Source organism: Melospiza georgiana, chromosome 3 (genome assembly GCF_028018845.1).
Source record: "Melospiza georgiana isolate bMelGeo1 chromosome 3, bMelGeo1.pri, whole genome shotgun sequence".
Taxonomy (NCBI): domain Eukaryota; kingdom Metazoa; phylum Chordata; class Aves; order Passeriformes; family Passerellidae; genus Melospiza; species Melospiza georgiana.
The window spans coordinates 85,938,378-86,010,466 of NC_080432.1; the positions used below are offsets into that span (position 1 = coordinate 85,938,378).

The 72,089-nt window shown below is 37.0% G+C and overlaps 1 protein-coding gene across 1 annotated transcript; it reads left to right on the plus strand.

The window, feature by feature from the left end:
• The first annotated feature begins 20,172 nt into the window (after positions 1-20,172).
• APOB (apolipoprotein B) lies at positions 20,173-56,598 on the plus strand. The gene is given in 30 exon segments (XM_058020175.1): positions 20,173-20,268; positions 21,603-21,641; positions 24,122-24,237; positions 25,090-25,235; positions 26,244-26,397; positions 26,583-26,738; positions 27,711-27,835; positions 28,023-28,108; positions 28,824-29,043; positions 29,840-30,067; positions 30,235-30,352; positions 30,539-30,685; positions 32,144-32,355; positions 32,705-32,942; positions 33,482-33,658; positions 33,952-34,143; positions 34,902-35,069; positions 36,438-36,649; positions 37,170-37,352; positions 37,561-37,682; positions 38,252-38,462; positions 39,700-39,875; positions 39,992-40,179; positions 40,442-40,587; positions 42,251-42,627; positions 43,517-51,097; positions 51,548-51,662; positions 52,486-52,669; positions 53,730-55,340; positions 55,342-56,598. Coding segments are annotated over 30 exon segments (13,896 nt in total). The 5' UTR covers positions 20,173-20,210; the 3' UTR covers positions 55,552-56,598.
• Positions 56,599-72,089: the final 15,491 nt, after the last annotated feature.

The following is a 72,089-nucleotide window of genomic DNA, read 5'->3' on the forward strand; positions in this document are numbered from 1 at the left end:
GCTGGAGGAAGCATCAGACTTGTGTATAACAGTCTAGAGAGTTAAACCAACTGTCCAGGAAATGGGAGTTAGAATTTCCAGACTCTCCTCAGTCCATACATGTTCTATCTGACTTTTCTCAGCTTCCAGGTGACTGCTCAGCCCCTTAGCTGTTAGGCAAACTTGTAATGCAAACCAGCTACCACTCCTCTTACTCAGTAATTTAGAAAATTAATCTGAAGAAAATTTTATTTTTATTCAGATATTAGGTCTGTGTAGCTCAGCCCTGAATTGCATGCTGTGTCAAAATTCTTACCTAGATAAGCAGTTGGGCAAGCAAAGAATACCAGGCTAAGCTTTGTTTCCTACAAAGGCAGGTAGCATTGACAAAAGAAGGCTATCTTTTGCCACCGTCTTTTCCATTTCTAAGGAAGTGTTATTAATAGTGATAGCATACTGATTGTTTGAATTGACCTTAGCTTAAAATACTAATTTTCATACTTAATCTTACTTGTTCTTTAGTGGAGAAGACACTGTAACCCTTTTACTTTTCTAAGTGTGCAAAATAAAAGCAAAGAAATTAAAGAGAAACAACCAAAATAAATAGGGAAAAAAAAAACAACAAACCAAAACAAAACAAACTAAACCAAACTAACAAAAAATAACACAAAAGAAAATAAGAGGAAACAAAATGGCCAAACCACGAATAACTAAACTTCCACAGTGACAGCTGCCAATGTTTCAGGGGTAAAAGGACAAGACACTTATTTTAACTATTATTCTGGCTATCTCTATTATGAGGAAGCGATAGGGGAATGAGAAATGGATTGTGATGCAGGTAGATACTCTAAAAAGGAATAAATCACTTCAGATGATCTGAAGATGCAACTACATTCACTTCTTAATCTGGAGCAGCACGTGCTCCTAAAGAAAACCCCCCCTTACTCTGCTTTGATTCACATCAGAGCTGTCTTGGGGTGCACAAACTGGATTTCTTTGAAATGAGATTAAAGCAGGAGTGCACTTTAAGACCTCCAGTCCTTGCACTGTCTGTGGGACCAGATAAAAACTGGTCTGAAGTCTGCAAATGTGCCTGCTTATGGCTGCTGAGTCCCCAGCATGGGCAGTTCTGCTCTGCATGGTCACTGCTTTGGGTATGCAGCGCTTGCAGGTGAAGGAGTGGAATGATAAATGCCCAGGAAGAAAGTAGATCTTCCTAATGTCTATAATTGAATCTCAAAAGATTTGTCACATCAGTGTCCAAGACCAGGAGGCTGAATAGGATCAGTTAATCTCAGGACTTTTTCTACTTTTGCGTTAGGCACCACATAAGCCCGCTCCTTATTGTCAGTGTGTGACAAATCCAAGGTTCAGTTCCAAAAGAGTAACATTTTGAAAGATTATTATGAAGCTCTTTCTATCCTTAGTATTTGTTGTGCCCTCACATATTTTTTTTTCCTGTTAGGAATGTGGTGACCATTTTTTACCACTTATGCAGTTTTTAGGAGTAGTAGATATAAAGTGCAGATAGAGCATAAGGATTGTAATCAAATTGTGGTCCACCTAAGAAATCCCTGAGCAAAATATATTTATTAAAACAAAAAAACTAAATATTGGTGTTCAGCTTTTATTTCTGATAAAGACTCAATATATACTGGCTTCAGAAGTTATTTCATGTCAGCTAAGCTGATCTTGCTGTTGACATATATATGCTTAACCCTATGGAGATGTGAACTTAACCTGACATTGAGTTGCATTTGCTGCAAGCTGGGAATGAGCACAGGGAGAATTACTCTGGTAACTTGGCTTTTCAACCAAACCCTCATTCTAGTCCTAGTGGATAAGCATTCAGTCATATGTGAAAACCTTACAGCCATGTACGTTGCATATTATTTCTTTAAGATAATAGGGATTTATATGCTTTATGATTCACTATAGAGCAGTGGGAACGGTTCATGACCTAAGCTATATTAGGCTGCAAACCCCAAGATTTTGAATCATGAGAACTAGTTCTGCAATTTATGTTTAACAGACAAAACTTCTTTTACACCTCTTTGTAGATAGAATTGTGTGGTACTCACTGGCACTCATAGAAACAAATGGTTAATGGTGAGGATAGCAAAATAACCTTTGTAGAAACAGTGGTCACCAAATAAATGTTTAACTAAAATAAATTTGCCCTAGATTTCTTTGGCAAAATAACCAGGACGCTGAAAAACACACAGAAGTTTTCCCAGCACCTTTCATTCCCTTTTCATGGAAAACAATTGTTTAAAATTCAAGAAAAAGTGTTCCAGTCTCAAAACAATTTGCTTTGTATTAGTATGTTTTCATGAGAAATTCTTCTTAAGCCTGCAGAGAATTTTCTAGGAAAAGTTTTCTGTCTTTAGAAAGTATTTAAAAACTCATCAAAAACATGGTGAATTTCAGTTTAAAAGAGATGAGTTCAGTGTTTTGCTTCAGGTTTTTGGGTGGGTTTTTTAATTTTGGTTTCATTTTGTGGTTTTGCTCTTTTTTTTGTGATGCATCTTGAAATATTACTGGCTTCTGCATAGTGTTGTAAAGGAGCAGAAATGCAAATCCACCACTGGGAGGGTCCATGGCAACATGGCACATAACTGCTTTAGGCAGAGGATTCTAGGAGAGCTGTTATCCCAATAGACCCTGACTGTAACTTTGGGCCAAAAACTGTATTTCAGTAGCCTTTACCTACTGTCACCTATTTGGTTTGAGAGGCTCAATCTGAGCATTTTCTGTGCCAACCCTTGTCCAAGTCAGAGATCTGTTAGTGTGCTGATAATACAAAAATGGAGAAACTGGGATTTTTTTTGGCTTAATCTCTTCCCTTAGCAGATTTTTTTTTAATGGCTAAGTAGTGAAATCTTACAGGCCTGAAAGGTTCATGAAGGCCCTTACTAAGGCGAGCTGTATTGCTCTCTGTGAACAAAAACTCAAAGGATGAAATCCTGGCTCTCTCGTAGTTGATGGCAAAACTCCCATTGACTTCAATGGGGATAGGATTTCTTCCAAAGTGCAGGGAGTATTCCCAGGTCCAAATGTAAGCACACCAGCTTATTAATAAATGCACAATAACACAGCAAGCCAAAGGCAGTATAAATACTTCCACGGAGTGTGATTCAGTTTAAATGCCAATAACAGACTTACTTCTGGAATCTGTGAGGGATCCAGATGCCACAGCTAAGATCTCTCACGTTCAAACATCTGGATTCACTGATTGCTATTCAAAAGGAAATAATTAATAAAGAAAAAGTGGCAGAGTGGTGCTATATATCTAATGGCACAGGACTTTATGGTGATTACGAGCTTTTTTCTAACGTTTAAGTAAGTGAGAACTGGATTCCTTTTCTGCAGTCCTTACTCTACCTTTTTCCAAGAGAAAGTGAAAAATAACAGCTGAAGTTAACACAGTGCATATGAAAATGTCAAAAAGTTTTAAAATTGCAGTTGAAAAATACAAGAGAATATGAGCATTTTAATTAATATATTTTCCATAGTATAGCTATCTCTACAAAATAGCTGTCATTTATGTCTACGTTTGAGTTAGAGATGAGTATCCCACTATTAACTGCTTTATACCAAAAGAAAAAACCCAAATCATATATGGTCTGGGGACATCTTTCCTGTATGGAGTTAACTGAGGCTTAGGGCAGTGGTCTGTTCATTTTCTATCTGCTTCAAAGGAGCACATTTGCTAATTAATTTGATTCAAATAAGAAAATTGTCTTATACAATAGTTAAATTTGCATGTTAATTTTCAATGTCTCTTATCAAAGAAAAGTCTTGAAATTGTTCTTTCTGCATGTAAGTGCCACAGAAAAGATATTTCATGCCTGAGAGAGAGAGGGAGGGACCAAGAGGGAGAAGTCTTTTACATAAGCTGTTTTTTCTGGTTTTTTCAATCCTATCTTTGGAGACTGGTGACCCTAACCAGGGGATGCAGCAACAACCTTTAACAGTAGTCTGATAAGCCTGTGAAGTAATCACCTTTTGTCTAATCATTTCCACCACCATCCTGTAATTAAAGCATTTGCAAGGCAGGCAGCTAGTCAGTAAAAAATTTTCTTTGCACTCCTTGCTACATGGGTTTTACTTTAGGAAAACTATTTTTACCAGCTTGTATAATCATATGAAATGTATCATACTAAGACTAAAATTCTTACATGTTCTTGTGACACAGGCCTTCAAGCAGAGCTCATTTTTATACTGCAGGTATCAAACAAAAGCAAATGCTGACTTCCTCTCAGTTGTAATTTATGTTGAGTGGAGAATGTCACATATGAATTCTGTAGTTTTTTACAGTGAGTTTTATATTTAGTTTCTTCTTTTTAAATGCCTTTGTTATCTGTTAGGTTAAAAAGTTTATGCTGTGTTTACTTTGATCTTTCTTCATTTTATCCCATGTACTTTGCTCCTTGAGCCCTTCCTCAGACTGAGCTCAGCTTGGCATATATTGTGTGTGGCAAGGCTGCGGAGCATGGAGATGATCTTGAACTCAGGGATCGTGGTTCTGTTCTCAGCAGAGCCAGCCCAGGCAGAGCTCAGGGCACCTTTGCTGCCAGCCAATTACCCAGCTTCTAAGGTGGGCTTTGCTGCTTTGTTGGCATGACTGACAACAATCTAAAATTACCCCTCCCTCTATTTTACTGTTAAAATCCAGAACTGGTACTTGGATGGTAGCAAGACACTAGGAAATTAAAATCTTAGCAGATTTACTGCTAATGTTGCTGCAATAATTTATGTTGTGTATTTCTTTAATGTCTGTGACTGCAGAAATACATTGAGCTAAATTGAATGCAGATTCAAAGACAAAGCATTTTTGATGACACTGCTTGCTTCCTCCGAGATATTCCATGGAAGCAGCTGCTGCTCTGGCCACGAAGCAATTGTTCTAAGCCTGTCCCTCTCTCCAGGGTTTCACATGAACTCCCAGTCAACACAGGACACACATTTCACATGCAGTGAAATGGTATTTCAGGAGTTATTACCTTTAAGCAATTTCATATACTTGAGGAAATTTCACCATTGTGGCTAAGAACTCTGAAAACTAATTTATTCCACAGGTTTTCAAATACATTAGTGAACAAAAAGCATCTCACTAGTGCCTTTTAAAATGCACCCCATAAAAAGAATTAAATGTATCGCTGAACATCCAAACATTTGGCCAAAGAAAGCCAAAAGTTTTTTAAAAGGTCGGGTTTTTTTTAATTTTAATTTTTTAAAAATGTTAAGCTTCTAAGTCTGTAATAAGTATTGGAAGCTGATTTTCATTCAATCAACTTTGTAATCAACTTTTTAAAATTTAATGGAGGCTTGATTCTGAAAAAAATCTCTGTAGTGCTTATTTTAATTGGTTACCTATGCACTCATATTTAGAGCAGTTAGCAGCCTCGTTTTAGTTACTACAATCTTTCAAAATCCTTTCCATCATTACCTTTTATGAGTTTGTCTATGTTTATATCAGATATATGACTTAAGAATATCTGTCTTTTAACTGTGTCCATGACATAATGATTTTTTCACAGTTTAATTTATACCTGTGTTAATGAAGCACAATGTACATGTTTTCCCCCCAAATCATCTGAATATCATTTCTTGGTTGACATAGGCAGCCAGCTATACGCCAATAGAAAATAAATCTTTATTAAGAATAATTGTCATGAGTAATGGCAGCATAATAGAGTAATACACACACACACAATCCTGCAAATGTGAGAGTAGTCACTAGTTTCTACCAGTAAAGTGTCAACATTAATTTGCAACATTTAGTACTTTATTAAGCTCTTTGCATTGCCATCACATTCCCCAAATTATAACCAGAAAGATAAATTAAAGTTTTGTGGGAGTTTTGTGAATTCTGTTGTCATTGAACAGTTAATTGAAATGCCTTCTATTCCTTATAATTCTTTTCTTGTCACAAAATGGTATGGATTGTCAGGTGTATCCTAATAAGCAGTGATCCAGAAATTTGGTTTTTTAATAAAATTTCTTAAAAATGAAAAATACCACTGAAGGGAAGAAAAAATTTTGAGCACTTTGAAAGAAAGAGTGGCAAGGTGTGACTGTCAGCAGAGGTGGCTAAACCTTCCTGCTGAAGGGAGCTGGGATAATCCATGGGAATGAATCTCTTTAAATCCTGTTCACCACTTGCTCCAGACCTTATTAAATAGTTCAAAGGAAATTATTTTAAATATTATTCCTCTTCATTAATTAATAATAAGTAATGTTTAAACACAGTGTTTCATGCAGGCAGTGTTCTTGGGAGCAGGCTGCCTGACTGGTTTATTAGATAATTTAGAAGAATAACATTGTCACATTTAACTAGATACCTTATTGAAAACGGCTGTTTTCTACCAGTTTGTGTCACTGTAGGATAACGGGTCTATTTTAATATTGTTTTGCATTATAAAAGCATTTCTTTTTGTTGGACATGCGATGAAACCAATTTCTTTCATGAAGGCAAAATTTGACTAAAGAGTTTGAGGGAAAGGAAAAACATGTCCAATTATGGAACATTGGTCTGACATAAGTCCTACATTTGTTGCTATGATTGTGTGCATTTTTTATATATAACTGGTAGCCCTATCTACATCACTAATTGCAGAAACTATGGAATCTATATGTAAAGATATAATAATCCTTAGGCACCTGATTTGTATTGATAAGCAGTTCTTGGTGCCTTTGAAATTATTTCTTTTTGTCTTCCTCTGTGGTTGCGCATTCCCTGACATAATCATGAATCTAATAATGAAACATAAAAAGTGCAATACTGGACTTGAGTATTTCAATGTCATGAAATTTATTAATGTCTGTTTTTCTCCATAGTTGTCAGCCATAGATATCCACAGTTTGTATTTTAGAAGCATTCCTGAAATCTTTGGTGTAGGTTGTTAGTAGGACTTTTTTTGTCTTTTTATTTTTCTAAAAACCCATCAGTGTTTGAGGAAAAATACCATCTGATGTTGCAATGAGTGGCTTCACCTTTCAGGGTAATGTTTAACCGTAGGTGTAAATGTGCACAAACAGAAAAGCTTTTCTGTAAGAACTCTGTAGTTTTAGTCTAAGAAGCAGAGAATGTGTATTTTCATCATTCTCCTAATTATTTCTGCTTAGCTAAGTTCTGCAGCATTTCTGAAGAAAAAAAAAAAAATTGGAAACGACTATCAAAATCCTTAGGATCATAGTCCTGCTTCCTGTCTCAAGCGACTGTGTTTTCTTCTGCTGGTCATAAATGTATTAAACTAGGCTCTAAAAATGTTTAGGTTTGGTTCCTTAAATGCCACTGTTTTTCTGCAAAGGCTCATAAACTAATGCATAATTTCCAGTCTTTGGCCTTGATGTACCATTGTCTGCTTTATTTTATGCCTGTAAAACCACCATCCTTAAGCTTATATGGCTCCTCTCTCTTCCTGTCAATTTACAGGGATCAGTAATCACCCTCTTAGACTTTTCTAGGATAGATGTGTCAGGCTGCTTTCTCTCTTCTTAGAGAAAGACGTTTTGCTTCCATATTGATTTACATGGTCGTTCCATTCCCATCTAGTTTGAATTCATGTTTGCTGAATATAAAGAACAAGAAGTGCTTATAGTGTTCTGCATGAAATCCCAGAAGTATCAGGGAAAATAAACAGTAATTATGATTATATTGTAGTGCATAATAATACCACCAGTACAATACTTTCATTTCCTCTTATCTGCTCCTAAATGAATGACTGTTCCCTTTTTACTACAGAAACTGATTCCTAATATTTGAATTAAGTTAATTCAGTTCCTTCCTGAGCCACTTTCTGATCTCTTCCATGTCGACTATATCCTAGATCACAGAGAGCTGTGATAGGATTCAGTCTCAGTTTTAGGTTTGCTCTTTGGCTAGGTTGCTTCCCATCTCTGATGGCAACGTCATTGTGAAGTACCTCTCTTTATCACTAGAAAGCATCACAGCAGTTCTGCCACTGTGTGTGCCCCAAGCTCTGATAGAGAGTTGAGTTTAATGCCAATTTAATTTTCAGACCAAGCTTAACAGTAGCTTTCTGTCAACTACTTTCTTCCTATCCTTCCTTTGCTGTTTTTTTTCTTGCGGCGTTCATACATTCCCTCTGGAGTTTTGACACAACTCCCTCAACCTTCCAAGACAGAATTTTTTGCCTCTCCTTTTCTCAGTCATTGTTAATATTGTATTATATATTTTTATATTTAAATATCTATATTCTGTTGAAATATTTTAACAGTATTTTCTGAAATTTTTGATATTATTTATTCAGTTAGGCTGGGAGTTCTTAATTTCAAGTTTTATCCTCTTGTTTAATATGGAAATTCTGGAGTAGTATTGCTGTAAAGAAATTCCATTCTATTTCCATGTGCTGAAGATCAGTCTCTTAATTTGATTTTTTTTCCCTAAGAATATTCTCTTTTCATAAATACTCATTGTTGGCTGACATTATTGGCTCTGATTCCTAGAAATTCATAATCTAGTTATTTTCCTTCCCTTTTCAAATTTTTATTCTCATTTGAAATTAAAATTCTCTGCAATTGCACTGGAAGAATTACTGGAAATAACACTTTCTTGACTGTTTTCCCTAAACTAAACTAAATAGAACTGCTTTAGTATGAAACCAGCAGAATCATTGCTTTCCACTTACCTAAAAATTAATAGAAAGTTTTCCAGGTTTCCTCAATTTGTATCTCATATCCTTACTTTGGTTTAGCATTGCATATTTTTGTTCACTGCCTACACTTTGATGACAAAATATAATGATTTGATGGCTTATTGACTAATTCTAGGTAAGCTGCTTCCCAGGATTTTAGATCCAGCCTCTCCCAGATTTGAGAGGAATTGCAGCATTTCTCCTCCCTGCTTTTCTTTGGTCCTTGGGTGATGGCATTCCATTGCAATTCTCTGTATGTTATCTTCATGTATCCTTGGACTCTCCTCTCCCAGGCTACACCTACACTGGGAAACTAAACAAAACCCTTACTTTTTTTGACCCTTACTTTTTCTCACAGCTAAATACAGAATCAACAGCAGGTTTTAGTACCCAGGCACTATTTCAGACTTCTCTCCTGTCAGGAATCATTCCCAGTACACATCTTGCATGTGAGCATTTCATGTCAATGAGAGGATTTAAATTGATGGACATGGATTGTGCTATGACCCTTTGACTCTGACCCAGAAAATTATCCTTGGCCCATTTTATGTGTGAGCTCATTTTTTAGGTACAAACAAACCCAACTGTCCTCATCAACCTTTCCCCCTCTTACTAGTTTAATTTCTTGTTTTTGCCAGACACTTTCTGTTCGTGTCTTTAATATTGTCCACTACAGCAAATCTGTTTGTTAAAACAGTATTTCTGTAGCAAAGGGTGTCTGAATTTCTCTTCATGCAAGTTACTATCTGCATTTCTGGGCATCTTTAGGCGTGTGAGTATTTGAACATCATATTCACTCTCCTAAATTCTGTGTTCCATCCCTACTTGCACACCATCTTTCCACTTTTCTAATATTTTTTGTCTTATACTCTGATTTTTCAAATATGTAGCTTCATCCAAGTAGTCATCCAGAGATAATACACCTCCTAGCTTTCTGGACCCACTCTCTCCTAACCATCATCACCTTCTCTCTATGGACCCAAACTTTAAAGAAATAGGAGGAAAATCCCATCCAAAGTAACCTATTTGTAGACTATTTGACAGCTGACCATTTGGTGTTTCAATCTAATCCTACTTCTGTGCTTTGGCTGAGTTGGATGTCCATCAGCAGTCATTAAAGGCTGAAAATTTCCAGCGCTGGTTGACCTAAGAGCTGGTAAGCCCATATGTAAATTCACCTCAGAATAATATTTTTACCAAAGTGTAAAGTCATGGGAAAATTTAAAGCACTTTCCCAACATAAATCTCAGGTAACTGAAATTCAACATTAGGCTTGATATTAATCCCATGAAACTGAATAATAAAAAGGCTAACTAGAAATTTTAAGTACAACTTCAATTTCAAAGACTTGGAGAAGTTTAACATTCTCATATTTACCTCCTTTAAACTCTATCATCCATCAACAAGTAACTTCATTCTACCCTCTACGTTCTCCCTCAATTCTACACTTTTGAGTGCATCAGGAATTACTCCACTTAAGCACAGAAGAACAAATGTCTACCTATGTAAGCCTGTTAAGTGAAAATTCTATGTGAGGATGCAGCTAAATATTTTAAATTTATTTTCCAGCCCCACTAGAATCAGGCCTTATGAATTACTATTTAGACTGAAAGATGGATTTTTATCAAATATAAAGCAGACTTACAGAAACAGCTACACTCTTTCCACAGCAATGTAAGGTGATTCTGAGAGGTATGCTGGAAACTATTAGAAGGAGCTATAGAATTACCTTGCTCTGAAGGGAGATTCGTAGTTCATGTGCTTAAGCATGACAGTTTGGACCATTTCAATACTGTTATCTGTGATGTAGGTGTGTGCAGGTAATAGAAATACTTACATTTGTACTCTGTGGAGATTTAAATGTTTAATCAAATGAGTACCTAATGCTATCTGAGCTTCCTTCTGTTCCTCAGCAATGGCAGCTATTTTATAAACAAGTGGTTCTTAAACTTTTGATGTGGCAGCTGGAAACCAGTCAAGATCCTCTAGGATATTAATTTATTTAAGGTCTTCAAGTTTGCAAATACATAAATTATATCCTTTCTGTATTCTTGTGTTGTTGTATCCACCTGCTTCAGTATCTTTAGGTTGTATTCAGATCACCAGCTCAGTCAAGAGAAGTCTTCTTTTATGTCTTTGTAAAACACTACTTCACAGCCCAACCAGAACAGGACTTCCAGGAGGTAAGCAAAACCAGAAGGTAGGTTGATAAACATATTTAAACATGAGATCTCAAAAGCTACCTATGGGTCATACTTATTCTTCAGTTTTGTTTAATTAGATTAGGTTTTACATTCAGATATATTGCCAACTTCCTGGTTCATTGAATGCAAGATTGAAGGCTTGTGTATCTATTATACTTTCATCCATGGTGGATTGTCTTGTTTGAGCTTCAGCTGTTAGCTGAGATGGCTGCAAATCTTCTGTAAAATTCATATATTGTTTCCAGCCACCATACAAGTGTCCTTGATAGCCAAGGAGCTAAAAATACATTTGGCTGGCCCTGTGTCAGGAATGGATTTCACACACAGGCACCTTCCAAATGTCTTCAGTACTGCAAGAAGAGTAGACCCTCAGTGCTTCTAATTGGTTTGTGTGTCTTTATCTTAGCTCTTCTTACCTCTACTTCAAACCACACAATTAGAGCCTCTTCAGTCTCTCTCAGATAAGAGGTGGTGTGGCTCTGACCTGTGTTTCTCTGATCCTTCTTAGCTTCCAGCACATGTTCATTGAACTGGAACCACTGGAACCGAATAATAGCTCCCTTTGCTTTCTATTATTTTTATGGTTGCTGCTGAGAATATATCATTGCTTGCATTACTACAGTACTGATATAATATTTTAACACTGTTCTCCATTTTCTTGCTTCATTATGTTACTTTTCTTTTTGTACACCTCTACACATTGATCATAATCCTGAAGTGCTCACAACTATATGCATGTTCTCTGCCCACCAAATCCTTACTGTTATGGTGGAATTCATCTTACCTGAATTTAACATCTGAATATTGGAGGCCTGAAGTCTACTCCATACTAGGAAACAAGGCACACATGTTGCATCACGAGCTTGGGAAATGGGCAGAGGGATGTTTCAGGAAGCCTCACAGTAAAGCACTCTGAGGTTATGCATGGTTTAATGCCACAAAAGTGAGCACTTTAAGGAGCTGAAGAGGTGTATGATAAGAATCTGCTAGGTTGTCCTAGCAGAGGAATTCTGGAGAGGATAATGGATTACAAGGGTTTAGTGAACAGGGAAATGAGGAGATTTCAGCACTGTAGCACTAAAGCAAGACTTAGCAAAATTCTACCTATTAGGAAGAAGTAAAGGTAACAATGAGATAGTGTGTGGTATGGGTAATGTGCTGAAACAGAAAATAGGAAGAAGAAATGGAAGAACAACATTAGAAAATAAAATTCTTTAGGTGCAAAGAAAAATTAAACAGAGGTACTGGATACAAGGGGAAAAATGGTAAAAGGTCAAGAAATAGAAAGCAAAATGTGGGGCAGTCAACAGAGAAATAAATGCTGAGAGCATCAGATGATAACAAAGAGGCAACTTCAGAATAGAGCCCGGTCCTCCTGTGAGATAGATTAACATAACTCCATCATGGTCAACCAATTCATTCGTGAAGATAAAGTGACCCTTACTGTTACATGGTCTCTTTCATTAAAATATGCCATAATTGGCATGCTGATATGTTGGAAGTATATGCCAAAAAGTCTGAATAAGAAATCCTCACTCTTGCCAACCAAATAAATAGTTAGATATTTTATTTACCTTGACTAAGCATGTTTGCAAAGAACTTTAAAAAAAATTAACTTCTGAAAGTTTTCTTTCTGTTACTAAATAACATCTGAACTGAATACTATTTGAACAACAGGATGTTCCCAATTTTTTTTTCTAAGCTCCAGCTGCTATTGAAAGATAAACCTTAACCTATCTTCACAGTTTATACCTTATCTTAGTGTTAAATGAGGTTTGGTTTCATTTGAGTGATCAGCATAATGAATCACTACACTGCTGATAGCAGAGACAATTGGACAGTCATGCACTAACATGAGACAAAATGCTCCATCTTCACTGAAATCTTTGAATAAAGAAGTTTTATCTTAAGTGGCAACTGTCTTCAACTCACTATTATCCCGAGAGGCATGTTTTCCACAGATGTCATGGGCTGATGTTTAAAGCTGCAGACCCCAAAGCAGAAGCTCTGTACAGAACCCTGTTACGATGTCAGTCTAGCCCTGGGACATCATCCAATGGGTAGGCAGGGCCAGCAAAGGGTAGCATGCTTATTTCCAGCACCATTCTTTCTGACTCTGTGGTGGAGTTAAAAAAAACAGATTTTACTGAGAAAAATGTAGTGATATTGGAAATAATTTTTAACCAAATCTTTAGATTTGGAACCCCCTTGATTTATCAGAAGTCTGTATTAATGAATGTATGGAAGTTTGTATCTGTAGACAAGTAAGGAAATAACCGTTCCACATGTAAGATATTTACAGTAGAAGTCCTATTTGTGGTGTAAAATAATAGAGACAATTTATTATACTGAATAAATACACCTCTCTCATGCTGATTTATATTCCATCAAGGTTATAATTCATCAAAACTGAACTTCCTTTGCAAACATATAACTGTTATTAATATGACTTTTAGGAGACACATTTCCTTCTTCAGAAATACAATAACAAGAAAAAAAGTCTTATCCTAGTTAGAAGACTTATAATTTTTTTTGAAGTCCAAACTGATAATAATAGAATCATAGAAACATATAATCAAGGAAAATAAAATAAAATAAAGTAAAATAAATTAAATAAAATGAATAAAAATTCATGAAGTACAGCAAATGCTTTACTTACAAAAATACATTAAAGTACATTGCAAAAGTTTAGATTTTACAGCATATTTTAGATGTCTTGCTCCTGTGATAGGGAAATACGTAGTATTTTTATGCACGACAATATTGTCCATATATTGTCCCATACAAGTAAGGATACAATTATTTCATTCAATAATATTACCTTAGTATTAAAATATATTAAAATCTATTTAAAATATTGTATTCATTTCTGATAGTTTTATGTTCATCTAGGGTGGTGTATTGAGTTTAGAAAGGAACTCAGAGGGTAAAAAATCCTTTCTTTTCAGATGTCTTCTAAAAATGAAGGATTTTGGATACCATCAGTAGTTTGTGCTGTTTAACCAGTAAAATACTCAGTGTATGGGTAAGCTGAAGATATTTCAATGATGCAAGCCATGTTTAGAGATAAAAGGCAGGGATTTTTTCAAATTTCTGTGACTCTTGGCCTGTCCTAGAATTTAAAATCACAACCACTACAATAATGTTTCTAATTTTGAAAGCATTTTTACCCAGGAAAGGGAGCTGAACCCACTGTTTATTAAGGCTACATTTTCAAAGGTGACCAGAAAGTGAAAAACCTTTGATGTCAGCACCAATCAGATGCAGAACATGTCCCCCTTCTTTCTAACTTTTCAGAGCCTCCGGCCCAACAGGCACAGTTCATCGTCCAGGAATGAGAATTATAACCTGGTGAATATAGAGATTAAAGTTCAGTCCCCACCTGACAGCCATATCTGCTGTCGTCACCCTTGTGGCTTCACGTGTTTTGTTTTCATTTCTGGTATCATGCAAAAGCACTGACTCATTTTTTTTTCTTCCTTGTATTTCATCTGCACCTTAGTAAAGGAAAAAATTATGTACAGAGACCTCTTTCTCCTCCTCAGATGAGACACTGGGTGTCACACCTATTTCCTTAGCTGTCATATTTGAGTTCAGTCCACAGAGACTTCCTTGTGGCTTCGAGCTCCTGGTACGTCACAGGGGGCATCTTCTGCAGTATCAATTATCTAACATTAGGGACAGCTGATTCTGAGGGCTTCCTGTGCTCTGTAAGGCAAGTTATAGTCTGCTTGTGGTTTTATTCCCTATCACCAATATGAAGGTGGATTTTTTTTTTGCCCTCTCCAAGGAGAACAATGTCCTAAAAAGACTCAGGAATGATGTAGTAAAATTACATATAATGTTGTGTAGGAAGCTGTGTTGCACAATATCAATCAGCTGAAACTGATGGATCAAATTGATGGATCAGCTCAGAGAGAGTGAAAGTGACCTGTCAGAGTCTTTGGCTTTGAATCATTACTGAACAGCACTCAAAAGGAGAAAGAAAAATGAACTGCTCAGAGTGATGGAAAAAATGAGCTCCCAAAACAACTGGAAAATATTTAAACATTACTCCTCAGTGTATTTGTGAGCAGTAGAAGCCAGCAAAAAGAAAAACAGCAAGGCACAATTACCATGAATGATAATTCTCTGGATAAAGCTTCCATTTAATTGAAGTGCAGAAGGCTATTTTGCTATAGTGTGATTCTTTGAGGACCATGGTATTCTGTAGAAAATTGACATGTGACAGATAAATATTTGAAAAGAAATATCAATAATAATTTTTAAAAAACCCCAAAACTTAAATAAACCGTTTCTTTTTTGATGAATTCAGCTTGTAAGTCTGGAAAAAAATTTGAGACTCTGAGAAGTGGCCAGAGGGAGAGATGAGGAAAAGCATCATAGAAAGCACAGTGGTGGTGTGAATTAATTTGGGGAAAGCAGTTGGAATTTTGCAGGCAGGGATGGCATCCTGTGTACATGAAAGCCTGTGGGCACAGCATGAGCTCCAGCAGTATGAAAATGATGGAGAGCTGAAACCATGGGAGAGATGAAGCAAAAAGGTGCACAGAGCTTCAAGTTGGAGCTCTCAAAAACCATGGCTCACTGAACCACTTATGTCATGAATACAATGTTTTGGCAGGGCAGGCACTACTGAAACATGTTGCAACCTGAACAGAAAGGATGACAAAGTGCCACTGGTTCAATGGAAGTTACTAGAACAGCAGCATGTAATTTTACTACAGGAAATCCCCAGATTGTCATTCTGAGAGTAAATGGGTTATTTCTTAGCCTTACCTATTTTGCAGATGCACTGAACATCTGTACCAGAAACAGTATTATTAATACTAAAAGAGACAATACATGATCAGTCTTCCAGTGGTGAGCTAAAAAGCAAGCATTTGAATAGAAAGTATGGACAAATAAGAAAGAAACAGGGAAAAAATACTGGTTTAGAAATACATCAAGCACTTCATAATGTCACCTTGTTGAAGAGAGAGACTAAAGATGTTTGCTACATCTTTGTAAGGATGTCTTGGGAAAATTAAAAACTGAATTTAGAGATCCAACCTACCACAGTTTTGAAAAGCAAATTCCTTTGCCTAATGACAAAACAAAATGAAGGAACTGAGGAGGTTTAATACTTTGAAAGGAGAGTAGGAATAAAAGGTTCAAAGGATTCAGTACATTTTCTGGTTAGTGCTAAAAGAAGTCAGACCCTTTGCCCAAGAATATACTCAAAAGAACTAAATAAATATGTAAAAAGGAAACATTTTCCACTACCTACAAGGAGAGACATTCTGGAGGAGATGGCTTATGCCAAATATTTTTCAACTCTTGATGCCTCAGCAGGCTTCTGGCAGCGTTTCTTAGACAAACAGAGGGTATGTTTGTGCACCTCCAACACCTCCTTTGGGACACACAGTTTCCCCCAATTGCCACTGGGTTATAGTGAGCACCAGAGGTGTTTCACCAGAAAATACAACCATTTTTCTCTGATGAGGGACATGCCAAGACCTGAACAGATGAAACTGTGAACCAGGAAACGCACTATAAGGCTAAGACCAATGTTTCCCAAATAACAGAAGTGCTGGGCCTTCACCTGAATGAGATAAAAATAAATTTGAACACCACATAGTGGGTATATTTCTTAGAAGATAAAAGAAGGAAGAAGGAAGAAAATGGACAGACAAGAAGGAAGGAGAGAAAAAAGAAAGAAGAGAGAGGAACAGAAGGAAAGACAAAAATGATTATTTGGAATAGAAGTAGGAAGGAATATAAGGAATATAAGTAACTTAGTATTAACCATAACTGCTCCTATAAACTGTCTGTTTTGTTTTCTTGCAAAAGTCATTGAATGAAAATGAGATACAAAACTTAATAAAGTCTTTCAATGAGCTAATTAAAGAATTCTTATCCTAAGATTATGCAAAAGCCTCTCCTAAAAGTACTGTGAAAACATCTGAGCAGTCTCCAGAGAGACAAAGAAACTCTCAGTATCACCAAGCAGACAAAAAGACTACATTCTATAATATATCATGCCATATATAAGATATGCACATACATAATAGGTACAATTTTATATATAAATATAAATATAAATATAAATATAAATATAAATATAAATATAAATATAAATATAAATATAAATATAAATATAAATATAAATATAAATATAAATACACTATGGAACATATAATTAAAGGTTAGTGGAATTTCTCTAATTATATCAGCATTAAGAAAATATTGTTACATTGCCAAAATAGGCACGGCTAAAGTAGCTCCTCTCTAGAAGACAGAAGTGTAGGATGGAGTGAATTCAGATGAGTGATTTGATGCGGATTTCTCCATGTAGTTGTGGGAAAAGGTGAAGTCTGAAGACAAGAGTATCATAAAATAAATTGATGTTTTAAGAAACTAATCTAGATTCTGAATGTCAGAAGAACTACAACTTAGAGTTTTCAAAAAATAAAGTGTTAATGCACAACATGGTTCAGAAACAAAATTCAAACCCAAATCAGTTTAATTGGCTTGGTTAAAGTTTGAATGTTAAATGTTTTTTTTGTTCAATTCTATACATTTAACAATTCCATAATTGCAACTCTCCCCAGTTCATAAACCAGGCATGAGGTTCCTTGGTATGGAATATCCCTTTGGTCAGTTTGGGACAGCTATCCTGGCCACGGTCCCTCACAGGCTCCTGTGAACCTCCTCACTGGCAGAGCACGGGAAACTGAAAAGATCTTGAATTTGGGTAAACACTGCTTGGCAACAAGCAAAACTTCATTGAGTTGTTAACATTATTCTCATGCTAAATCCAAACTACAGCAATGCACCAGCTACTAAAGAAGAAAATTAATTCTATCCCAGCCAAAACCAGGACACTAGGTAATACAGCAGTATAGAACTGTCACAGCGGATTGGTGTATGCATGACCTGCATGCTTATGGGCTGAGTCATAACTTTTGTAACCTTTTATAGCCATGCAACATGATATTAATACAGTCAGGTTCAACTTCAGGGTGAATAACCACTTGAAGGCAGTAAGGAGATGCAGGCAAAATAGAGAAATATCTAACTCTGAATGGTGGGCACTCCACAGCTGTGTTTATTTGCAGTGCTACAGTGAACAAGTAAATAGATTTTAGGAAATAGTCAAAGCCGTTATGTTTGCATGCAAAAATTAATCAAATGCTATGAACAGAATGCAATCTTTGGTACAATCTTACTATAAGAAAAAGTCATTTTTACACATCACAGCACATATTGGGGCAGCTGTGGACACAAAAGTAAACAAAACACGTTACTTTTTGGAAGTAAAAAAATAAAAATCTGTATTGATTTTTATTGAAATCTGTATCTGTGTTAGTATAAGCCAAGGACAGAAACCAGAATGGTAAAATCAAAGAAATGACTGCTTTCTGGTGTCTCCAACACCAATGAATCCACAAAAGGAATTTTTGCAGGAAATGTCTATGAAATGGCATACTTTTGTTTATGTCATCAGACAAAATCCTGATTACAAGAAAGGTGCCTCCCTTACTGGAAAATACAGGCCATCATACATCAATGGTTACCATTTGGCTGAGCTGATGTTAGGAGTTACATGATCTCTGTGCACCCTGGGAAATGTATTCCTTAAGTCCAAGAGAAAGGGTATGAAGAAACATGAGACTTTAAAGATAACTGCCATGATGTATGGTAAAATAGTAACATTGCAGGGTTATAGAAATTACTGCTTAGCTAAGCCAAAATTTGATTTTTGATTCAACAAGCTAAGGAAAAATATTTAAATATGTGAATGTCAAAACATTTCCATTTGATCAGATATATGAAAAATTAAATTTACTGAACAAAATGTTCTTAAATATTTCCATAGTCAATTTTTTTTACTGCAGTTACCTTTGATAAATATGAATAGAGAAAGAATTCAAACCACTAGAATTTCTCATGACATAAACCTTGTCTTTTTTGCCAATACACATAAACTTTAAAAAGGGGGATTTGTTTGCATTTAATCAAGTTTATTCTCTTCATAGGTTTATCTTCTTCATTAAGATAAAATGTATCATCTAGTTTTGATATTTTTGCTGTTATTAGCAAAAAAAATGAACCTAAAAATAAGGAAACAAAAGAATTATGCAGAGCTTACTTTCAAAATAGGCACAACCTGTTTTACCTGAATATTGTAAATCAAAGTAAAATATTTTTTAAAAGGCATATGACAAGTTCTGTTCCAAAGGGGAAAAAAAAAAACTTTCAATCTCCTGCCAGTAGTTGCACAATGTTCTGATTTTGTCAAGTACTTACATTCTCGAGCTTATCAACATCTGTACTAAAGCACGATGCAATGATATTTTCTTCCATCTCCAATTTATGCATTGTAATCACTTGCGTAGATGTGGTGCATTTATTTTGAATACATTGTTAGAGTGTCTAGCTGGGGGATTTGGCTCTTAAAACTCTGCTTAAGGGAAAGACTGGTGAACTGGAAGTGACTTATCTCCAGCTCAGTCTTGTGCCTTCAGATAAGCCTGGGGGCAGCATGCCAATGCTTGAGGGACCGTGTCCTGATCTGCCGCTGCAGCAGACGTAGGGCATGGGGACCCGCTTCTGTGGCAGCAAAGACACAGGAGCTGTTGATGTGTTACAAACAGGGGATGCACCTAAGAATCATCACATAGGAATTAGAATGTCACCCCTCAAAAGATGGCAGGACCAGAAGCACAACTCTAGTGCACCTACACCAATGCACACAGCGTGGGTATCGAACAGGAGGAGCTGGAAGCCACCGTGCAGCAGGGATTCTGTGATGTAGTGGCCATCATGGGAACATGGTGGGATGACTTGAATTACTGGACAGCCATAGTGGAGGTCTCTAAACTCTTCAGAAGATGCAGTCAGTGAAGAGGAGGCACTTGGCTAACGCTGTATTTTAGGAGTGTTGGGATTCATCACGAAATCAGAGTTCACAAAATCATAGTTTTGGATTCTCAGAGGAGGAAGGATGAGGAGCTAGCAGGAGTGCTCACTGAGCCATTGTCAATCATTTATGAACAGTCCTGACTAACTGGAGAATCCCGAGTTTACTGGAGGTTAGCTCAATATCTTAGAGGTTTTTTTCCAACCTGAATGTTTCTGTGACTATCAGCAACCAAAGCAGGGCATGGTGTAGAGCGCAGTGAGGATCTGGGACTCTCACCTTTGGACCTTTGGCAATTTGCTCTGAGCTTTCTAAACTGTTTGACTCAGCTGCTTGCTACAGACTATATAAATGAAGGTCCAAGTCAGAAGGCTCACTGTCCCTGAGGCAGCAGGGAAGACTTGAGGAGGGAAGAAAAAGGAGATAAAGAAAGAGCAGCAAGAGGGACCAGGGCTCACCATGGGCCCTGTGCAGCTCTTGCTGCTCTCCCTGCTGCTCAGCAGTGGTGTTCTCACACGTAAGTATTCTCTTTTATGTCAGTGCTCTCTACTGCTTTATTTATGAGCCAAATAAAACAACAATATTGAAAAAAAATCAAAAGTACCAAGGCTTTTAGAATTGGAAAGGTTCAGTGTGGCAAAGATATAATTCCTTCCCTTCATGGGAATGGGCAGTCATAGGAGGATCCCATTGTAGGAAAGTCATTCATGTTGCCTGATGGCTTTTGATTTAATGTATTTTGCAACTTGTGAGGCATTCACTGTTTTTCTGTAGCATTGTCTTTTTAAACCCTCATGGAGCTACCATAGCTTGGACATACCATGCAGACTTGGCCCAGCTGTTGCTAACCTATTTTGCAGCAAATGTGAAGAGAAAGAGCAGTACAGCAAATTGTATTTGGCAGGCAATTTAAATGCAATTTTGTATTGAAGGGATACAGTCATCAGAAAAAGAAGTAGGCCACTAGAGGTTTTTTCCTAAGATCAGAAAAGACAAATGAGATCAATGTGATGCTATGGATTGGGAGCTATCCTCGCTTCCCAAGAAGTGGCTTTTTAAAATACAGCTCTGTAGTGTTACCTAAGGCTTCAAGGAGCTTAAGGAGAAAAGTGAGTCTAGAGGTAATTATGCAGGTCTGGTTTTATACAAAGGTCTAATTGATCATATGGACATCTTTCTTGAAGTAATGTTCTGTTCCTGACTGGTGTTACACAAATGTATTGCTATACAATAAACCTTGTTTCTAATTGCTATTAATGATATTATTAATTTTATTTTCATAGCAATAGTAGTATTTCTGATGCTGTTGTTACTGTGACTAATGTTACAGTCTATTTCTATAGAGTGGTCTACTTAGAATTTCCAGAATGAAAATGTGGAAAGTGTGCAGAGGACATTGTGAAAAGTGCTGGCCTTCATGTGTGATATCCCAAAGAATGACATAGCATCCAATAAATGCCAAAAATTTAGTAGATTATGTTTAATTTAATTTAATTTAATTTTTTTAAATAGAGTCATATGGAACATATCTAAGACTGATTGGAGCAAATAATTCTTAACTTGAATAAGCTTCCAACCAGCATTCTTTTCCTCCAAGGAATAAACTCTCAATATCCAGAAAAGATTTCTTGGCAGAGAATTTTTGTATTAACCTTCAAAGTTGTCCTATTTTAAACATACAAAAACCAGAGTATAGCCATTCATCCATTTTGCAGTATTTTTGTGTGGTCAAATAGAACAAAATTTAAAAGTAAAACGTGTTATATGGTACATTTTATCTGTCTGAATTTACAAACTTTTTTGTAAACAGCTTTTCCAGTTTTTAATGTTGTTTGTTTCGGTTGTTTACAGAAGAAGAATCACCTGAAAGTGCAAATCCAGGATGTTTAAGTGAGTGACTTTTTGCATTTCCTTTTTTTATCTTAAGTCAGTATTTCAACTGAAAACATCTTTCAAAGCCTGAGTTTTCCCAATCTTTTCTTCTGAAATAACTTAAATGAAGGTGATGGTAATATTCTTAAGTCCTTCTTGATATGTATTTTAAGTATTCAATTATCCATTAGACTTGGTTCAAATAATTTTAAACCTTTCCTAAGACTGGACAAGCTTAGTTTAAGTTTCTGAACCTTCTTAAAGCTCTCATTAAGAAACTGTTTTCTGTTGGGTTTGTGGGTTTGTTGGTTTGTTGTTTGGTTGGGATTTTTAAATTAATTTCTTAATTGTCAGATGCAAATTCCTTAGTCTTGAAGTCCCTGGTCACCAAAAGTGAAGCTTTAACAGTGAGGTTAAGTACACTACACCTCCGTGTGGACTGAATCTCACATTTTATTTACCCTTCACAGCTGCTGCTAAGCCCACACAATTGCACATAGATTTCTAAACTAAATACCTGTAGAATAAATCATCAACTCTGTCAGCAAGGACAGCAATTTCTTTAAACAAGCCAAGAGTCAGGAAATGCTGACTTTATGCACTATCTTTGTCAAGAACTCTGACTGGTGCTGACTGCTCGGTTAGATACATAATGTTCCACCACAGGGTCAAAGTACTGAATGAGTTAGTTTGTTCTTAGTCTTCAGGGGTTTTTCTCTCCCTTTGTTGGGTGCTTTAGCACCACCTCCAGGCAATTTGGTTTACTTCAGATGGCTGAACCATCTCAAAGACTGCTGGGCTTCATTGCCAATTTCTTGTTTATTTTTTGATACAATTACTTATTTGTTATGTGTACGTCTAAGCTTATAATTTTACTATGCCTTTTTCATTGGTTTCTGTTTAAAAGCAGGATATGAAGCAATAATTTTCACTCTAGCAATATAGATAATGGCATTGCAAATTTTTCTGAGTACAGTTAGAGACTAAGATAGCCAGAAGTGACAGGATTAGTGATGAATCCTTTAATAGCAGCTAATTCTAGGGTTAAATAGATAATTTAATTATAGTACTAATTTGTTGTCCTCCCTGTGTGTGAAATGGTGTGACATAAAGGGCAATGTTAACATTGCCATTGGCTTCTGATGTGACAAAGATTTGATAAAAGAAGATTAAGCTACATTTCTGCTAGCACAGGCAGGCAAAGTCATACAGATTTGATGGTGGGTATTTGGGCTTACACCAGCATTACCTATCTTTGTTTTTTCTATAAAAGTAAATCAGGACTGCATATAATCAGGCAGTCACAAATAACCACAGAGGAGCAATTTAGGAAATTACCTGTCATTCAGGATCGCAATAGAATCAGTTCCAGCGAGTTGCTCAGTCTGAACCAAGGGAACAGTAATTTTTGCTTCATATTGATCTAGACTGCTCCAACACAGACACTTCAAGTGCCTGATCATCATCTTTAGTTTGAAACAATGGCTGCAGTTTTAGTGGGAGTGATTTGTTATTGAGGATATTGTTTGGGTTTTGTTACTCATTTCAGACACCAAAGTAATGTCTTGTATTTCTGTATTTGACATAGAGACTATTTTTTTTCTTTATATTTCTATTAGCACTTTCATTCGTGCTTGCAGGGTTTAAAATTACAGAGGGTTGGGTTTGAGGGCAACAGGGAGAAGTTAAATTAAGGTGGAATTCATTCTTTTTAGGAAGCCTATTAGGTTTTTGATAGAAAGAGAAACACCTCTGGAAATACTCCCTCCTGCAATAGTTCTTAATAGGTCATAATTTAGTGCTGTTCCCTTGTTCTGGATGTTCTCCGATTAACTAAAGCTTATGCCCATTAAAAATAATCTACCCTAGTAAAATTTTCTGATCTAATAAGTGAATTAGAGTAAATCATATTTCAGAGAGTCTGAAGCAGAAATATTGTCCATAAATTCAGGTGAAATTGTATTGAGGAATGGTAGTTTTGGTGTGTTGTCTATTTCTATGGTTTTTGCTTTCAGTCTCAGTCATGTGGCTGGTAAAGCAGCCCCTTGTATTTGCATTATGATGGAAAAATCTGAGCTGAAAGGAATCTTTTTATTACCAATTTGAAAATTACAATTTTATTGGCTCAATTTAGAAGCCATAGGGTAGTTTTTAAACAGTTTCAGACTTCAAGTTTTCTCCTGTCTTTCTCATTTGCTTTTCGGGCATGATTTGAAGGACAGGTGGGGTCACACTGTCAGATCCTATCTGAGCAGTGGACCCCAAAATTTATGCTGCGCCCAGTTTTGTCCTATGCTTCAGAAAGTATCCAACTGACATGAAGGCATCACTTCTCTGTCTGAAAGATATTCTGTATAAGGAAATAGTTGGAGCATGGGTGTTCAGGCTTCTTTTTTCTGGCATTTATTTCAGTTACACAACACTAAGCATGCACTGTAAGGATTACATATGCATATTCTGCCCAGGTCATAAAACCACTCTTATTTTCCCAATTGCAGAGGATGCAACCAGATTTAAACCCCTGAGAAAATATGTTTACTCATATGAAGCAGAGACATCAAGTGGGATCACAGGAACAGCAGATTCTCGAAGTGGTTCAAAGATCACTTGCAAGGTAGGCAAAAGAGGAGTAAATACACACAGGTGGGGACTGTGTACTTAACAGCATGGGAGCTGGCAGCTGGGAAGCATTCTTCAATGATTTTACAAACAAGACCATCTTTTCAGAAGGCTCATATTGAAAATCATGAAGACTAAGCCCCCCCTGTTCTAGGCAGAGGCACTGAGAATGGCAGAAGTCCTTCATACCTCTGTGCCCGGGCATTTCAATCCCTGGCTGTACTTTTACATGACAAAGGGGCAAGACTTGCTACTTCATTTTTCCTTCGCTCCCAGGCTCAGTCTACCAATTTCCATCAAACATTCTAGAAGTTGAATTAAAATAACTCATTGATGCCATGAAGATCACATGAGAGCCTGCTGATAGTAACTCAAGATAATATCAGGCTGTAGGAGTAAAGGGACCTATAGGCCATTTAACTACCCAATGTCACCTTATCTTGCCCAAAACTTTCTCAACATAATGTTGGTTTTGAGGGTTTTTTTCCTGAAATGGAGTAACTGTGAAAGATATTTTTATTTAGCACATACTGTTCTGATGAAGTCGAAACACATTGATCAGTGTAATGACTCAAGTTTTCATACAGTGATAATACTCAAAACTCTCAGAAGCTAAGTTGCTCACTTAGTATGATGTCATGCCATTAGCCAAGCAAATACTTGCCCTCTTATCTCCTCCATGGAATTATCTTAAGCTGTTTAGAGCGCTTTGGAGTCTTTCCCAACAGCTGGTAGCAGGGTGATCCTGACACTTTACAAATCCCAAGGAATTTTCAATGCAGTAGCAGAGTGATCCTGGAAATGTGAAAATGCTAAAAAGAATAATGTATAATATTTGTGTTTTCAGGTTGAGCTGGAGGTACCTCAGCTATGCCGCTTCATCCTGAGGACAATGCATTGCTCCCTGAGGGAGACATTTGGTATTGACACCAAGGAAAGGGCTATTCTGAAAAAGTCCAAGAACTCTGAGGACTTTGCAAGTGCCATGTCAAAGTAAGCAATGTCAATTATCAAAACTTGGGACCTTAACATGGAACTGGCTGCAGTGTAAACGGTCCACCCTGATTATGTTTTTCTAGGCATGGAACATATTTCATGATCACATGATAGATTTGTAAGCTGGTTCCACAGCAGAACTATGCATGATACACTGAAGAGTTTACATAGTTCTCAATTGCCAGTAGGGAAGGGAATTTTACATACAACATTTTAACCTGGAATGGTTTTCGAATTTCTGTCATCTACATCAGGAAGTTGTTGGGTAGTGGCTCAAAAGATTATTGCAAGTGTAATTATTATTACTTCTTGTAGGCACATTCTCAAATGGCTGCAGTCAGCTCGTTTAAGATAGTTTTCCTTTGCTAACAAACTGTGCAACAGAAAGGCATTTGAGACTGAAGTCCAGATTTCCAATCCCAGTCTGTGTAGCTAATCTTTTCCCTACCTATTTGCTTTTATAAGTAATTTCTTCTACTCCCTCCACTCAGCTAGTCTCTAGTGCTTGTCTGTGCATATTTTAGTCATGCACCTTCATGCTTTTTTCAGCACCTCAGTAATTTTTTTCTCATTACTTATAGATCTCAAACCAACTAGAGACAGTGTTAAAATATGTTTTACAGAAAACAGTTAAAGTTTTCTTTAAAGACTCAGACTAGTAGTGAATCCTTTGCATCATTTCCCAGTTTATTGCAGTAGTTAATAATTATCCCAGTCTAAAAATTTATCTCCTCTCTGCATTTATGCAACTCCAACTTTCAGCCATTGCTCTTGATATTTGCTTGCCCTTAGATGACGTAATCTGGCGAAATCAAAATGTCCTTGGTTGGAATTTTGTTGCTTTCATAGTAGTACTTTCTGTTAGTAACAGCAGTGAATAGTAAATAATGATAGACCAAGATAAACATGATGCTTTATCTCTAGCCCAGTAGGTTATTGATAACATGTTCTTCACTCTGTGGCTTTAATATGATTTCATACTAATGTTGTTTTTCTGGGGGGCAGGAATGAGCTAAAATTCAGCATTCAGGATGGAACCAAAGTCAAGCTGTATCCAGAGAAGGATGAGCCTCTGAATATACTGAATCTCAAGAGAGGTATCATCTCAGCTCTCCTTGTGCCAACAGAAACGGTGGAAAACATGAAAACAATTCCAATGGTAGGTCTTTTGAAAGCATTCACGTTATTGTGTTAACCAATGGAAAAAATTTCACCCAGACAGAGTCATTCCTGAACACCATTTTCAAAAGGCCTGGACATTCAGATCAGAAAGGGTGCCTTTCAGGTAGATCAGGAAATGTCTGACAGCACGAGCAAAGGCATTCACTTCTTTCTTCTTTCCAGGATACTGTGTACGGAAAGTGTGACAGTGAAGTTGAATTCAAATCCAGAAAAGGGAATGTTGCAGAAGATATTTCAATCACAAGGTACCTGAAAGGCTGTGACAGCTTCAGTCCCATCAGAGATCATGTCAGCCCCATTGCCATTGTAAAAGGACTAGTAAGTATGCCATTAAAAATTATTTAATGTAACATTTTTCACACCAGCACTTAAAATCAATAACCACTACCATGACTACTTTTATATTTATTTTTTGAAAACGTAGTTTTATTGCACTCTTCCATTAGATCAGACTGCAGTATTGTTGGGTGTCAATAGAAAAAAACGGATGCAGAGCAAGAGTTCTTCTTCTTCAATGTTCTTCTCTATTTTAAAGGAGAGCTTTTCATATATGGAGTTACTCCCATTGATTATTCAATAATCCAATAATCTATCAGAGCATAGCCAAATTGGGTCAAAATTTTCAAAATTCCAATTTTATTTAAAACAAGTAGACCTCTAAAATTCTAAAAGTATGTGTAAGGTCCAGGAGGATAGGGCTCTAGCTGCCCTGAAGTAAGAGGTTTGACAAAATGTTGGTCTGTCTGTTAATCCACAATGATCCCATGCAGTTGCTTGCATGAATATGGTCAGATTTCTTTCTGATATGAAGGCATCTGTGCTTTTGGATGTTTTAACTAAAAAAAAAAAAAGGTTTTATATAATGCAGAAAACACATTTTAGAACTTTTGCCACTTCTACAGCTTTTTGTAGAAATCTTTAAAGTTTGTGTTGCGAGACTGAACATCGCAATCGTTACAAGGGGAATGAACTACTCCAAAAATTACAAATTGGTTTTATAAAGGAGCCTTTATTGTAGGCAGCAGGGGATCAATCATGCAGTAACTACTAACCCAAGCACCTCAATAAGGCCTGAGGGAACATTTCAGTGGGATTTTTGCCTGAGAAGAGACTTAAATCCAAAGATTATTACTGGCACAATTTTGTCTTTGTGTAAGAATGATTCCAGTTATGCACCTCCATTTCCAATATATAACTATTAATCTAAAAGTAAAACTGTGTCAACCTTTAAAACTATGATTGCTTCCCATTCTACTCAGTAAGCTGACTGTCAAACTATTTATTTTACAGAACACCCCGTTATCTGCCCTTCTGAAGAGCACTCAGTTCTGTCATTACAATATTGATGCAAAGAAAAGGCACATAAGAGATGTTGTCTGCAGTGAAAAACACCTGCTTCTGCCTTCCTCAAACAAGTAGGTTGTTCACTATTTATCATTAGCCTATATTTATAAATATCCATTTTAAATGGTGATGTATCACATTCTCCCCTGACTTCATCCCTAAATGGACATTTTGTTTTTAAGAAGGCAGGAGGCCTGTCAAGACCTTATAAAAGCACTTGGACTTAACTAAAGCACTAAATTTGTCTTTCTTTCCTAGAAGTCGCTATGTTGTCATGACAGAGGTCAACCAGACTCTGAAGCTAGAAGATACACCAAAGATCACTAACAAAAATTTTGATGGAGGTATAGCTGCAGTTCTCAATATTATAAATACAGAGACAAATACAGGGAAAATTTTTTGTGCTTTTTTTTTATAGTGAATTAATTAAGGATGTGGGGACCAAATAAACCCATCATTTTAAATGAAATATTACCAACTTAGTAGGGAAAAGTTTGAGTATAAAATGAGAAAACCAGAGAAGTTTAAAAATACCCCTAATTTTAAATAATCTTTGTGTTTTCATTTTAATATTAAAATTATTCTTTAAAATTTAAAAATATATAATTTGCTTGAAAATTAATTTTAATCTTATTGGAAATTAGTTAAATGAACCCTTTTCAGCTACCCATGATTTCTTAAGCGTCTTTTTGCTTCAGTGCCAAATGTAAGCAATCCATTATTACTACATATTTTGTTCTGAAACATACTTTTCTGACCTGTTAATCCCAGTCATAAAATACTTCTTACAACATATATTTATTAAAATTTTAAAAAGAAAAATATGCTAATCTGAGAGGTGTTAAGGAATAATCTTCATTAAAATACAAAAGAATGTATACAAATATTCAAGTTTTGGGACAATTATATTAAATTCCACATCATTATTTTTGTAAACTGTTCAACAGTTATTAAATAATGTACAGACTTTGTATTTATACTGAATGTATGACAGAAGATAAAAATTAACATAGCTCCCCGACAAAGACATAAAGAATGCATTTTTTTTCCAATTTCTAGATGCACTGGAAGAGAAGGGACTTGCAATGGAAAGTACAGATGCCAAACTGTCCAGGCAGGGCGATGCTGTTCTGAAAACCCTGCAGGAAATGCAGAAACTTGCAGCCTCCCAGGAGAACCAGCAGAGAGCAAGACTCTTTTACAGATTTGTTTCTGGGCTGAGGAGTTTGCATAACAGCAGTCTCGGCCTTCTTGTACCAAAGATGATGGAAACCTCAAGGTGTGTTTGAGCAGCTCACAGTGCAAAAACGCCATACATCAATGCCATGGCAAAACCATGCTGTGGTTGACGATTTGCTGTAAATGGTTTTAAATTAGAGATGTATTGGATGTAATGAGTGTCTTTCAGAAAAATAAGTGTTATAAGAACTATACATAGAGGGAAATAAGGAAGGAAGCCTCAAGCCAACTGTGTGTGCCTGACACAATCCTTTGGATGTGTTTTTATAGCCAAATATCTTTCATGCAGCTTTGCTCAAAGACAATGGCTGTAATTCCAAGCCCCCAAGTGTAACTTATAGCAAAAAACACAGTTTTGAGTGGAGACAGACTTCAGCAGACATGGAAGAGTGCTACTGTTTGGTCTGACCCTGCCCTCCACTCCACACCTTTACTCTTTTGTCCAAGCTGGACTTGAGCCAGTTTACATATCCTTTATGTCCTCCATCTGTAAAGGAACTAGAGCCTCAGTCTGGGTCAATATATTAGATGATAATACTTAAAGTTGTGGAAAAGTCTGTTGTGAAGGAAAAAAAAAAAAGATATGTCCATGTAATGATCATATCATTAATACTTACTTTTTCTAATTTAATTGGGTTATTAGTATAACTTGTAAAACTAAGAAACTTCTTTTTTGGTAAGAATTGACGTAATTTGCTTCCTGACACACATAAGCTTACATCATTTCTATTAAAACACCTTAATAAAGCTGCCATATGTTTGTTTCAAACAGTCAACATGCAGCAATAACTGCAAACAAGGAATTAATTTATAAAAGTAATCTCTTCTCCTTTCAGCTCCATCACTGTCCAGGCCCTGACCCAGTGTGGGACTCCAGAGTGCTACAGTGCAGTCCTTCAAATCCTGAGAACTGGAAATGTGAATCCACTTGTGGCAGACCTGATCACATACACCCTGGGACTGTTGCCTTCTCCAACTCCACAAAGAATACGGGAAATTCTTAATATGGCCCAGTATCAGCCAAGTAGAGCTTCATTCTATGGCTTGAGTCATTCTGTTACTAAGTAAGTAAGGATAGCATGCAATTGTACAAAATTACAGTGCTTTGAGTAAACCCAAAGAGTGTTCACTTTTGTTTTATTTTTATTTCATGTATTTGCTCTTTAGGAATAAAATGTAGACATTTCCCAATTTCCTCTTCTGTTTCTGATGTGTTTATCTATTTCTTTAGGTTCTACAATGAGAAGAAGATTGTGACAGAAGAAATAGCAGATGTTGCAGACTTCATGGTTTCACTGCTTGGCACTGATTGTTCTGGGGAAGATGAACTTACATACCTCACACTTCGGGTATTTTTATTTCCTTCTTTCGTTATGCAGGCTATTATTATAATACTAATATTGTGTGATATGATATTATGTGATATTCTATGATATTCTATGATATTTATGATATTATGTTATATTTATTATCACATTACTTGTCTTGGTGGGGAGGAAGTTTTTATTATCTTTCTCTGTTTTCATCACTACCAGGCTATTGGAAACATGGGTGCAGTAATGGAGAAAGTTAAACCCAGTGTGAAATCTTCTCTGAAGACGTGTATCAGAAATGAAGCTGCATCACTTTCAGTTCAGAAAGCAGCCATCCAGGCATTCAGGAAAATGACAATTACTGAAGAGGTAAATTGGTGCAAGAACCAGGATAAACTCTTCTCAATTCACCTTGACTGTTCACAGGAGTTATTGAATATGCAAAGCTATTCCCATTTTTTAAATTCTGCTATCTCCCTTTTGGCTGGCTCCAGTTTTCAGAACCCCTTTAGTAAGTTTCCATACACATAGCTGGGAAACCTCCTGGTGTAGTGGGTGTTGCTCTTTTGAGATGCAGTTTCTTTGTCTAGTTATTCTCAGTTTAAATGGGAAGATCAAATCTGTTCCTTTTAGTGTCTTAAGTGTCTTCTGCTTATTTAAAAGTGGTGTTAACTAAGTAATTACCCCAGAGTTAAATGTATTCAACTAATAAAAAAGTCATGTCCCTATTTTATACTTGCATTTTTTTGTCATTGTTAACAGTACTGGGTAGATGTGTATTTACAATGCAGTGACATTACAGCATCCCTTACAAAATAGGTATCATTAAACAGAGCATTTCTGCTCAGTATCGTGAGATAGTTTCAATATTGCAAAATTTCTTCTCTAAAAGATATGCTCTCATTTCCAGATAAGGCTTAAAAAGTCTGGGAAACTGTGAACACCTGAAACTCATATCCTCAGATTCAGTTTAATACATTTAAATTTTTTAATTATTACTTAGTTTTAAATTATGTTTTTTATTTTTCCTGCAGCAGTAGATTTTGATCTTCTTTTTCTAAATTGAATTATTTTTTTCCAAATTTTGATAATTTGTCTGCACAGATGATTCCCAATTATCAAAAATCAGAATTCTCAAGTAAAAGTGTAACCTGTATGTACAAGATAAAAAATAAAAGACAAAAAAAAAGGCAAGCAGAAAAGATAAGAAGAAAAAAGAGGGGAAAAGTAAATTAAAAATATAAGAAAATTAAGGATAAGAGAAACTACTTACAGGACCATTTAGTGACAGGACAAGGGAGAATGGGTTCAAATTAAAAGAGAGTAGTTTTAGATTAGACATTAGAAATAAATTCTTTACTGTGGGGGTGGTGAGGCTGTGGCTCAGAGAAGCTGTGGATGCCCCATCTCTGGAAGTGTCCAAGGCCAGGTTAGAGAGGGGTTTGAGCAGCCTGGTCCAGTGAAAGGTCTCCCTGCTCATGGCAGAGGAACTGGAACTAGATGGTTTTTAAAGGTCCCTTCCAATACAAATGATTTTGTGATCCTCTGATTCCATGAAAATCACTTTCAGTAAAGCCGTAATTTCTATGATGTTTTCTAGCAAAAGAAAGTTTAACAAAATAACTTCAAAGAAACTGTTGTGATAGGCTGTAGAAATAAGGTACAAAAATAGGTATGCAGTCACTGAAGACTTGGACTGGTGATCCTTATGGGTCCCTTCCAGTCAAGAATATTCTGTGATTATTCCACCCTATATATTCCCAAAAGGGTTTAGCAATATCATCCATGAGCCAGTTCATCAATGCAAACCTCTCTCTGTTTGTGCAGGACCGTTCAGCCCTTCTCAAAGCATTCCAAGAACCGGATGCACCCACAGACAAACGTCTAGCAGCCTATCTCCTAGTGATGAAAAATCCCTCTCCAAGTGATCTTGCAAAGATTTTGAGAGTCCTCACAAAGGAGAAGAGTGAGCAGGTGAAAAGCTTTGTTGCCTCACACATTGCCAACATCCTGGACTCTGAAGAACTGGGCATCGAAGAGTAAGTGAAATTTAGGTCTATATTGGTCTCATTGGGAGAAAAAAGTTTTACCATAGCTGCAGTAGTAGTTATCTAGCAGTATAGTTTTGGACTGGTTTTTCTGTTTATTTGGACAAGCACATCAACTGAGTAAACTGGACAGGACAGTAAACTTTGTCAGGACAGCGCCAGATTATAGTCTTTTCCTTGAGTCTTATGTTTACTGTTAAATAAATGGCAGAGACCTACCCATTAGCAATCAGCACAGCTGTATGAATGTCTGCAAAGGCATTAAAAAACCATTAACTAAGACTAAACGAGTGTATGGAATATATACTAATCATATTTTAATTGCTATCCTCTTCCCTAGTCTAAAAAGCCAAGTTGAAGAAGCTCTGAAAGGAAATCAGCTCCCAACAGCCAAAGATTTCAGAAAATTCTCACAAAATTATCAGATTTCAAAAAGAGTTTCTGTACCTGGAATTGACCCCATCTCTGCCAAAGTAGAAGGAAACGTGATATTTGATCCAAACAGCTATATTCCTAAAGAGACCATGCTGAAAACCACCCTGCATGCCTACGGTTTCAACCCAAGTGATGTCTTTGAGGTACAACAATTACCAAAAACATTTGCTAGTATTCAGCTGCTTTCTTTCTCATTTCTGTTTTCTTATAACAATTTCTGTGAATAATGTATTTTTTTTTACAAGCCTTGGGAGAAATCACTGTGACTTCAAGGAGACTTTGATTTGGTCTCACTGGGCTTTAGAGCAAGCCATTCATTATGTGATGTCACTTGCCACTGACTGGATGGACGACCCTGTGGAAGTTATTAAAGGGCTCAGGGTAAAACGAACCCATCCATAACACATTGACTTTGTGCTAATGAATCATCACTGGCACACTGAAGTACTCATAGTAGATTTTAAGTGAGATACAACCTATGCAGATATTTTTTGTTGAACCTCCCCATAGAGATAAAATGAATTATAAGACATAGTGTTCCATATCTTCTGTTAAGAATCATGGGCTTCTAGGATACATTTTAAATGCATTTTTTGCTCCCCAGAAAGTCTATTTGTTGTAAAGTTCCAAAGAAAAGGAGGCAACTGTCTCAGTTATGTGTTGTCCTTTCTGTTCATTTCAGCTTGGCTTGGATGGAAAGGGATTTGAACCAACAGTGGAAGCATTGTTTGGAGAGAATGGATTTTTCCCAGACACTGCAACCAAGGCCTTGTACTGGGTTGATGGCAAAGTGCCAGAGAAGGTTTCCAAGGCACTTTTTGACTATTTTGGTTACTTGCAGGATGGCAAGCAGGATCAGGTACAGCTTGAAAACATTCTCTGTGCAGCACAGCATTCCTATCTTTACGCAGTAATTACAGCACTTAGCGCTTTACTCTGTATGTTCCTTCTACTCTATTGTGAGATAAACAGAAATCCTTAATCTTATTTAACAGCATGTTTTCTTAATTGTATTTGGAGGGATCTTTGTGTGGGGAGAAATCTATAAGTGCATGTGCAGAATAGCTGACCTTCATGAGGTACCTGTTCTAGATATGTGACATTACATACTTCATATGAGTCTGTTTTATTGCTTTCTGACTGAATTTTCAGGATATTGCGAAAGGAATAATACTTAACCTTGAAAAACTGATAAAAGAATTGGGCAGCAAACAAGCTCCAGAAGGAAGAGCATATCTAAGGATCCTGGGAGAAGAACTTGGGTACATGAAACTCAATGATTTTAAACTGCTGGGAAGCTTGATTTTAAAGAGTGTTAAAACTCTTCAGACTGTTCCTGAAATGGTATGTTTCTGATGCAGCAATGTACATTATCAACATTTTTTTTTAAACCAGATATTTTTAAGATTTAGATTGTATTTAACTTTATGCAAAAATATTTGATATCAGTGTGAAAATATAATTATTTAAAATAAAATACCCAGGCTTATGTTGAAGGACTGAGAAATCTATGAAGACTCCCCAATAACCAAGTAGTGTCCTCCTGGAGGATTGGTGAGGGAAAGAAAAAAGGGAAAGTTCAGGTCATATTGTATTATTGAGAAATCTACTGGAACAATTCCCAAAACTTTGGTACTGGCTATTAAGTTACATGACTAAATTTTAAATTATGTAAATATGTTTTAATATTAAAAATGTGATCCTTGTCAAGTTAAAAAGAAAAGATGTAGTAAATTTGGGGAATTTTGGTAATATCCTTCTTTCATTGAAGTAAAATAATGCTTTGCCATTATCTTTGGGGAAACCAGAATATTACATGGTATCTAAACCAATTCACCTTTGTATGTGTATGTTAAGGTAGACAACCTGTGTGTGTCAAGGCTGGTAAAAAATCTGCTCTTAATTTAAATTTCAGCTTTTGCTGACAGTGTTTAGTATACTTTTTGAAGCAGTGAATCTGTGGAAATTAGATTCTTACTCCATATGAAATTAACTTTTGGATTATAGAGTTGCAATCATTCCCTGATCAGTTTGAAAAGTACAAAATGTGCATATTCCAAACTGTGGATTTGTTAGTGTTCATTTCCTTGTTTGATTCCCAGATTGCACAAGCCATCTCAAAAGGTGTTGACAGGGATCTATTTGTCCACTACATATTCATGGACAATGAGTTTGAGCTTCCAACTGGAGCAGGTTTGCAGCTGAAGTTTGCCTTGTCTGGAATAGCAACACCTGGGGCAAGAGTAGCTGCAAAGCTTCATCAAAAAAGCGTAAGTTTCAATAGTTGTCTATATTTTTTCTCCTCTTAGTAATCTGCATTTTAATTTATGGGTTAAACTGTAACACTAGAAGCATTTTAAAGATTGCAAAATGTTCTCAATATTAAAAAACCCTAACTCATTGGAAGTCTTTGGTTAATTTGTGGATGACATTTAAATTAGATTAATAAGTAATGCATATAATAAATTACAAATGAGACATAATAAAATGTATGAATTAAAAGTATTTCAATCACTCTTTCAAAAATAACACTTTTTGATCTGTGTCTTTCTCTCCCCCTGCACTCAAAATACAACAGAAGAAAAGCTACACTATGTGAATTTGCGGTTTGAGCCTAAAAGTAAACAAAACATTTTGTTGGGGCCAATTCAAAGAGAAAAAATTTGATTAGCAGTTAAAAGAAATATTGAAAATTGAGTCAACTAAAATATTTTTCACCTGAGAGGGAACATCTTAAAATTGTAGCAAGAAAAAAGCATGTGACACAAAATTAATTATCCACTTAAGATTAAAAGAAAATAATTGTTTCTATTCCTTTTTGCAGTTCCAATAACTACCTTACTCTAACTTAGTCAATATTTTCTTTTATATTCAAGAATTTCTTATTAGTGTCAGTTAATCTAAACTTTTCATTTCCTACTATATAAAAGATCTAAATCAAAATAAGAAATAAATTCTCAAATTTAGTACTTGTTGCCCTTCAGTTAGCTTTGGAATCTTTTCCAGAATTTTGCATTCTGTCCTTTCTTTCTTAATGGCCAAAGCAAAAGGTTGACAATAAGCCAGTGTGTGTTTGGAGAAATTCAAATCTTGGATCCATTTCTTTTTTGTCATTTTGTTTGTTTGCTCATTGTCTTTGAAAACTGTTATTTTATTTTTTTCTTACAATGGAGAACTGGCTCATGTCTTCAGATTTATAAATACATGCAAGTTGCTCCATGTTTGGAGAATTCAAATCTTGGATCCATTTCTTTTTTGTCATTTTGTTTGTTTGCTCCTTGTCTTTGAAAACTGCTATTTTTTTCTTACAATGGAGAACTGGCTCATGTCTTCAGATTTATAAATACATGCAAGTAGCTCCATGTATAAAATCTTTCTGAAGCATGAGTATTTTTACATTAAAATAGGTAGGGATTCTTGATTTTTTCATCTTGCTGATTTGTATACCATAGTTACCACTTTTACATTCCATTTGATTATGTGATTTGGAAATCAGATTTTTTGAATAGCAAAATCAATTCTGTAAAACTTTCCTCTGTATTAACAGGAGTGGTATGGGTTTGTTTTTTTTTTTTGTATAACCAGCAAGAAGTATATTGGACCAATAAATACCCCTTTTTTTTTTGATTATTAAATAGATGCAAGCAGATCTCATTGCTAAACCTTCAGTAGCAGTGGAGTTTGTGACACACCTGGGAATAAATATGCCTGAATTTGCTGGAAGTGGTGTGGAGATTAATTCTAATATTTTCCATGAATCTGGAATAGAGGCACATGTTAGTGTAAAAGCTGGACAATTGAAATTCAGCATTCCTGCTCCGAAGAGTCCAGTAAAACTCCTCAGTATCAGGTAATGGGAACTGAATGAGAACTTTCAAGGCTATGTTCTTCCTTCTGTTCTTGGTTTTTATTGTGGTGGAATTGAAAATCTAGGATAGGCATGGAGAAATTTTCAGTTCAGAAAAATCCCAGACATTATAAAACAATAACTTCTTTTGTAAGACAAGCAAATATGCCAGATAAATGGTGACTTGGAGTCACGGCTTACAGATTATTTGTCACTATTTTTGAAATTTTATACAAGACTCTTACTATTTCCATTATTTTGTTGTCTTTCACATAAAATTATTATAATAGCAATAGATATTTTAAAATTGAATTTAAATTAACTACTTGCATTAATTTTAGAGAGAGCAAATCACTCAATACACTAAATTATAATTATCAATAATAATACCTACATCATGTAAAGCCAGATGTTATTTCAGTTAGCTCCTACATCAATAAGGGAATTTTATTCAGAAGTAACTGTGTTAATGGGACATCTGAGCACCTGTCCTGGGAATAAATTACTGACTCTTCTGTTTCAGTGATACACTGCATTTGGTGTCTCCAGCCAAAACTGAAGAGATTCCAACTCTGATAGAGAACCAAGAAACCTCAACTTCTTGTAAGCCTTTCATTCCTGGTCTAAATTTCTGCACCAAAGTATTGTACCCTAATTCCACTGATGCAGAGGCAGTTCCTTATTTTCCCTTGACTGGAGAATGCAGGTAAGTCATGTGAACTTAGACTATGTTTATTTTGTGCTAACTACCTTCCTGCTTAATCACCAATAGTCTCTCACATCAAGCTTACCTTTAAAAAATCATTCAAACTTACTGGCAGCAGCAGCTCAGAAAGAGAGCTGTTGAGAGCTGTATGATTTCTTCTGTTTGTGGTCATGGACAAAAAAGTTACATTTGTTTACTCCTTCTGTAGATTTGGGGTTGAATTAGTGTCCACAGACGAAGTAAAGGAATACTCTGCAAGTGCAAACTACGAACTGCTGAGAGAGGGAAATGACCAGATTGACACCTTAAAGTTTGCTGTCCAGGCAGAAGGTAAGTGTCAAAAAAACCCCAAACCTGTGGTTTTTCTCAATTTTGAACTGTCATTTTATAGAAAAGACATTTTTAGTAATAAATCTTAATAGTATTCTTAACAGTGTAAGATAGAATACCATTTTCACACCCAAGCAGGCCCACAATTTAACCAGATTTCCTTTCATGCAATCTCAGTGCAAGATTTTCATGATGAGAGGCTGATTTTGTATTTTGAATGATTTTAATAAAAGTGTGGTGTTGGTGAATGGAAGCAAGGAAGAGGAGATATTGAGGGGGTCTATATAAGCATGAGAAAAATATGTTTCTTATGAAATACAGAATGAAAGCATACAAAACATATGTGAAGTTATTTAAATAATAAAAGTATTGATGAGTCAGTGGATCAGCCCATGGTGTGTTTAGAAGATGAGAAGAAAAATGATGGCCCAGTTGCAAATCAGACATTAAAAGTTGTGTTAGATCTTTAGTGGGATATAATTGTCAGCTGATTCTTTTTGTTCACCTTTTATGAAAAGTCCAAACAGATTCCATAGTTGTGAATAAATAAAGTACATTATATTTTTTAGGTATAAACCAACATGAGGCCACATTGACCTTCAGGTACAACAGAGGCAAAAAAATTTTGACCAGTGATGTCCAGATTCCAGATGTTGGTGTTGACTTTGGTACAAACTTCAGAATTACTGATGAATCCATTTCTGGGAAGAAAGCATACACCTTTGTCTTAGACGTCAACAACAAGAAGATTACAGAAGTTACTCTTACTGGCCAGATAAGGTAACTCAGGAAAATATTTAGAATTTAACCGCTACCTTTGAAAAGATTTCACTGGATGTAAAAATTTGGCAAAATTTTCTCTTGTTCTGGAGAAATTTCTTAAATACAGACACAGATAAACTTGCCATTGAAACCCCATTATAGAAAAATTTTAAAGTATTTTATTTTTAATGTATCAAATGCATACATATAACACATTGATTGATCTTTCCTACTATATGTATATATATATATATATAATTTATATTACAAGTTCCTTGAGGTAGTTCTTCCATGTTTGCACACACATGACTACAAGAATGCATTGTACTACTGTTATTGCAGGTGTGATAATCCAAGGATATAAACAAGGCAAGGTTTGTTCAGAGAGGTATTATCTTTTACTGGATATGCTTGGCTCTAAAAAAAGCTATTACATCTCCCCATGAAGAAATCTAATGGCACTCAGTAAGAAACAAAACCAAAAATAACTGAGAGCTTCCTGTAAAAATTCCCACGCTTCTCGATGAGAATATTTCCGGGAACATCTACAGGGGAGCTAACAAAAATGTTCAGCCTGCCAGGGTTTCTAAAATTGTCTGCCTCAGAAACCCATAGTGAAATGGGCTGATCGCATTCTTTAATAAACCTCAGTCTTCCATGGAATTCTGTGATCTTGATGGTGCCCCAGGGAGTCTTTGTCTTTGCTGTTCATGTAGAATTGCCTCTGATATCAGTGGGAGCTTTGGACAGATGTCAGAGACCTCAAGTCCCTTTCATTTGCACTAACATAACATTAGAAGTTTGCTCGAGTCAACAAAGTTACAGAGATATAAAATAAATGTGAATAAAGGAAAATGAAGCCCACTGGCATAATATATTTTGCCAAGTGTTTTGTCTCTATGTGATTCATGGCCACAGTCTGTATCCTGAGTAGAGAATTCAGCTTGAGTAAGGCATTTAGAATTTGGTTCAGTTACAACTTTACCAGGACAGGTACATATTTCCATCCTTTTCACTCCTTTGAAATTAACACTGTGTGTATCTGCACAGTAGCATTATAATAGTCTACTACAAGTTTTCCAAAGTAACTAGCATAAGCTGAAAATATTAATTGAATTACAACAGTGTTTACAAGTTTGATTAAATCTAATTTTTTTATAACACTATTATGCCTTTGCTATAGATTTAAATGCTGAAATTGCTCCTGAAAAAATACAATTAAATATTTTATTCACATGTATTTTTTCTTTTACAGATATGCTGGAGTGGAAGAGGCAACATTAAGAGGCAGCATTGCTTTTCCTCGCCTGGAAACTGAACTTGAAAGTGAAGCATTGGTTAATTATTCACCAAACAAAGCCTATCTTCAGATCAGCTCAGCTGCAACAATTCATGGAAACTCAATTTCAAAAAGAGTTCTTCTCAGATATGGTAGGAGCAAAAACACAACTTTTACACTTAAGCATCTTTTTTTATTAGTTTATAGTATTTCTCAAAATAAGAATATTACTAATTTTACCATTTTCTTTTTGAAATTTGAATTTTAGATGCTGAGAAAGTTGAGCTAGAGTGGAATTCAAGTGCCAGTGCTGCTGTGAAAAAACTGTCTTCCGCCTTCCCAGCTGACTTTTCAGACTACCCAAAAACTCTGGAGAAGCATACCAACGAACTTCTGGATCGGAAAGTGGCTCACACAGATATGACACTGCGACATATCGTGTCACAATTTATCGTGGTATGGTTTTCAACCTGCAGTAGATATCCAGTACATAGACCTAAGGAATTCTTGCCTCCCCCATAAAAGCCAAAATAAGAACTACTTGTAAAATCACTCATCAAATCGAATAAGCTGTGTATTTCCAGCTTTGATAAGAATGAGTCACTTTAGCAGATACCTAGACCCCAGTATTTGGGTAGTTCAAATAACTTTCAGATACCTTCACAGAGAAGTCCTAAAACTTTTTATTTACTTTACAAAACTTTTCTCCTCATTGTAGGCAACCAACACCTGGCTGCAAAAGGCATCAAAAGATGTCCCTTATGCCCAGACTCTGCAAGACAAACTAAGTGCACTGCAGGAACTGAACATTCAGAAACTTAACCTGCCTGTTTTCACCATTCCTGAAGAACTTTTCCTGAAAAGGTAGGGAATAAAATTAGGGTAGTGAAACAGGAAACTGAAAATAGATATTTGTTCACACTTTAGTGTTACTTTATTTTGCTTTGATTTTATAAAACAGCATGGAATTGCTGTAAACATTAGCATAAAATTGGAATGATAACAAAGAACTTTACAGTCAGAGAAATGAAATTATACGGAGGAATTGATGTACGTATTTAATACAGATTTGACTTCGTGTCGTATGTGAAGAGATCCCCAAGTATTGTATATATTGTAAGGCATACTGAATGAAAATACAGTCTTTAGGCCACAGAACTACCGAAGCCATGTTTCTCATAGATTTGTGTCCTACATCCCTGCTGACACTTTGGCCATCACCCTCATAGCTCTACATTTTCCTGTGCAGTCCTGTTGGACAGTTCTTCCCTTTCCCCTACACATAGTGGTTAACCTCCACCAACAGAACAACCTGACCTCCTCCCACGCCTGACATGCTCAGAGGGAAGTTGTACTCATATGGACTGGACGTGTGCACTAGTTTGGTCCCATCCCTTCTACCTACGAGTTTCACAGGACTTGTATGAATGTCATTACCCTTCTGTTAAATTTCATAGAAATGAAATGCTGAAATAAATGCAAAGGACAACAGAGGCTAGTGTAAGATTGGATTCAAAAAACAAATGGAGAAGAGTCTTCAAGTTTGTATCTCTTAGATCTGTTTTTCCATGTATTCTCTTTTATTGTGCTAATATGGTATGGTGTGTTAGTGCTACACATCTCTATTGCTACCATTGTGCTCCTGGGCTAGTATAAGCAAGGAAGAAACTTGTTTTTTTCTCCTAGGTTGTTATCATCTGTGCTAATAATAATGGTAATAATGGGGTATTTTACTGCTCTTTTATGTAGCTTTTTAAAGGACCAAATTTCCTTTTGTAAATTTGTAATCCTTTTCTAAAGGAACAAAATTTCAAAGGCATTTGCTTAATTTTCATCTTAGGATCTAGCTCTAAGTGTAAAAATTCAAGATTTTGCAATATGAAAGACCAGTTACGAAAACAAGGAGTGTCTTTGCCAGCCTATTGTTCATTCAGAAATTAAGGCCAAGTTTCTTTCTGTTTTGCCTTTTCCTAATTACACTTTTTGAGCCAATGATCCATTTTTCAGTCCTAGTTCCTTGTCGCATGCTTAGATTTTATTCCCTTTTATTCAGAATAAAAAAAATGCTGAATATTTAGATGAAACTTTTGAAATGGTTATAATGGGAAAGATAGATAAATTCTTAACACTTATATGATTTCATGCATTTCTCTAAGAATACATCACTTTTTAGAAAAACATAATTGCCTTTTTCTGGTACTCAGCATCCCACAGGTGTGCCAGTAATTTTGGAGGATTTTTTTAAATTTTACCTACAAGTCCCTTTGTTTATGAAATAAGAGGAAAAAACATTGAAACAATTCCCTGGTATCAAAAATACTTTTGATAAATACTGATGAAGGAGTGCTTGAAAATGTTGACATTAAAGTTTGATTGTTACATTTCTCTCTAAAACTAAAATCAGGACATTGATATAAGCATGTAAGGAAACTCAGTATCTTGGGCAGAGGAGGAAATCATGAAAACTCCTGTATATGCTTTATGAACTTAGTTTCTAACAGCCTATCTTTCTATCTTTATTTTCCAGTGAAGGCCGGATCAGATACAACTTCAATAAAAACAGTTTTGTAATTGATATTCCACTGCCATTTGCGGGAAAATCATCTGATGAGATATGGATGCCGAAGACTGTTAAAACACCTCCTCTGGTAGTGGAGTCCATGGGAATAAGTGTGCCATCTCAGGAATACAGAATCCCAACATTTACTGTTCCAAAATCCTATCCTTTCCGTGTGCCTTTGCTGGGCAAGTTGGAGGTCTCTGCTAATGTGTACAGCAACTATTACAACTGGACAGCCGCGTACACCGTGACTAACAGCACCACAGAGAGAGCAACCAGCGTAAAAGCTACCTATAACACAAATGCTGATTCTGTTTTGGAGCTGCTTTCCTACAGTGTGAAAGGTAAGGATGTTTGCTAGACATCAGTGTTTGCAAACCTTCTTTACTTATTTTGTATCCCTTATATCAGGCACAGTGTAGTCATTCCTATTTAAAGACAGGTGTTGCATGATCTCGAATCACTTTCCTTTTGATTTTAAAGATATTGGGTGTGTCTGTTGATTCAGGCTCTGAAAGTGAAGAAGTCAGTTTAATTCAGTTAAGACTTTTACAGTCCATGTTTTCCTGGATGTTCCTTACTGAAGAAAATGTCCTTCAAAACTGAAGGCATGATTCTACAAACACTTGTGCAGCTGGTAAATCAACTGTTTTCAAAATCAGGTGTGCAAGTGTATGTGTAGGTATGCCCACAATTTATTTCTCAGTCTATTAATATGTGTATATATGTATATAAAATTGTCTTATCTTTTCTTATGTCCATATATTGTCATAATATGGTATTTTTAAGTTGGTTTCCCTAAAACTGCAGTTTGGGTTCTTAAACAGCAAAAGGACAACCTGACTTCATTTTCTTCTAAACTCCTCGCCATAACTGAGCTGTGATAAACAAAACACTAAAGTCTAGGAATGTTAGATATGGGCTATTCTTGAGTCCATCTTCTTAATTTAAATAATGACATAATTTTATGCTATTTCACATTACTATATTTAGCAGTGTCGTGTAGAAACTTAATTTATTTTTAATTCAAAACTTTAGCTTCAAAAACCAAAATAGTAGCCATTTTTACTGAAATATTCAGTATTTACCAAATCACTTAGGCTTTTAAAGCAAAATATCATCACAGAAATTGCAATTCAAGCAGTAGCATAGAAGTTCAGTGGCATCAGACAAGTTCTCAAAGATTAAAAGGTATAGACACACTTACCTTTTGTCTCTTTTTTCCTATTAAAGGTTCTGGAGAAGCGTCATATAACAGAAATGGATTCATCTGTGCATACGAAAATCACCTGAAGCACAGAGTCTTAACATCAGTTTTTAAGCTGTCTGGCAGAAAGAATTATGAACCTGTTCCAGTTTCAAACTACACCTTATCACTTACAGCATCAAGTTCTCTGGGTCCTCAGCTTTCATTTTCCAGTGACATTGTTTCTGAAAAGATCAATAACATGAATACCAATAATGTCAATATGGAAGGGCAGCTGGAAGTGGCTTCAGTGTATGCAAAGAGCATTTACACTCTGTCTACCACATACAATGAAAAGAGGCGGGTTTTAGAAGGAAAATCAAATCTGAAGTTGGAGTCTTCTTACCTTCAGGCTACCAATCAGATATCTGGCAGATACAGTGACGGTTCATTTTCCATTACTTCAGTTTCTGATGTACAAAATGAGCTATTAAAGAACACAGCTACACTGAAGTTTGAAAACGGCCAGCTCAAAATGTCATCTGAAACCAACGGGAGGTATGAACATACTGCAGGTGTCAATAAGCTTGAAATAATTTTTTCAAAGAAGATGGCAGCACTTCGATCCGAATACCAAGCCACTTACAAGCAAATCCAGTATTTTGCCGTGTTTGCAGGTTCCCTCAATTCCCAGGACCTTGTTTTCAACACTGATATCTCCCTGACTGATCAGAAGAATCGAGCTGCACATAAGTCATCACTCAATGTCAATCGGTATGGTCTAGCCAGCAGTGCAACCACCAACATGCAGTTTAGTCCCTTGGCAATTCAGAGTGAAATGAATGCCAAGCTCGACACTGCTGGAGGCTCCATGTCACTGTCCTCTTCCGGGCGCTATGGGAAAAACAATGCAAAATTCAATGTAGGTGGAAGAGTGAGCCTAACAGAAATAACGCTGGGAAGTGAATATCAGAGTACGGTTCTGGGTATGGACAACAAACATGTTTTAAATTTCAGAGTTAATAGAGAAGGACTCAAGTTTTCAAATAATTTGCAGGGATCATTCAAAGAGATTAAGCTGGAGTACACAAATGATTTGAATATTCCAGGCTTATCCTTAGCATTTGTTTCAAAATTAGACAACAGCTTCAGCTTTGACAAGTTTCACAGACATGTTTTTGACCTTCAACTGGAGCCTAGCTCACTAACAGCTAAACTGAGCAATAATCTTAAATACACTAAAACGGAAGTTTCCAACAAAGCAGAACTCCTTCTTGAGCCTCTGAATATGAACTTGGGTGGCAATGTCAGAGGAGCCCATGGAGCAGATGAAATAAGGCACACCTACACCCTTACATGCGCTGGTCTAACTGCAGACTTGAAAACAGACACCGTGGCAAATGTTCAAGGTGCAGCAGTGAGTCACAGAGTTCATCTGGATGTGGCAGGACTTTCTTCCTCAGTTACCATGAACACAAACTGTGATTCCAAACCTCTCCATTTCAGCAATGTTCTGCGTTCCACTATGGCCCCATTTGTCATCACGGCTGATGTACACACCAATGCTAATGGAAAGCTGGTTGCTGTGGGTGAACACACAGGAGATTTGTACAGCAAATTGCTGTTTAAAGCAGAGCCTCTGGCTTTCACTTTCTCCCATGATTACAGAGGTTCTACCAGCCATAGCCTGAAGTCTAGAGGAAGGTACACTACCCTGCTTGACAACAAAGTTCAGATGCTTTTTACTCCATTGGAGCAGTCAAGTTCTTGGAAACTGAAAAGTCAGCTAAACAATAATGTATATTCACAAGATTTCAGCACTTACAATAATGCAGAAAAGATCGGTGTGGAACTTAATGGAAGAGCTTTAGCAGATCTCTCTGTAATGGACAGATCAGTCATACTGCCATTCACATCTGAAGAAGTTAATTTAATTGATCTATTGGGTCTCAGGAACAGCATATCGGAGCCTCAAGAATTCAGCATCTCTGGCTTTGTCAAGTATGACAAAAATAAAGATATGCATGTTATCAGCCTACCCTTCTTGGAAAATTTGCCAGTTTACTTTGAAAAACTCAGAAGCGCCATCCTATCCACACTGCAGCCCATACAACGTTATCTGAAGAGCATAGATATAGAACAACATGTGAAAAGATACAAGGCAACTTTGAGCAAACTGCCACAGGACATTACCGATTACATGGACAAATTAGATATCAAAGGCAAAGTTAGCAGCATGAAAAATAATTTTGTTGCTTTCACAAAGGACTACAGAATAACATCTGATGATCTCCAAATTATGCTGGAAAAAGCCATGGACAATCTTCAAGAAATACTGTCTCAGCTGCAGATCTATCTGGTAAAAGTTGAGCAATACATCAAAGACTGTTATGAGCAGTACGACATTAAAGCACTTATTGCACAGATTCTTGATCAAATAGTTGAAACAATGACAGCTCTAGAAAACAAATATCAGGTAAGAACAACTGTAATCAACATCATTGAAAAATTGCGGGTTTTTTTCCAACAATATGATCTTAACAAAATCGGAAGCAGCACTTTGGCTTGGATTAAAAATCTTGATGATGAGTACAGAATTGCAGCTAAAATACAGGAAAAACTAGAATCACTCAAGATTCAGATTCAGAATATTGATCTCAGAAGCATTGCGGAAAATTTGAAACGACAGATTAAAGCGTTTGATGCTAAAGAATGCTTAGAAAAATTAAAGCGATCATTGCCAATCAAAAAAATTAATGAAATTCTTGAACAAATCAAAGACTTTATTCTAAATTGGATAGAGGAATATGAATTATCTGAGAAGATCAGCGCTTTCCGTGGTCGTATGCACAAACTGATTATAAAATATGAAATTGATAAGCAGATATATTTTTTAATTGACAGAATGATAGAACTGCTTAAAACGTACAGGATAAAAGAAACTGTCCAGAAACTGACCATCTACCTGCAAAATGCTGATGTGAAGTCATACTTTGATAAAGTTGTTGCTTTTGTTGATGATGCTGTCAAGAAAGTGCAAACCTTTGATTATGAAAAGATGATAAAGCAAGTCAACAAGTTCCTTGACATGGTTATTAAAAAGCTTAAGGCTTTTGATTATAACCAATTTGTAGACGACACAAATAAAAGAATTCGAGAAGTGACTCAGAAAATAAATGAGGAACTCAGAAATCTAGAACTTCCACAGAAAGCAGAAGCCCTGAAACAGTATATAAGAGATTTTAGAACTGTAATTTCAAAATACATGGAACAGCTAAAGGACACAAAGCTTGCTGCAGTAATTAACTGGCTCAGGGAGCTCATAGACTCAACAACATTTGCTAATCTCAAAGCCAAGGTAAATGAACATCTAGAAGACCTGCGAGAGAGGATTTCTGAAATGGATATTTCTCAGGAACTCCAGTGGTGTCTTCAGAAGATAAGCCAATTCTACAATTCTGTTGTCATATACATCTCTGACCAATGGAACACAGCTTCCAAAAAAATCACTGCATTGGCTGAAGAGTATGATCTAAAAAATTGGGCTGAAAATGTAAAACAGTTTGTTGAAACTGGATTTAAAATCCCTGAAATCAGGGCAGTTGTAGTCACTATACCCGCCTTTGAGGTTAGTCTCCGAAGTCTTCGGGAAGCAACATTTCGAACACCAGAATTCATTGTCCCACTGACTGATCTCCGTATCCCCTCCTATGAGATCAACATTAAGAGACTAAAGGACATGAAAATCCCAATGAAATTTACTACCCCGGAATTTAAAATTCTAAATACCTTTCCAATTCCTTCCTTCACAATTGACCTGATTGAAGTTAAGCTTCTGATTGTGAGAACAATAGACAAATTCATGTCTGCAGAATTACAGTTCCCATCTATCGATGTCTATTTGAAAGACCTGAAGATGAAAGATATGCCTTTTTCTGATATTTCTTTCCCAGAAATACAAATGCCTCAGTTTCAAATACCAGAATTATTGATTCCAAAGCTAAATCTAAATGAGCTCCAGATTCCTAACATGAAGATACCAGAGTTCCAGCTCCCACATATCCCACGTACTGTGACTGTCCCTACATTTGGCAAGTTGTCTGGTGCTTTCAGAGTCACCTCTCCATTTTTCACACTGTCTACACAAGCTGAGCTTCGTAATACCACAACATCTGCAAACAGTCCAGAATTTGTTACTTCCATTTCAGCTCAAACAACATCCAAATTAGACTTCCTAGTTTTTAGTGCTACTGCAGATTCACGTCTGCTGGCCCCTGACATGAAACAGCTGAACCTTAAAAATGCCATGAAAGTCAGCCATAGGTTCCTTAAAGTTGATCACACCAATGAGGTGGTATTTTTAGGGACCTCAGTAGTAGGTGAAGCTGAAACTAGAGCAAACCTAAATACAAAGAAAAATTCAGTAGAACTACAGAATAACTTAATGGTCAAGCTGCAAAGAAAAATTTGGATGCAGAGTGGAATGGCATATTCTCACAGACTGAATATTCCACAAGCTGATTTCTCTAGCCAGGCTGATCTGATCAATAACATGACAACAGAGGTAGAAGCAGGATACATATCATTTACCTCTGCTGGTAGAGGAAACTGGAAATGGGCTTCACCTAATTTCTCCGATGAAGGCACTCATGATTCACTTGCCACTTTCAAGATTGAGGGCCCCACTATTACATTTTCTGCCAACAACAGAATAAATGATAAGTACCTGAAAGTCAACCAAGCTATGAAATATGAATGCCATTCCTTAATGGTTGCAGTGTTTCAGATTCAGTCTGAAATGGAGTCGCAGCGCGTGGGACGTAGCCTTCTGAATGTGCAAGGCACAGGAGAGCTTCTAGGAATGAAAGTAGAATTAACAGGCTCTCACAATGCTCGGCTCCATGGACGGATTACCGGAACTGTAAATAATGAATTTTCCTTCTTGGCAAACCCTTCCAAAATTTATCTTTCTACAAACAATGATGGAAACGTGAAAATCAGCTTCCCGATGAAACTAACTGGCAAAATTGACTTCCTGAATAACTATGGGTTTGCCCTCAGTTCTTCTGTTCAGCAGGTCAACTGGCAAGCTACTGGCAGATTCAATCAGTACAGATATTCCCATAATATGTCTGCTGGCAGCAATGATGACAGAATTGAAGCTCATATTGAAATGAATGGAGATGCCAACCTGGACTTCCTAAACATTCCTCTAAGCATTCCTCAGATGCAGATTCCCTACACTGGAATCAAAACTCCTCAGCTGAAAGATTATTCACTGTGGGAACAGCTAGGCCTGAAGGAATTACTGAAGACAACAAGACAATCCTTTGAATTAAATTTGAATGCTCAGTATGAGAAAAACAAAGACATGCATGCAATCCCACTTCCTTTAGCAAAAGTGCATGAAGTACTTAATAAGAACATCCTTTTATTCAACAAGCATTTTGAGAAAGGGAGAAATGCAGCTTTCGATTTTCTTACGAAGTCATATAATGACGCCAAAACAAAACTGGACAAATACAAAATACAAACATCACTGAACAAAATACCACGGACCCTCACAATTCCAGGATATACCATTCCAGTTGTGAATATTGAAGTTTCTCCTTTCACTGCTGAGATGCCAGCCTTTGGTTTCACGCTTCCAAAAGAAATAAGCACAAGAGGATTCACAGTCCCAATAATTGGCTTTTCAGTTCCATCTTACACAGTAGTTGTACCTTCTTTTGAGCTTCCAGTCCTTCATATCCCCCAGGATCTACGCACTCTAAAGCTTCCTAGATTCAGAATCAACAGCTCAGCAAACAACATCTTAGTTCCTGCCATGGGCAACATTACTTATGACTTCTCATTTAAATCCAGTGTAATCACTTTAACTGCAAATGCTGGACTGTTCAATCAGTCAGATATTGTTGGACATCTCGGTGTTTCATCCTCTTCTGTCATTGAGGCTCTGCAATTTAAGCTGGATGGTTCAACAAGTTTGACAAGAAAAAGGGGGTTGAAGCTGGCCACAGCATTATCCCTGAGTAATAACAAATACTTAGGAGGAAACCATGATAGCACTATCACTCTCTTAAAGAGGATGATGGAAGCTACCGTGGCAACAAATATAGAAGTTGACACACCACTTTTGAAAATGAATTTCAGCCAAGAACTTTCTGGAAATACGAAATCTAAACCCACTCTTTCCTCAGGTATAAAATTAATGTATGATTTTAATACTCTCAAATATGGTACCAGTGCTAAGGGAGAAATTGCTCACAAGTTTGCTTTAGAGAGCCTGACATATTACATATCAGTAGAATCTTCTACAACTGGAGGTATTGATGGAGTATTTTACACTGGAAATGCATTTTCTGGGAGTTTAGACCATGAGGTAAATGCCTATTTAAATGCTAATGGAGCTCGGTCATCCCTCAGATTCGAGGCCCACTCTAAAGCAGATGGACTCTGGATGATTGAAATCAAAGAATTACTTGCAGTTGAAGCATCTACCCGTCGTATTTATGCAGTCTGGGAGCACAATGGGAAGAATTATGCACGATGCACATCTCGTTTCACAACAACGGGGACTCAGAGATGCAAAGCAACCTTAGAGCTGGCTCCTTGGGATGTATCAGCAGATCTTCAGATTCAAGCCATTCAGCCAAATCCCTTCCTGGGCATGGCATCAGTTAATGAGGCTGTTGTAGTGAAAATCAGTCCTGCAAACCAGAAAGCTGGCTGGAAGGGTGAAGGCCAAATTCACTCCCTGTCTCTCAGTCATGATATGCATTTATCAAATGAAAACTCAAAAGCAAAATTTGATATTTCTGGTTCTTTGGAAGGATACATGGACTTCCTCAAAGTCATCAAGTGTCCCATTTCTGAGAAGAGCTTATGGGATATTTTGAAGCTGGACGTCACTACCAGTGCTGACAGGAAACAGTACTTGAATGGCTCAGCATCACTCGTGTACACCAAGAGTGAGGATGGTTACTTTTTCCCCATACCTGTGAATAAGCTGACCGATGGCTTCACTGTCACTATTCCTGGGTTGCACCTCAAGGCTCCAAGCCCTGTCCTCAGCACTCCAGAGTTCAGCCTTCCTTTCACCACTCTCCAGGTCCCAGCATACACTGTTGACTTGCGCAACATAAAAATTCCACAGACACTAAGCACAATGCCATTTGATGTTCATTTACCCACACTGCCAAAGCTGAGATTCCCCAAAGTGGATGTAGGAGCAAATTATATTACATTAGAAGAATATAAAATGCCATTTTTTGAGGTGACAATACCTGAATACCAAATAACTATGTCTCAATTCACTTTACCAAAGAGTGTTTCATTTGGCAGTTTCTCTGTAGATCTAGATGAAGTAGCTAATAAAATTGCAGATTTTGAAATGCCTACAATTACCATTCCTGAACAGAAAATTGAGATCCCCCCTCTGAAAATATCCTTGCCTGCTGGAATTTACATCCCATCATTTGGTGCCTTGACTGGATCTTTCAAAGTTGTTTCCCCTTTGTACAATGTCACCTGGAGAACAGACTTGACAAATAAGAAGGATTCTTTTGAACATTCCATTGACTCTACCTGCAGCTCAACATTGCAATTCCTGGAATATGACCTGAATGGTAAGACATTAAAATTCTATATGCCATGATTTTGAGGGAAAAAATTATTGTATTCTAGGATTTTCCAGATCTTTTTTCCCCAGAGTGTTGCATATGAAGGTGTTTCTGTCTGTTTAGCATTGATTTTAGATGAAATTTCTTTTACCAGGAGTGGTAGTTTTTCATAAATTAGTATCAGAGTCTCAGTCAGTCACCCTGAAGGCTAATGACTATATATATATAGCATGTGTGTCAGTCATATCCATGTTGAGATATAATGTGAATTTTAAAATGCTCCAGTTAAACAAATGTTTTCATGTCTTTTTATTTGGGACATTATGGGCATTCAGTTTCTTGAAGCATAATTTGACATATCAGTGAAATACCCCAAAACAGGCCATCTAACGTACAACTGGATATGTCTTTTGTATTTTTTGTTGGTAATATACACATTTGAAATCTTTTTCACAGTTGTTTCAAACTATGAGTATAAAGAAGGCGTGTTTGTCATGAAGACAACTGGCAGCTTTTCACATCGTGACCTGAGTGCAAACTACCAGGAAAATCTAACTATTTCAGGATTTCGGTAAAGACTTGCTCTAATAATGTAATTTATAATATACATAATTGCAAATGATGTGTTGTTGCTTTGCTCTCTAATACCCCAGGGTGCTTTGCAGTCCTTGCCATTATGGGCTGTGTCCTTTTCCTTCTCAAGGTAACTTGAAAGCTGTTCCCTCTCAGGGTTTCTAGAACAGCTTTTCTCACCACCTCAGTGGTCAGAAAACCACTGAGACATAAACACAGTATTTTATAATCAGAGAAGCTCTAGATCTAACCATCAACATAGCTGGGTTCCTTCCCAGTGGATCCCTCTGTCACCACAAGCCAGTACAGAGTAATTTTTATTCACAAGTGCCCACACCAGGAATTAGACTTGTCTCTCTTTCTGCCTGTTTCAATCTGCAAGTGTTGTGCTGATACATCCAAGGGACGGAATCAGTGAAGGCAAGTACAAATGCAGATAAACAGTAGTGTCCATACTTGTGTTGGTGGAAAAATTGCCGTCAGTTTGTAGAAATCTGTGGAAAGCTGACAATGGTACAGCTACAGTCTTTGTTTACCTGCCCTAATTTAATGAAAATTCACAACAGAGCTCAATATAGTTTTATCTAAAACAGGAAAATTGGAGTGACATGAAGTTTTGAATATGTCAGGCTAAATTTTAAGAAATGTGGATAATAAACCTGATATTTTATTTTCATCATAAAAGCATTGTTTAATTATATATATATATATATATATATATATATATTTATGAAATTATAAGTGGTACTATGTTCAGACATACATCATTGGGCTTGTGCTTTCTGCATTGCTTGATAGCTGTGTATTTACTGTGGTTGCAGAGGCATGGAGGACGCTTTATCACTAGACATCATCAGCCCAACTTTCACAGATGTTCATGTGCGTTACCAAGAGAATGAATGGAAATCATCAGGCTCAATATCCTCACCCTCAGCTGGGACCCTTGCTTATGTCATGGAAAGGGACAATGAAACTTTAGTTGCCAGAGTGTACTACCAAACTCAGGTAAGCTTGATATGAGCCATAAAAAGCAAAAATGTTTGGTGTGGTCAGAGAAAAAGTTCCCTTTTAAATTTTGTGTGTGTGTATGCTGAGATATAAATTAACCACCAAATAAAAACTAAAGTATCAGTACTTTAAGGTTTTATTTCCTACACTGGACTTTCTAGTACTAAAAATAGTATCTGTGTAAAGAGGTGTTTTCAAGCCCTTCACAGAGTTATTTTTTTCCATCTCCTGAGGTTAAGAAGGCACATCCACTGAAAGCGAAGAATGTACAAAGTCAGTTTTAGATAAGCTACCCATCATGTTTAATAGGTAGCCATCAGGCTACTTGGAATTACTACATAAGTGACCATTATAGGAATAAGGCAACTAGAAGAGGTCAGATCATCTGTGAAGTATCTTTTTTAATCTGTTAATATTAATTTTTTAATCTGTTGCAATACATGTTTTTATTATTGGCATACTACAATAATTTCCAAATTAAAAAAAATTTATAGTAATTTAGGGATCAGAAGCAACTCATAATTCACTATTTATTATAAAAATGGAAAAACTATACAGGTAAATATATTCTCATTTGAGGATTTATTAACTTCTCTGAATAACTGTCTAAATTGTCTCTTATTTAAATGATTACAAAATTAAATCCTCTAATATTTTCATATGAAAAAGATCCTTTTTGGATTCATTGAATTTTGAATTTAATTGATTTCAGGAATGAGTAGAAGGCTCATTTTCCCAAGTAATTCACCTGCCTTATGAGACATGATGGGCATTTAATACAAAGGAAGGAAAAATCTTATTTGCTGTCAGATATTAAAGACCAGACTAAGTTATGTTCTAGTCTTGCGCTTTGAAGGAGCTTGAAATAGATTGGTACATGATAATTTCTTCCAAAATAAACTTTCAGGATGAAAGCAAACAGACAGCAAACAGACAGTGGACAAAAAATTGGAGTGCTTGTCTTAATGAATGGTAAAATTAAAGGTGCAATACTGAGAATGTTAAAATACTCTCATAAATAATATTGGAGTTTTCTTACCCTGTTTTCTATTTTCAGTCTGCTCCCCAGAATGACATCGACATACTAAAAGGTGAGATATCCCTTAAAGAACCTGACCAGATTGAAATGAAATTCAACTGGAACGAGGATGCTGCCAAAGACTTGCTGTTGGGTCTGAAAGCAAGAGTGCCTAAAATGACAAATGCAGTCTATAGATATGTTAATCGGTACCATAAGGAGCATACGGGACTGGAAATCAGTGCTGCCACCTTAAAGATGAAGAATATAATGCAGAATAATGCTGAAAAAGCATACACTTTTGCTGCAAATCAAATAGATGAACTAGATGCTCAGCTTCGCACAGCTGCCAATGAGGCCTCGGACAAATATCAGGAGCTGAAGTTCAAAGCTAAACGGCTTTATCGAAGAGCAGCAGATCAGGCTGAACACTTTGACTATCAAAGAATAAAAGCGGAACTTTTGAACGTTTTAATTGACATAATAGAACAGTACCACCAGAAAATAAAACACGTAATTGACTCAGCCACTGAATTCCTGAAAACCACAAAATTTCAGGTCCCTGGGTTGTCTGAAAAGTACAGTGGTGCAGAAATATACCTCATGACTACAGAGAAGGCAGCAAAAACTGCTGATGTATGCCTTTCAAAACTTCAGGAGTACTTTGATGCCTTGATTGCAGCTATCAATGAGCTGGAAGTCAGACTTCCTGCTTCTGAAACAATTCTTAGAGGTCGTAATGTACTTGATCAAATCAAAGAAATGCTGAAAGATTTGCAGAACAAAATCAGGCAGACATTTGCTACTCTTCAGGAAGCTGACTTTGCAGGAAGGCTGAAGCAACTGAAACAAGCAGTGCAGCAAGTTTTTCAGAAGGTAGAAGAAATGGTTAGAAGCTTGCAATCCAAAACTTTTGAAGACATCAAAGTCGAAACCCAACAGCTGTACAAAGATGCAATGGCTTCAGAATTTGCCCAGAAGCTGAGATCCTTGACAAAAGATGTTAAAAAATACATTTCTCAGTTCAAAGACTTCAGCCAGAAGACATTCCAGGACCTTTCAAAAAAGCTGCACCAGCTGCTCCTCTATGTAAAGTCATTGCGGGAGGAATATTTTGATCCAACTACACTTGGATTGTCAGTGAAATACTATGAGGTGGAAGAAAAAGTACTGGGATGGCTGAAGAATATCATAGATCTTGTCGTAGATTGGCACAACCAGCGTATTGGAGATCTGGCTGGCATTGCTACACGCCTGACAGAGCAAGTAAAAGAATTTGTGGAAATCTACAGTCAGGAATATTATGACCTTATAACTGATTTTGAAGGAAAAGGAAAACAGAAGATCATGGAACTCTCATCTGCTGCTCAAGAAAAAATCCGATCTTGGTCTGCAGCTGCTAAGAGGAAAATTGATGAACATAACAAGCAACTCAAAGAAAAACTCCGGGAGATCTATGGGCAGCTTAGTCAGTCCCAAGAAAAGCTAATCAGTGAAGCCAAAAGGTTAATTGATCTAACTATAGAAAATTACTCTGCTTTCCTGCAATACCTCTCAGAGCTTCTTCGCTGGCTTGAGCAAATAACAGCTGAAAGCATAAAGCCGTATGTAGCTGTTCGTCAAGGAGAGCTTAGAATACAGGTGCCCATGTGACTGGCAGGCCATTTACCAAATGCCCCAAAAAAGCAGACAGGCACTCAGGAATAAAGTGGAAATGACACACATACTGATTCAGCAAGGCATTGAGAAAGGCTCCAAGAAATGGAACGAAATGCAACACTTCACTAATGGACAACTTGATGGTGAGCAAGTGAGTCCTCAGGAGATTATGGAAAATATCCAGCAGCACATGAACACCTGAATGGGCGTGTAGAAGAGGAAAAGTAACAAGTTTCTACCAAAATGTATTTAAATATAACAGCAATCAGTATACTGGAGCTTCAGGTATATATGTTTGAATCTGAATTTGTAAATGAAAACTTGATAATCTACACTAGGTTATTTTAATAAGCTTAATAAGCCAATAAATGAGTTCTTTATTACATTTTTGTGTCATTTATTACAACTACTTTTACTTGGAGCATAAGGCTTAATCCAACAATTTTCAAGGTCAATGGGAAGTCTTTTCTGTAATTTCACAATATGTTGGATCAAGTTAATAATGTGCAATGCATATTGTAAATAGTCACAAAAGCTATGGAATACATAGAATAAACAGGTTTTAAGATAAAGGTCACATTCATAAGCCAGTTGAAGGAAGACTTGGAAACACATCTATTTCCCAGCATAGAGATACCTTAATAGATAAGTAAGGAAAAGAGCATGTGTAAAACCATGAATTAAAAAAATTATAAATTCTGAAAATGGCATCAAAAATTGAAAATTAACATACAAATATGAACATATGTAGAAATCTGACTCCTGGAAATTTTCAGATAATAATACAAAGATTTTTAAATAAGAATTAATTTATGCCTGTGTCAGTTTTCAGACAACTATACCAAGAATTTTATATTAGTTTTCTTTCTACTGGCTAATTTATATTTCAGAAATACAGGGTTTTCTCACCTGTTTCCCCATGATATTTCTGGTTTCACTTTAAATTGTCTATGTTTTACTTATTATGAGTTTACTCAAGTGTCAAAGTTTCATGGACATCACTGTGTATGATAGAAGTCAAAAAGTTTTCCCCTCTTGGGCAGACGCTTAGGCCATTTAAATGAATTTTCAGCTTAAAAGATGAATTTAAGATGTTGAAGAAGTCCTTCACAAAATAAGACTGTTTTTAAGTGAAAAATATGTTGAGCAGCAGTGGTGTACTATACAGACAGTCGTAGAGAAATGCATGCTCGAGCTGAAATAATGTTGCCTCTTTGAGAATAAACTTTTTGACAAAGAACACTAGAAATTTTGTGCACATGTCTGTTTTGATACAATCAATTCACTCTGTAAGGTGGTTCTTGCTTGTTCATTAATGGGAAAAACAGAGCTCTTTAGATTCCATGGTGTGATGGAGTACATACATGAAGCAATGGAGCTCCCAGACTTTGACATCCCTATTGATAGATAATATTATTATCTGAGTAACTTCACCAGTAATGATTTTTATCAGATAATGATTCTTATCAAATACTTATGAGATTCTTATCTTTAACCCAGAAGTCAGAATCTCACAAGCATTGTATTATACACACACCTATCTAGCCGCCAGTAAGTGGTTGTCTCTTAGAAAGTAAGGTAAATCAATTTTCTCTTCAGAGTTTTCAGACATCACAGCAAAAATTCGCAGAATAAGAGATAGAATAGTCCCCTGTGAACTATAAAATATGTTTTGATTCTGAATAGAATTAATCTGCATACATTGCCCTGCCCAGAGGAACCAAAGGTATAAAATTCCCTTTTTACATGTTCTACTGAGCATCCCAGTAAAAAATATGCTGGCTGCAGAGCCCTTTCACCTTCATTCACAAGGAAACCAAAGCCTAAGGGTCACCTGATCTTTATTGGATGTCAGACTGCACAACTCATTTCCCTGAATTTTTCCCTGAATTTTAACACAAATGTTTAAACACAACCAGATTTCTCGGCCACTGACTGATTGTTGTTTCCCTTCATCAAGACAAACAACCCTGTGAAACAAAGGACAATAGAATAAATTATAATAGTTATGGGAGAAAAGCGATTTAAATTTTGTTTTCTTTTGTTTTTCCCCTCATGTCTATTTATTTCTGTCCATCATCCATTGTTCTTGGAAGGATTTTAAATGCTAAAAAAAGTATTTACTTATAAGGAATGGGCTAACTGAATAATAAATATGCCAAATAGTATAAATACTGGCTCCTGTTGGCAAGAGTGAAGCTTCCCAAGAGCAAACACAATAGTTTGCACACTAAACTGTGGTTAGAGGTTAGAGGAGATTTCCAAGTCTCATAGCAGCATTGCTGCCAACTGGATTAAAGCTCTCAATCCTGTAATCGATGTGCCATCTTGCCGTCATCCCACAGTTGGTCTGGGAGGGCCTGGAAGCAGAACACTACTCTCAAATTTGATCTTACTGGAACTTATCTGTTTTGTAAATCTCCAAACCAGAAAGGTCATCTCAAGCACCCCTTTGAAACTCGGGCAATATTTTGACACAGGAAGAGGTTGCTTTTGTTTGTGTGTGTGCATCACAGGTGACACAAGCACTACAACCAGGTGACTCTTTTATTTCCATTCTTTTTCCTGTTGTTTGGTTGTTGTTGCTGTTTTCTTTCAGAATCTAGAAAATTTTAGCTTTATTTCCAATGTAGTAAGCTACAGAAATATAGAAAAAAACACAATTATTCAAATTGTGTTGGAACTTATGAAATGTTTGCAATATCATAATTTGTAATATTATTAGTTCTATTTTGGCTTCTTTTCAGTCTAGTTTATATAACAGGAAATATTCTATTTCATTAAATCAAATTGTATTGGAGATAACAGGGAAAGTGCAACTATTTGGGACTCAGTGACATTGCTTCTTTCTTTTCTTTTTTTCTGTAGTCTTCATCATCTGAATTCTCATAAATGTCAGAGGGGTTTTTCTTTATAATTTACAGCAGGTATCAGACATAGAGCAGAACTGGTTGTAAAAGTTTAATTACGTGAAACATTTTAACAAGAAATTGAGAGAACAATATGCCCTGCTCTAACTAAGTGATTGTAGAAATAACATTGACAAGAAACGTGTGTGTTCCTAAATGAAAAACTTTTGCAGACGTAGGACAGCAAAAATGTTCCAGAATTTTAGATTATGCAACCAACTAGAGATGATTTTTTATTAAGTGATTTAAAAGTACATGCATAGTTTGCTGCATATCCAGAGATTCTTCACACTTATCCACATCCACACACACTATCTTCCACCTCTGGCTCTAAATTGTGCTATTGATACTTTTAGAGCAACTGCCATTATGGCCTACTGATACCTTTCAAAATTTATATTAAAATATTTAGTTGTTCAGTAAGTGACATCAAAATTTGTAGTACTCTTCTGCTGGCAGATTTATTGCCCAGGTGGGAAACCAGAATTTATTAAAGGCCATGCGGACATACAGAATTGCTCATATTCCATTTCTACACAGCCAAATCCTGGCCCAAATGAAATCAATAGCAAAATGTCTGTTGGCCTCAGCAGAAGTAGGCTTTGGCCAGTTAGATGTATAACTTGAGAAGCACTCTGGGATCCTGTAGGACAAAGCTATATTAATATCTATTAAAATCTACACAAAAATATCATTGAAAAAACATGCAGACAAGAAAATTAATCACTAACAAATTTGAGTCAGATCAGAATGAAGCTTGCCTGTACAACATTAACCAGAGCTTCTTTACAATTTCTTACCCAGTATTACTTAGTATCACAGAGAAAGTCTGTCAGGGCCAAGAATTCTGGGTTCTGGTCCCAGGCCTTAGACATGGAAATATACATATACATCTCATCACCTTTTCCCTCGTTTCATTATCCATTCAAGGCGTTAAGGGAGTCTGGAACAGAATAAAAACTTGTGTTGATGTTTGCAAGACCCAACTGGGCAAATTCTTGAGCAACACAATCTGATTTAAAGCCTGCCTCTGTTTAGAGAAGTAGGTTGTAGAGACCTCCCAAAGTCCCATACAACTTCAGTTACTTTGTGATTCTCTTGTGACTAAATTGATATGGCTTTAGGTTGCCATCTCTAACACTTTGCCTACCCTTTGGTAAATGGTTTACAAGCAATTTGCTGCATCATTATTGTAATACATCATTATACATAGACAGAAAATTCCATGGTACCCCTGCATGTAAACACAACCTCATTCTGATTGCAACCATGAGGCATTCTAAAATTCCCTGAAGCTTTCTAGCAATTGAAGCCTTCTCAGTTGGTTCTGCATCTTTCCTCTTCTATGCTTTTCATGTGAATACCTCTGTCATACCAAATCATAGAGGTTTTCCCAATATGCAGGAATTGATGTTATGACTATAACGATTCATATTCTGACAGCATGATTGTTGTAGCTGTTAGAAGAATAAGATGCACATCTTCTCAGAGTGGCTGTAGAAGGGTCCTCTGCTAAGCTGAGCCTTGTCAGAGTGAGAGGATCGAGTACATGAGTAGCAGATCCACCACAGCTTGGGGAAGTAACAAAGGTCAAATGTCTATACCATGCATCTGTTGTGAAGAATCTGCCAGGTATTTGCTGTAAGCAGAGACCCACCACAAGTTATAGCCTCATATTGATGTCCCAGCGAATGAATTCAAGGGGACATGTTTAAAACAATCTTGAATTTATGGATAAATCTATTAATCTATACTGCCTTTGGGACTCAAGGAGCAAGATCTAGTCTCTGAACAAGTGATACAAACTAGTTCAAACATTCTATAGCATATAGGAAATAAGACTTGGAACAGCTCTCTGTTCAAGTGTCCAAGTTTCCTCTAAGAGTGAGCCAAAAGCCATATGCAGCATAGGTGCCTGGGGGACCTGAGACTTGGTCTGAAGCAAGGAGTGAACCAAATGAGCAGCAGAGAGAGCATGAAGAACTAAACTATTCACTGCATCTACCAGACAAATGGCATGGTTAGATACTTAGAAGAGGCCACTGGGATGAGTAAAGATGGTCTTAATTAAGGCCATTCATGGGGAAAAGTATCAGACCGATAACTTTTTAAGTGCTGCCTGCTACTTCTATTATGCTACTGAATGAGGCTGGTGACTCCTGGGTTTCTGGGCAACATGGTTATTCTTACAGGGATAATATTCTGCTCTGCTTTCTGTGCAGCTTCGACTAAGGATGGAAAGGAAACACTTAGCCTCCATACTTTTCTTTCCCCACGTTTTCCCTGCTTCCACTACCTCTGCCACAGTTAAGATGTATTCCAATGTTGGTGCCAATTAGAGGAAAATTGTTAACATACTTGCTAACTTGTTATTTTGCTCTAGTATTTTTAATGACTACAGAACGTTATTTCTTAAAAAATTGATACTGCTTTTATTCAGAACTGTTTTCTGTAGAAAGTATTTTATAGACATCTTTCTGTTCAGCTCTGCCAAAAGCAGTGGCAATTGTAGTTCATTTGGTTGGTTTCATCTGTGGAAGCTTTTTGCACTGGAACCCTCAGAAATCTCTTTATCTGCTAACCTGTTGTTTTGTCATCAGTCTCATAAACAGCCCCATACTATGCCAGCCAGTCACTCTGAAAGGTTATTTATTTCTTTGCTTCTAATACCTGTAATACTCTTAAGTTTTAAATCAGTGGCTCTCCTGGCTGGAAGTGGAGATCCAAAGCCAGTTACAAGGTGCCATTAGGCCCCTACACTAATGCCACCAGATCAAACATCTGCATTTAGCCAGAAACTCCCCATTTCCCGGGTCTATGCACACTCCTTTCCACTTCACAATCCCTTTGAGACTGCATCATATTATTCTGCTAAAAAGGAAGAAAAATGGAAAGGTGGTGTCACTGTCTCCAAAGTTCAGCATAGTTATTAATTTAATTTATTTCAAGATTACTACCTTTGAATGTTCTCAAAGAGAAGCTGGATTAAAAAAAACCTCTCACTTCTTTGTTGCATGACACTTTGCACAGACATTTCCCATTTTTAGCAGGCTGTTTGTCTCTCCATAATGTTCTTTCCCTGTTGTTACTATATTTGTTCATTTAATAAGCCTTTACTTTTCCCTATGGAAATGACTGGCTTATAACTATTCGCAAACAATATGGACAGTTATGCAAAAGCATTTGATTTTAAAGCTGAAGAACAGAAAACCAGCCAAGTCTGAAGGAACACACATCTCTCACACATAGCCCATATTCCAGCAGTACAAACCCACGACGTCTCTCTCTCAGACACATCTGTCTATATGTGCAAACATCCATGCAAACACACACACACTTACTATGTACATTACTGTCAAGTTAAAAGCCTGAAGTTAATCCTTAATCCTTAGGTCATCCCCTTCATTTCAGCACATCGAGCCGTCCAAGCCTTCCCATCAGCAGTGAGCTGATGTAGCTCTTCCCACTCAGGACCTATTAATCCAGCAGTTTCACCAGTGGTGTTCCGCCAGGTTCATCTTCCAAAACTTCAATTTTTGTTTAAACTCTGAATCAGAAAGTTATCGTTTTTGGGTCCTGCAGGGAGGTAGCTTTCCTTTTTTTTTTTTTTTTTTGCAGTCCATTTCAGCTGAAATGTGCTGATGAAAATATTGCACAATTTTGTAAAGTGATACAGCTGATCTTATTCAAAAATGGCCAGTTCCTCTTCCAAAAGATGGAGCTTAAATTTTCTAATCCTTTTAGAAACATACATTTTTTTAAAATAAAAATTTTGTTGATATTCTGCTAGCCCAGTATTGACCTGGTAACTTCTTTGTGGCCATGTGTATGTGTGTCATCTGCACTCTGTGTTGTCTCTCTTCAGGTTTTCACTGAACATCACTATCTTTTTGCTTTTTACAAATCTTCTTGATGTATACCCCATTCCTGACTTCCCTTGAAATGTGTTACCCATTGAAGAGACGGGTTCAAGTTTTAATAATTCACTTTCTGTATTTGGGTTCAGTTCCTAGGCCAGTTTTTTATCCACTGCATCATTCATCCACCTCATTTTCTCATATTTTAGTTTCCCATGAGTAAAATGGGAATTATACTTCTCTGCTTTTCAATGGAATTGTCAGAATGAAACTAACTCATGACTTGGAGATAATCTGATAAATCTCATAGTGCTGAAGACCATGAAGTAGATAGACACACTGTAATGGCAACAAGAAATCAAGATACAGATATTGACTTCCCTCTCCCATCATCATGTTTATTGTTTTAGAAACTTGGAGTTGATTTCATGTGCTAAATCACTCAGAAACACTCTAGTCCACCCCAAAACCATCATACATACCAGGCATCAAACATATAACACTCTCATACAGATAAATGATCCGAGGAATGGACTCAACGGCTGCTAGCAGTTAATTTATATCGTGGTTTCTCCATAAACTTTTAACTTTGGAAATTATCTGCCGCCCATTTCAGTTTTTTGGCTGCCACATAATGCACCTTTGTGAAGTCACTTTTCTGTCTAATAGAGATATTTCTTTTTATGGGTGAACATTTGTTTAAAAATAACAAATAGTAATCTCATTTACCATGCACAAAGAGTGAGCTACTTAACTGTATGTAACCAAGTCCCATTTTGTCTGGTTTAATGTTTAGCAAGGCATGAAAACTAGTTGATATTACAGGGAGAAGATGATTTATTTAATAAAATTACATTCCTTTTTTTTCCCCATTAAAAAAACAAATAATTGTAACCAAAAAAAAAAAAAAGTGTTTAAAGTAGAGAAGCATAGCCTGCAAAGATTGATACTGAAAAGTCAGCACATACTAGAAAGTCTGATGCTAAGCTCAGCTGCTTCTTTACCCCCACCTCTGTTCTGAGTTTGGTTTGCAGCCAGTCTGTGTTTCTGAAGTCAAGTACTCCCATAGTGATTACTGATATCCACCATAATGTAGTTAGCAGATAGCCCATTTGTTCCGCTCTGGATAGGGTTGCAAGAGAACATTTTAAGCCCACTTTGTTCCTTTGGGGAGGATAAAATTTAGGATATATATAGATATAATATGTAATGTGCAATGTCTAATATATGCATTTACATGTTATATCTACCTGTCTGTACTCTCTTTGTGACAAGAAGTTGAACAGGAGTCAGCAGTATGGTCTTTTGCTGAAGAAGGCCAACCACATACTGGCAAGCTGTTGCTAGGAGGTCTGTGAGGAGATCCTTCTCCTCTTTTTGGCATTTGTGAGCCCACATCTGGATTACTGTGTCTGGTTTGAGGATCCCCAGTGAAAGAGAACCATGGACATACCAGAGTGAGTTCAGCAGTGGCCAGCAACCTACTCAGGGGGCTGGAGTGCACAGCATGCAAACAAGTGGTAGATGGATAAGTTTGCTGAGCCTTAAGAGGAAAAGACTGAGGAGAGACATTATTTCTGTTTTCCATGACCTGTTGCATGGTTATAGAGAAGACGGTCAAGCTCTTCTCAGAGCAGAAAGACAAAAAGCAATAAATAAAAGCCATATGAAGGATAAAATAATTGCCCTGGGAATAATCAAACATTAGCATAGATCCAGGAGAGGTTGTGGAATGTTCTTCTTTGGACATGTTCAAAACTCAGATGTGAACATTCACAAACTTCATCTGACTTCAAAATTCAACATAACTTCCAAGTTAATCCTACATTGTGTAGGGTATTGGATCAGATGATCACAAGAGGTTCTTTGAATTATTCTGTTTATGTTAAGACCTAAACCCCTTTTGGAGGTGGGCTCCCAAAACCACTGAAAGGCTGAAAATTCACACCCATTGAATGACAGAGATTTCTCAAAGAAAAGCTTAACCATGAATGTCCTACGCAGGAATACCTTCCAGTGGAACTCACATTCAACCATGCAGCACAAATGTGTATCAAACATGGCTTCAGCAATTCTTGTGTTCCCGAAGCTATTCAGTGAAATGTATTGAACTGTTTCCCACTAACATTTCAAGTAACAGAAAATTGCCATACGCAATATTTAGTAGTCATAGAGTCCCTGCTTTGCTGCTGTTGTTTATCTTCAACACATGTAGAAATTGTTTTGGTGGAAAGATGGGCCAGTTAATGTGATCTTTTGTTTTGACGTAATTCATTCCTCTTACTCATTAGATGCCTTTTGAGATTAATCTAAGAATGTTGCTCTTGCAGTTAACCAGATAACACTTCCTTTTTCTTTTGGAGAAGGGAGGGATAGGATGCCCACAATTTTTTTTGCTAGAGCCACTCTGACACTTTATGCATTTGAGCCTTTGTTCTTAAAATAATCACATAAACTTGGCTTAAAGTAAGAAGTAGTAGAATTTGTTTGTTATTAGAATGCACTTGTGATTAGAAGAACCATTAAGCAGCAGCTGTTCTTATGCTCTGTGTGAGACGACCACACTTTCCCTACATATTTTTAAGGGCAAGAATGGCATGTGCTATGATGCTACGGATCTCACAAATGTCAAGGATGCCTTTTAAATTACATTTATTGCTCTGTGCTTCTCCAGCCAAAGAAACACTGTAGGAAAACAAGGAGACCCTGATAAAGATGAAAAGCTTATGTCCAATTATTTTTACCCCTGAGTTGCCTTTTGCTATCAGGTTTCCAAGCATAATTTTCTTGAGACGATTTCCACTCAGAGAAATAATACAGAAAAAAAGACTATTCATGCAGACATGTATATCTTCTTGAGACTGTCTGTAGCACTGCTATGTGTACACCAGAGGTTGTGAACCTTTTCCAGAGGGCTGTAATTTCTTCAGTCTCTTCCATTTAAAGTTTTTTATGCCTATTTCATGTCCATTCACACACAGCCCCAGAAATGTCTGGTAGGAAGCCATGGTGGATTTCTCCATATTTTGCCTTTCATTAGCAAGTGGGCTTTAAAATCATTGAGGGTACCTTTAAGATCATTGAGTCCAACCATCAATCTGACACTGCCAAGTCCACCACTAAACATGTCCCTAAGTGCCACATCTAAATGTCTTTTAAATACCTCCAGGGATGGTGACTCAGCCACTTCCCTGGGCAGTCTGCTCCAGGGCTTGACAACCCTGAAGAAATTTTTTTCCAAATAGCCAAACTTAATGTCCCCTGATGCAATTTGGGGCCGCTTCCTTTTGCCCATTGCCTGTTATTTGGGAGAACAGAGTGACCTTTTCCTGGCTACAACCTCCTTTTAGGGAATTGCAGAGAGCCATAAGATCTCTCCCAAGCTTTCTTTTCTCCAGGTAAAACACCCCCAGCTCCCACAGCAGCTCCTTAGAAGACTTGTGCTTCAGGTCCTGCACCTTTAGGATCTCTCTGTTTCAAAATATCCAATCTTCCTGCACTTCTTTGCCTTTCAGGCAGAGGCATAGTCCCAGCTGGTACCATCATTGTTGTGCTACCAGCAGGTGATCGTTCCTCATAGCCATGTACCGTGTTGCATCTCTGTACCCCACCACAGTCCTCCTGGCAGCTGTAAGCTCTATTCACAATAAACCTACCGGGAACAACTGAACAGACATCAAACTAATGCCTTTAAATTAATTATCTATAAAGCTAATTTGTCTCTAAAGGTAGGAGTGATTGCATATAAGGAAAATATCATAGATTTTAGGGTGCAAAACTCTTGCACAACAACATTCAGGGAAGGACAGATTCAGGAAAAACAGAGGAAAACACAGATTCACAAAAAGCAGTGCAGCCCATGAAAGCCAAATAGTGGCTCTAGGACAGGGTCATTATCCAAAAGGTCACTCATGATTAAGGGCATCCTGTGCTGAGGACTGCGACAGCAACAGCACCAGTGAGAGCTCTGGCCTTATGCTGGGCTCTATAAATACATGGATTCAAGGCGTGGGGAAAGAATCTTAAACAGATCTTTTCCCCATATTCAGTACATGTACAGACCTCACATCGTGGCTTGACCTTCACTGGTCCTGAAACACTTGAAGTACATTACTTTTGGCAGCTCTACAGTGGGGTCAGCAGCCTCCAGCAAGAGCCAGTAACAAAGAGCTCAGGTGCAATAACATCTTAAATCACCACAGCTGCTTGTTTGGTGTGCGTGAGTCACAGGTCCGAGTGGATGAGTATAAAAACCTAAAGGTTAAATCTATATTAGTAAACTAAATAGTGTCAGGGCCATTGAGCCATCTGGAACAATCTGACGCATCCATAACATTAAACTCTCTTAACCTCTAGCACAGGACAGCTGCCTGCATGTTGCCTGCTGGCAATGGTCCCTGGCCTGAACTAACTCACAAGCCATACCTAGGAATTTTTTGGGAGGTTGTTAGTTGATCTAGGCCAAAACCACACCAAGGACTGTTCTAACAATTGAATAGTGTGGATGAGCAAATCCCAGTGCATGTGTCCGTGCTTTGACAGCGCTTAATTTACCAGAATATGTGTACCCATAGTTTTCTGAATGTGTCACTAATCCATCTGCTGTCTCTAAGTATTTTGGTCTTTGAATATATATATTTGAAACATATGCAGCCTGACAGTACCTTTTTACACACTCTTAATTGGTGTGTTGGCATACAGCACCCAAAATTCCCTCCATAAACATAAATTTTTTTATGACTGCAAATGAATACATCTCTATTTGGAATAAAACCCTCCATGTTTGGTCAAGCCAAGCATAGGTTCAGAACTGGCACAGCCTGGGCTGCACATCTGGAATGTGTGATGGCGTTAAGAGATCCTAAATACCAGAAGAGCAACAAGTTGGACTTCTGAACACAGCACTTATATTTATTGCACTGGCTTTGATGTTCTCTAGTTGTCAGGCCTCTATGGACACCCCTTGTGGTGTGAAGAGTCTTGGTGTTTTTTAACCCATCAAATTTTGGTAAAATTCAGCAAGGTCTCTGGTTCTGGTCCCACAAATAGGAGCCAAATATGTGCTTTTTGTACAACACTACTTCTGGAATTGCCTGAAGATTTTTCCATTTCCTATCAAGGGCACCACTGCTTTGAGCACACTTCCTTTTCTACCCCTTCCTGTCCTATGCTGTGTACAAAGGCATGGGAAAGTATAATTTAGGGATAATAAGTGCAGAAACCTGAAAATCTCCCAAACAAGCCCAGAACATAACTCTACTCCTTTAAATCATTGGCTTCTCTTTGCTTTAATCTGCTTTCCCTCCAAATAAAACATTATTTTTTGGAACACTACCATGCAACACGCTTTGTTATCATTCAGTTAGTCCATTCTTATCACCAAACCTTGAGCAGATTTCAGTTCTTTAGATATGAAAAAAAACACCTTTCACAGAAAAGCCATAGATTGCTCCCCACCTCTCTGCAAGGATTCGGGAGCAGGAAGTTTCTACCTTTTATTTTTTTTTCTCCCAGTTGTTTTGACAATGATTACTTTTAATGTGGTGTCAATAAATCCATTCAAATTTGGAGTAATGTTGGCTTGAATAAACAAGAAAAATTTCAAAAATAACCTTTCTCCTGTATATGTTCCAATAAACGGAGTCATGTTATACTCAATAGTAATTACGAGGTGACCCTATAAATTATTGTACAGTGATTCATGTTATTCTATAGACTTTAGGTCATACACTTCATTTCAAGCTGAAAGTGCTGCAAAGGATGTATTAGGCTCCAGAGGAAACAGGGAAAGAATATAGTGTACACTTCATATTGGTATCACGGGAGACCTGGCTGTGAGAAAGCACTTTCCAGCAAAATATACTGAAATTACTGCAACGAACCTGAGCTGAAGAAGCAACTGCATGTTTCCCTACTGACTTGAGAGAGGGAGGACTTCAGCTTGTCAGCAGAAGCAGTGATTGGAATTAAATCTCTGTAAATTCTTTATCTGTTCAGCACTAGACAGAAGATTAAACATAATAACATTAGTTTAATAACATGGTTTTGTTTCAGAAAATTATTGTGGTGATGTGACATTGTAAAAGAATTGACATACTTCATTTTCTCATAAAATTTTCTTCAGTCTACCTGAAAACGCTTTCTGTAGGAGGCAAATAGACCTAAATTTCAGGTGGAAAACAAGCATGAGAACTAAAAGTGAGCTAAGTGTTCCACAATCACTTAGAATCTGTGAGCTTGGCCGAGGCACATATTCCATTCTTCTGATTTTCTCAGCCATATTTTCTGTACCTATCCTGTGTCTCCTAGAGGAATAAGTGCATACCTGTCAGGTTTGCAGAAGCTAAACAACCTCTTTCTGTTCAACTGACAAAACCCTGGATTTTGAGAACCAATCTAAGCTGGCAGAAGGAGAAAGGAAGTCACCACTAAACTAGGAAATATAGTTTGCCTATCTCAGTTCCTTTGATTTTGGAGTCTACTGTATTTTGCCTTTGACTTTCATTATCAACAGAGGGAAGTGTCTTGTTCAAGGAAAACTCTTCTCTATTACCAAAGATGAACAGGTGGCTCCAAGACCAATTTTCTCTCTACAAACACTGAAACACAACCAACCTTCCCTTTGTCTCCCAAATTCACAGCATTGAAAAGAAGACTTTTTTCCACATCAAATGTGTCTGGTTGATCCTATCTGTAGGCCACCCAGACATTGCTGGGAGTAATTGGCTGCAAGTCAGGTCAAAGACTCCAACAGACCACTCACTCCAGTTTACCCCAGCTCATATCAGCAGCATTCTGGTGTTGAATATACAGCAGGGAAGCGTCTGCCTCTAGGATGGCACTTGAAGTGGGCTGTCCCAGACAGGGCACTTTGTCCAGCCTAATTCTTGCTTCTCACCCCACAGTGTGCGGAGCTCAGGAGAAGTGAGCTGTGTGACCTTCCCTTGGCAGTATCAGATTGATGGTTTGAAGGGCAAAGAAGTTCAGGAGACTGAGTATTCTGAAACAGGGAGACCCTAGGGGTGCAGGAGCTGGTGCAGGCTCTGAAGCACAAGTCTTACAAGGAGCTGCTGAGGGAGCTGGGGGTGTTTAACCAGGAGTAAAGGAGGCTCAGGGGAGATTTATGGCTCTCTGCAATTCCCTGAAAGGAGGTTGTAGCCAGGAAGGGGTCACTCTGTTCTCCCAAATAACAGGCAATGGGCAAAAGGAAATAGCCTCAAGTTGCATCAGGGGACATTTAGTTTGGCTATTTAGAAAAGATTTCTTCATGGAAATGGTTGTCAAGCCCTGGAGCAGACTGCCCAGGGAAGTAGCTGAGTCACCATCCCTGGAGGTATTTAAAAGACATTTAGATGTGGCACTTAGGGACATGCTTAGTGGTGGACTTGGCAGTGTCAGATTGATGGTTGGACTCAATGATCTCAAAGGTCTTTTCCAACCTCAATGATTCTATGATTCATCGCTTCCAGGCAGGTTTACTTTTTCCTCTTCAGAAGGTCAATCAGTTCAAGGCAGGTGTAAGAACTGCTGCACAAAACAGCCAAAGGTTTATATAGTGCACCTTTCAGTGTGTGGTCCCACCAAATATTTTTGCATGGACTTACAAGTTGGCCCTAAAATGGTTTCCAAAACAAGGTCAAGGGAATGCATTGGAAACTACTGCTGTCATCATTCAAAGAACAAACAGCATCAAAACATTAAAACTGTGGAGTAAAATGTACCATATGTTCCTCCTGTAACAACAGCCAGCCTTACCTCTGGGGCTTTGTTAGCCTGACAGATCCAGGCAGCACACGGAATGCTTCAGCTGAAATGCACTGGTCAGTCAGACGATGGCACTACAGACCCAGGTCCACCAGCTGCACTCATTAAAACTTCTGCTTGGCCGTTCATTATTCTGGTTTCATTCTCCATCCCAGATTTCCCCTGGTTACCTGGTTGGAAACTGTACCCCCTGATAATTCATATGCTGGCGCAGACAGCCCATGGCAAATGTTGCTAAGAGAGGGACTGCCACCTGTTAAGAATCCATGGTTTGTGGACGCACTGAAGTGTGCTCCTTTCCCACACTAGTATTTTAAAAGGTTATAGATCATGTGTGCATAATAGGCAGAACATTAGGTCACTTGTCTCACTTACAACAATAATCTGTTTTGATATGGGTCAGGTTGACACAAAGGGTCCACCCATACCAGATCTATTGATGAAACTGATCCCTTTCCCCCAAACTAATGAAATTTTCAACTAATGGGTACTTAAGTTAATAAAGTGTGCCACACATCTGCTAGAAGCCATTTGTAAAATAAAGCTCTGGAGTTCAATTTTGAGAACATTGACATAATGTTTGAGTGGCATCCCACAGGGACCCAGCATGGCACCAAATTAAGGAGAGTAACACAATAAACGTGTGAGAAATAACGTTAGTATATAAACAGTAAGTAGGAGCTTTTCTTTCTTTAAAGGAAGCGTAATACTGCTTGGGGTTCATACCATCACTTATGAATTGAACGGGACAAATCCTCATCTCCCCTCACAGCCAATGAGCATTTGGACAATGACTTCAATAGCACCAGGATTTAACCTGGGGAATTATTTTGACGGAAATTGGCAACAAGCTGGTTCTTATAGCTGAAAAGTATCTTTTCGCTGATCTTTTGCTTGGCTCAAACTCTCCACTCCATTTTGTGTTGTATGGTTTTGGTTTTGTTTTTATTTGTAAAGGAAATTGGAGGGAAAAAGCATTTCAGCAGAGTCTGAGAGATTTATTTTTTAGTTCTTGAAGTTACCTTGCTTGATACAATCCAAGCTAAATGTTTCTTAGCCGCATCAAAGCTCTCTTTTTCTGCAGCCCTCCACATAAAACATAGGAATCATTCCAGACTATCAGCTGAATTTTAATAGTCCTCTTTCCTATGCACACTACAAAACAAGAGGCAGCAAGGAATATCAGTGACTGACTGATCATCATGAGTGGCATTGCTCTTTTTAAAAAAGGTACTGTTCAAACATTGCATTGTTATAGTTGGCCAACATTTTTGCATGAAAAACATTTTTGATTTTACGATTGTATTGAAAAATTTTTAAAAAGCAGGTTTTGACAGTACCACTCATAATCAATTTCCTTTTTAAGAAATTAAAACATCAGAAGTAACTCAAAAAATATTTTTGTAACAAAAAAAATATCTTACTTTCTGTAGTACTTCTGTCCTATTTTGAAGAGGAAAATTGCTACATTAATAAAGCTAAAATTTTAATTCAAAAATTGAGAAGGATTTACAGCTCTGTTTACTAGTTACTCTTTTTCTCAGAGTTTATATGGGAGAGAGATATGTTGATCTTATAAAGAAGACCTTTAAATCTCCTTAGCATATTCCTAGCAGTTAGCATATTCCTAAAGCAGTTTTCAGTTAAATGGGCAGTTGCCAAGTGATGTGAAAAGGTTATACTGAAGAATTATCAGAGTTTATGCCTGGACTTTGATATACATTTATTGTCCCAAGACAGGATGAAACCTAGACACAGACAAGAGCACCAGGCCTGCATTTGTTTTGCAGGTCTCCCATTTCAAAGTGCTGTTAAGCTGGGATTGCATTTATAGCAAGTATTGGTTAATATTCAGTCTATGTTTTTTACTAATAAAGCCCCTCTATTTTTAACCTTATTTATTAATAACCCACACAGATTAAACATTGTAAATGTGCTGATTTCCCTCTTTTCCCTCAGTTGTCCTCCATTTCAGCTTTTAGTTTTGGCAAACAGGAATAAAATGCTCATCAAATTCATGGGTTGAGGTTAAATGTGGTTGGAGCCCCCTTAACCACCCTACACTGGAGCACAGTCATTCTCACCCCTCAAGGCATACATATGTTGTTCCAAGAATAATGTTTCTCACAATATTCCTAAGCTTTCAACACTGAGTTCAGTTGTATTTACAGTACATATATGGAAGGGTGGGAAGGGAATAGATGAGGATG